Source organism: Lissotriton helveticus, chromosome 7 (assembly GCF_964261635.1).
Source record: "Lissotriton helveticus chromosome 7, aLisHel1.1, whole genome shotgun sequence".
Lineage (NCBI taxonomy): Eukaryota > Metazoa > Chordata > Amphibia > Caudata > Salamandridae > Lissotriton > Lissotriton helveticus.
Genome location: NC_136068.1, coordinates 1772361078 through 1772433166, shown reverse-complemented (window position 1 = coordinate 1772433166; position 72089 = coordinate 1772361078). Strand labels below are relative to the sequence as shown.

The 72089-nt window shown below is 46.0% G+C and overlaps 1 protein-coding gene across 2 annotated transcripts; it reads left to right on the top strand.

Annotated features, from left to right (window-relative positions):
* The first annotated feature begins 14143 nt into the window (after positions 1 to 14143).
* LOC144770757 (interferon-inducible GTPase 5-like) lies at positions 14144 to 52971 on the top strand. 2 transcript variants are annotated; one of them, XM_078655502.1, is made up of 3 exons: positions 14161 to 14352; positions 31682 to 31724; positions 50131 to 52971. In XM_078655502.1, exon 3 carries the CDS (start codon positions 50203 to 50205, stop codon positions 51427 to 51429), a length of 1227 nt encoding a protein of 408 aa, XP_078511628.1. In that variant the 5' UTR covers positions 14161 to 14352; positions 31682 to 31724; positions 50131 to 50202; the 3' UTR covers positions 51430 to 52971. The 2 variants fall into 2 exon arrangements, with proteins under 2 accessions (XP_078511629.1, XP_078511628.1); XM_078655503.1 differs by lacking the exon at positions 31682 to 31724 and having other exon boundaries at positions 14144 to 14352.
* The last annotated feature ends 19118 nt before the right edge of the window (positions 52972 to 72089 follow it).

The window sequence follows — 72089 nt, the reverse complement described above, 5'->3', positions numbered from 1 at the left end:
TGTTCGATTCCACATGAGTTTACGTAGCTTTTCATCCTTCTAAGGTCGATAAAATGAGTACCATTAAACAGAGGATCTTTGACCATTCAATAGCACAACCAAATTCTGGGGGTTGTACTTGCACTTTACTAATATGGGTGCTATGTTTGTAGGTAATGAAAATGAAAACTCAGAAATGTCCATCTAAAAACAGTGGTGCTGTGTTCCGCTTAACAGGCAGAGCACAACAAAAGACAGGATGTGAGAAGTTGGCCTGGTATATGATGTCCACAGTTCAGTGGGCACCTTGTATCAGTCCAAACAATCCCTTATGGTGGTGGTTGTAAGTCAACCTTATAGACAAGCTATCCTAGAGGTAGCATGGACTAAGCAGCCTTAAAGGCTTAACTCAAGAGGACATGTGAAGCCAGCTGTTTTACCATATGCAATCCTGTAATATCAGTTATATATTATCAAAATATATCTATTTATTCTTAGAATAATCCCCACTACTCTTTATGAGCAATGAAGCACAAGCGTTTAAATAAAAGCACAGTATAACATAGACAAGTTGCACGTTTTGGATGAGGCCGGTGGCCACTCAAACCATATATCAAAAAAGTGGTATAACAATCACTAATCGATCGGGGGTAAGGCCTAGGGCCTTGTGAATCGCTTGGACTACACTGGACTAACAGCAGTTAGGACGGGAGTAGCCCGCGGGATTCGGGTGCAGTGCCTAAAGCACAAGCTTGCACCAATGTAAAGTCAATGGTGCGTAAAAGTTATCGAGTTACAGTTTTAAGAGTCTTCTGACTGGACTAGAAGGACAAAACTTTAGACTTAGACACTAGAGGTGTAAACCACTACAGGAGCACCGGCGTTCAAGTGTTACCTCACCCACAGGAAGCGGGTGCACATGTGCAAAGATGTGTCGGGTTTCGTCACACAGATCTAGGGTGCCTGGAGATGAAGATGCTGCAGGCGTCCAGAAGAGAAGTGTCCGGTGCGATCCAAGGGTGGATCGAAGTTGTAGAGTACCTGAAAGCAGAGGGGACAGAGTCTGGGTCACTAGCCAGTGACCAGGAAGGAACCAGGAAGGAACCAGGCAATGTCGGGCACAATCAGGTCAATGTTGTGTAGCTTCTTTCCACTGCCACGTGATCTCTGGGGCACCGAGGATATCCTGGAGTGAATCACTAGCTGTCCCATGAAGGCTCTAGCTGGTGGCGGTGTCGGCTTCAACATCAGAGTCAACAAGCCTTGGCAAAGGCAACCCACGCAGGATTCAAAGATGGCTTAACACTCGGACCAGCAAGGTCTGAGCGGGTGCTCCTTTTCAGGGGAGCGAGGGCCAGTCTGGAGCAACCAGACCAGCTGTGTAAATTCAAAGGTTCGTCGGTTCTGGGGCCACTAGCCAACAGACAAGCGACCGGACCAATGCGTCAAGCAGGAAAATGCAGAAGGGCCCCACGCAGCACTCGTCAAGTGTAGAGGGGTGAGCTTCGGTGCAAAAACTGCTCGGGGCTGGAGCTTCTCAAACTCCAATGCATAGCTTCGAGGGAGCCTCGGGTGCTGCACGGTCAGCGCTTTGTGGTTTATCCAAGATGGCCGCTCCCACGCTTCAGGTCGCCTCCACGGGTCTCAGCTCTGCATAGACTGTGGATCGGGCTGTTGGAAGGCAGCAAAGCTGGCTCTTGTCGATCTCTGTTGCTCGAGTTCCGGCGGGAACTGCAACAAAGCAAATGTCGAGGTGCTGGATGGTGCCTGTTTGCACAGGGTGGTCACTCCTTGACCACAAGGGAGATTCTTCAGTCTTCCACGAGGAGTGGGATGTTGAAGGTTCCAGAGTTTCGTTTCATAAGTTTCAGTCAGGATAATCTGATGTGCATTGGCACAGCTCCTACTTTTAAGTCAAATCAAGGGGCTGGATTACCTGCTAGGTCCCTCCTATGGGTGGGACCTGGGAAGGGGGTGGTTACTCCCCTTTTCCTTTGTCCAGCTTCGCGCCAAGACTGGGGCAGGAGTGCCCCAGAACCGGTTTGACTAGAATCTGCCCAGGGACACCTTGTGCGCCCAAGGCAGTGTCTAGTTTCTTTCAACCCTCCCTGCTACAATCCACTATCACCTCCCTGTGACAGGACACCCTTTGTCCAGGCATCCTCTGCCGAGTTTCGGTCAGCAGCAGGAGGCCAGACATGTGTCTGTGGCAGCAGCATCCATTTTGTGATGCTGGGGCTCTGGTTAGGATTTAATGCGTTTTCAGTAAAGTAACATGCCTTCTCCCTCTAGAAGGGGGGAATGCTATTCTCATCACCAAGACTGGTGAGGGGATAGTATTCCAATGTGTATGACACCAAACACAACATGTTTTGATAAAGCCAAACCAAAGTTACAATAACCGCTAGGATTATAATGCACTTAAGAGTATATGATATGGCAGTATCACTGGAACAGCATTAAGGAATTGGTCCCAACACTGCAGTCAGGCTCAGCTCATGCTAGAGCACCATCTCACATAAAACCAAGCACTCTGCCTCCAGGGCTGTAAAGGCCTGCCATAGGAGTGACTGATAGGTATATATGTGTCCAGATATAGGTTTAGACATAGGTATACTATATCTAAGCAAGGGGTGAGTACACCACCTTGCCCCAGCTGTGGGAACAGCCAGTTGTGTCGATTTAAGTACCAGCCAGGGGTGGCAAAAGATATGCTGCAGCCCCTGGTAGGCCTTGGATGCACCTATGCCCTTGGCACCTATAGTGCACTGGATAGGGGCTGACAAGGTGTTCAGTACCTAATTGGTTATGTACCTATAGTACATGTCTGTGAATTTAGAGAGAGAACAGCAGGCTGGGGGTCTGATTAGCAGGCCCACAGCCACATTAAGTCGAAAACCAGTGAAGCAAAAAGCAAAAATTGGGGTGACCATAGGATAGCAGACCCTACTCTCCTACACAACCCCCCCCCCCCCAAACGCAGGGACATTAAACTTATCCTTGACCAGATAAGTCTTCGTGTTCTAAGTGGAAGTACCTGGAGAGACCATCTGCATTACCATGGTCAGTCCCTGGGCGGTGCTCCACTGTAAAGTCCATCCCCTGTAGGGAAATTCACCACCTGAGAAGTTTGGGGTGTTCACCCTTCATCTGATTAAGCCACAAGATGGACTTATGGTCTGTCTGAATTAGGAAGTGAGTACCAAACAAGTGTGGCCTCAGCTTCTTCAGGGCCCAAACCACAGCAAAGGCCTCCCTCTCAATGGCTGACCAACGTTTCTCTCTGGGAGTCAGCCTCCTGCTAATGAAAGCAATGGGCTGGTCTTGACCATCTATATTAAGTTGTGAAAGCACAGCTCCCACCCCCAACTCAGAAGCATCTGTTTGAACAATGAACTGTTTGGAGTAGTCAGGACTCTTAAGGATTGGTGCAGAGCACATGGCCTTCTTCAGGCCATCAAATGCCCTTTGACAGCTAACTGTCCACTGAACCTTTTTGGGCATCTTCTTGGATGTCAGATCATTCAATGGTGTCACAATGGACCCATAGTTCTTTAAAAAATGTCTGTACTACCCATTCAGGCCCAAGAAGGCTCTGACCTGTGTCTGGGTAGTTGGAGGAGCCCAGTCCTGTATGGCCTGGATCTTGCTCTCCAATGGTTGAACTTGACCCCCACCTACTAGGTGGCCCAAGTACACAACCTTGCTCTGCCCTATCTGGCACTTGGTAGCCTTGATAGTCAGGCCTGCCTTTTGCAGGGCCTCCAGAACCTTCTTCAGGTGGATCAGGTGATCCTCCCAGGTAGAGCTAAAGACAGCAATATCATCTAGATATGCTGCACAAAAGTCATCCAACCCAGAAAGGACTTGATTCACCAACCTTTGGAAGGTGGCAGGTGCATTCTTCAAACCAAAGGGCATCACCACAAACTGATAATGTCCACTGGGGGTAGAGAATGCTGTTTTGGCCTTAGACTCCTCAGCTAACCTGATTTGCCAATAGCCAGCTGTCAAATCAAATGTGCTCAGAAATTTGGCAGAAGCCAACTTATCAATGAGCTCATCTGCCCTTGGAATGGGATGAGCATCTGTCCTAGTGACAGCATCGAGACCTCTATAGTCCACACAAAATCTCATTTCTCTCTTTTCATCTTTGATATGAGGTTTTGGCACAAGGACTACTGGGCTGGCCCAGGGGCTCTCTGATGGCTCAATCACTCCAAGGTCTAACATTTTCTGCACCTCAGCCTTTATACAATCCCTGACATGGTCAGGTTGCCTGTAGATCTTATTCTTCACAGGCAGACTGTCACCAGTGTCCACCTCATGGGTGCACCAGTTAGTTTGACTGGGTGTAAGTGAAAACATGTGTCTATGGGCTTGCAAAACCTGTCTGCAGTCCATCTGTTGCTGGTCAGTGAGGCTGCCTGCCAAGGCTACTCCATCAACTGAGCCATCATCAGGGTTTTGGGAAAGCAGGTCTGGGAGAGGGTCACTCTCTTCCTCCTGATCTCCATCTGTAGCCATGAGTAAACCCATGCTTTCCCTGTCAACAAAAAATGTCAACCTGTTTACATGGAGCACCCTGTGGGGCTCCTAGGGGTTTCAAGGTCCACCAAGTAGGTGACCTCTCCCTTCTTTTCCATTATAGTGTAGGGTCCAGACCATTTGTCCTGGAGAGCTGCAGGGGCCACTAGCTCCAACACCCACACCTTCTGCCCTGGCTGGTACTCAGTCAGCCTTTTGGTCATGCCAAGCTTTCTGTAATTCTTGGCTGGCCTCCAGGTTTTTGGATGCTTTCTCCATGTACTCAGCCATCCTGGAGCGGAGACCAAGTACATAGTCCACAATATCAAGCTTAGGCTTTTTGAGAGGTAACTCCCATCCTTCCTTCACAAGACACAATGGACCCCTCACAGGGTGGCCAAACAAAAGTTCAAAAGGGCTGTAGCCAACCCCCTTCTGTGGGACCTCTCTGTAAGCAAAGAGTAAGCAGGGTAAAAGGATGTCCCATCTACGCCTGAGCTTTTCAGGTAATCCTTTTATCATTCCCTTTAGGGTCTTGTTGAATCTCTCCACAAGCCCATTGCACTGAGGATGATAGGGTGTGGTGAACTTGTAGTTCACTCCACACTCCTTCCACATTGCTTTTAAGTATCCGGACATAAAGTTAGTACCTCTGTCTGAAAGTACCTCCTTTGGAAAGCCCACTCTGGAGAAAACTCCAAGTAAGGCCCTTGCCACAACAGGAGCTGTTGGGTATACAGCCTTTACAACGAAACTTTTACAACGAACTACCATTACAACGCAACTTTTACAACGCAAACCATTACAACGCATAGCGCTGGGGGGCGCTCTAGGATAGGGAATAGGTTTAATGTACTATCCAACACCTTCCCTACTATCCACGGGGACTGGAGTTGGAATAGTAAATTAAACTATTCACTACCAGCGCCCAAAAGCATTATGCGTTGTAATGGTATGCGTTGTAAAACTTGCGATTTAAAGGTAGGCGTTGTAAAAGTATGCGTTGTAACGTCATACATCCGAGCTGTTGTGGTCCTCAGGGGAATTGCTTCTGGGTACCTGGTGGCATGATCCACTACCACCAGGATAAATCTGTGCCCAGATGCTGTTTGGGGATCCATTGGTCCAACAATGTCAATCCCAACTCTCTCAAAGAGCACCCCCACCACAGGTAGAGGTATAAGGGGGGCCTTTGTGGTGCCACCTGATATGTCACTGGCTTGGCAGGTGACACAGGAGCGACAAAACTCCTTGGCATCTTCTGACATGTGAGGCCAGTGAAAGTGAGGGACAAGGCTGTCCCAAGTCTTGTTCTGGCCTAAGTGTCCTGCAAGGGGAATATCATGGGCCAAGGTTAGAAGGAAGCCCCTAAATTGCAGAGGTATAACCAACCTCCTGGTTGCACCAGGCTTGGGGTCTCTAGCCTCTGAATAAAGGAGCCCATCATCCCAATACACTCTATGGGTACCTTGAGCATTCCCTGCAGCCTCAGCAGCAGCTTGCTGTCTGAGTGGTTCAAGTGAAGGGCAAGTCAACTGAGCCTGCCCCAGGTCTGCCCTTGAGGGTCCCTCTGTCCCCAGAAACTCAACCTGATCAGGCTCAAGCTCTTCAGAGACAGTCTCCTCTTGGATCACAGAATCACCCTCCTGTGAGGTCTGATCTTCAACCTGGGGCAAGTGGGAAGGCACTGCCTTGACCCTCTTGCTCCTTCTCTTGGGTTGTGGTTGGTCTATTGTTTCAAGATCCACCACAGGTTCAGGTAGGCACTTCTTGGCCTTGGACCTGGTTACAGCAAGGACATGGGCTGAAATCCCTAGCATTTCTGCATGAGTCCTGCACTCCACTTCTGACCACAAGGATTCCTCAAGATCATTGCCCACCAAACAATCAACTGGGAGGTCTGCACTAACAACAACTTTCTTGAGGCCAGTTACCCCTCCCCAGGAGAAGTTAACAACAGCCACACTATGTGTAGTAGTGGCATTGCTAGCGTTGGTCACTAGGTAATTATCACCTAGTATCATCTGTTCAGGGTCCACAAAGTTAGGTGTCACCATAGTGACACTGGCACAAGTGTCCCTGTAGGCCTGAGCCAGCTTCTCATTAGTTAAAGGCGTCTGCCTGTACTTGCCCAGGTTACTGGGACTTATAGTAGAGGACATGGCTATGTCCCCCTCACAGATCAGAATTGCCTGAGTAGGGATCCTGACTAAGCCAGTCTCCACCTCAGATCCCAGGGTTAACCCTACTATCCCCTTGGGTTGTGCACTACCACTGCTAACTGTACTAGCGGGTGCAGGTGTCTTAGGGACTGCAGTGGTAGGAGCTGGGTTTCTCTTAGTGCATTCACTTCCCCAATGAGAAGTGGACTTGCAAAAGTTGCACCAAGGTTTCTTTGGGCCATCATTCTTCTTTTTCTTGTTACCATTTTGGGAACCACCCTCCTTATTACTATTTTTGGGGCCTGTAGAAGACTTCTGGTCTTTTTCTTTCTTTTCTCCACCCTTCTGGTCTGATTTCTTCTGATCACCTCCTTGGTTCTGGGGTTTCTGCTTAACCCTTGTTCTGACCCATTTGTCTGCCTTCTTTTTCCAATTATTGGGGAGAGGTCAGATCAGAGTCTACAAGGTGTTGATGCAACAGCTGGTTTGTACAGTTATTAAGGATCTGCTCTCTCATTATAAGATTGTACAATCCTGTATAGTCAGAAACTTTACTTCCCTGCAACCAACCCTCCAGAGCCTTAGTGGCACAATCAACAAAATCAGTCCAGTCTTGAGTCTGAGCTTTTTGGGTGTCTCTGAACAACAACCTGTATTGCTCAGTGGTTAGGCCAAACCCTTTAATAAGAGCACTCTTCAAGACGGAGTAGTTTTTAGCATCCTCAGGTCTAACTGTGAGGAGCTTATCTCTCCCTTTCTCTGAAAAGGAGAGCCACAAGATTGCTGCCCACTGATCTTGGGGGACCTGCTGTACCATGCAAGCCCTCTCAAGAGCAGTTATCCATTTGTGGATATCATCCCGAACTCTGTAGGGGGGCACAATCTTACTCAGGTTTCTATGATCATAGGACCTGTCCTTATCTCTTGGGATAATGCTGCCACCAGTGGGAGTCTCCCCACTCAACTTCTGCTCTCTTGCAAAAGCTAGTCTAGCTTGGGCCAGGGCTAATTCCTCTTTTTCTATTTGGAGATTAACTGCTCTCATCCTGGCCTTATGCTCTCTTCTCTGAGGGGAAGTCATTCCTCTCTGTGATTCTCTTGAGGCACTAGAAATGTGAGAATCCCTGGAAGGGCTTCTCTCTCTCCTATTGCCTGGGAGAATCCGGTTATGTACTCTGGGGAGGTGCTGGCCCTCTCCATTTCCATGTAGGTCCAAGTTGGCTTGGCTAAGCCTTACCACTGGTACCTGGCTAACCCCTTGATCAATCATGATCTGACTCTTCACCTTCTGATTCAGGGTCTACCTCCTCATTTTCTACTTCTGGGGAGGTGTTCTCATTATCTATGGGGTTCACTCCATCTCCTGATCCTGAGGGAGCTACTCTAGCTTTCTCAAGGTCATCCTTTTCTAGGATGGCCACCATGATAGGAATGGTAGGGTTGTGACCGTTTCTCAGCTTCCTTGCAGTGCACAAGGCACTCAAGTCTCTGGGGCTGAATTTGTCATAGTTGGAGGTTGCCTGTGGAGGGTCAACCATCACAGGTAGAGAGCCTGTAGCTTCACCTGTGCCAGACATGACTCTAGTGTGGTGTAAGTGATGCACCTACCTACACTAAGTGTTTTCCTACTGTACCTTGCTAGTGAGTTGTAGTCAGGGTGTGCTAAGCCCTTCTACCTACAACTACTAAGTTCAGTAGAACTTAAATATGCTAAGCTTTTATTTATATGTACCTATGGTACTTAATGTGATCTTTCAATATGATAAAAGATTGCAAAGGTAAAACAACAGCAAGCTCAAATCCGTACCGCTGCTCGCCAATGTGAGAAGTTGGCCTGGTATATGATGTCCACAGTTCTGTGGGCACCTTGTATTAGTCCAAACAATCCCTTATGGTGGTGGTTATAAGTCAACCTTATAGACAAGCTATCCTAGAGGTAGCATGGACTAAGCAGCCTTAAAGGCTTAACTCAAGAGGACATGTGAAGCCAGCTGTTTTACCATATGCAATCCTGTAATATAAAATGAAAAGACACCACACCAGTTATATATTATCAAAATATATGTATTTATTCTTACAATAATCCCCACTACTCTTTATGAGCAATGAAGCACAAGCGTTTAAATAAAAGCACAGTATAACATAGACAAGTTGCACGTTTTGGATGAGGCCGGTGGCCACTCAAACCATATATCAAAAAAGTGGTATAACAATCACTAATCGATCGGGGCTAAGGCCTAGGGCCTTGTGAATCGCTTGGACTACACTGGACTAACAGCAGTTAGGACGGGAGTAGCCCGCGGGATTTGGGTGCAGTGCCTAAAGCACAAGCTTGCACCAATGTAAAGTCAATGGTGCGTAAAGGTTATCGAGTTACAGTTTTAAGAGTCTTCCGACTGGACTAGAAGGACAAAACTTTAGACTTAGACACTAGAGGTGTAAACCACTACAGGAGCACCGGTGTTCAAGTGTTACCTCACCCACAGGAAGCGGGTGCCCAGGTGCAAAGATGTCTCGGTTTTCGTCACGCAGATCTAGGGTGCCTGGAGATGAAGATGCTGCAGGCGTCCAGAAGAGAAGTGTCCGGTGCGATCCAAGGGTGGATCGAAGTTGTAGAGTACCTGAAAGCAGAGAGGACAGAGTCTGGGTCACTAGCCAGTGACCAGGAAGGAACCAGGAAGGAACCAGGCAATGTCGGGCGCAATCAGGTCGATGTCGTGTAGCTTCTCTCCGCTGCCACGTGGTCTCTGGGGTACCGAGGATGTCCTGGAGTGAATCACTAGCTGTCCCACAAAGGCTCTCGCTGTCGGCAGTGTCAGCTTTAAGATCGGAGTCAACAAGCCTTGGCAAAGGCAACCCACGCAGGATTCGAAGATGGCTCAACACGCGGACCAGCAAGGTCTGAGCGGGTGCTCCTTTTCAGGGGAGCGAGGACCAGTCTGGGGCAACCAGACAAGCTGTGTAAATACAAAGGTTCGTCAGTTCTGGGGCCACTAGCCAACGGGCAAGTGACCGGACCAACGCGTCGAGCAGGAAAATGCAGAAGGGCCCCACGCAGCACTCGTCGAGTGTAGAGGGGTGAGCTTCGGTGCAAAAGCTGCTCGGGGCTGGAGCTTCTCAAACTCCAATGCACAGTTTCGAGGGAGCTTCGGGTGCTGCACGGTCAGCGCTTCATGGTTTATCCAAGATGGCCGCTCCCACGCTTCAGGTCGCCTCCACAGGTCTCAGCTCTGCATAGACTGTGGATCGGGCTGTTGGAAGGCAGGAAAGCTGGCTCTTGTCGACCTCTGTCGCTCGAGTTCCGGCGGGAACTGCAACAAAGCAAATGTCGAGGTGCTGGATGGTGCCTGTTTGCACAGGGTGGTCACTCCTTGACCACAAGGGAGATTCTTCAGTCTTCCACGAGGAGTGGGATATCGAAGGGTCCAGAGTTTCGTTTCATAAGTTTCAGTCAGGATAATCTGATGTGCATTGGCACAGCTCCTACTTTTAAGTCAAATCAAGGGGCTGGATTACCTGCTCGGTCCCTCCTATGGGTGGGAACTGGGAAGGGGGTGGTTACACCCCTTTCCCTTTGTCCAGCTTCGCGCCAAGACTGGGGCAGGAGTGCCCCAGAACCGGTTTGACTGGAATCTGCCCAGGGACACCTTGTGCGCCCCAGGCAGTGTCTAGTTTCTTTCAACCCTCCCTGCTACAATCCACTATCTCCTGTCTGGGGTGGTGTGACACCTCCCTGTGACAGGAAACCCTTTGTCCAGGCGTCCTCTGCTGAGTTTCGGTCAGCAGCAGGAGGCCAGACATGTGTCTGTGGCAGCAGCATCCATTTTGTGATGCTGGGGCTCTGGTTAGGATTAACCGCGTTTTCAGTAAAGTAACATGCCTTCTCCCTCTAGAAGGGGGGAATGCTATTCTCATCACCAGGACTGGTGAGGGGATAGTATTCCAATGTGTATGACACCAAACACGACATGTTTTCATAAAGCCAAACCAAAGTTACAATAACTGCTAGGATTATAATGCACTTAAGAGTATATGATATGGCAGTATCACTGGAACAGCATTAAGGAATTGGTCCCAACACTGCAGTCAGGCTCAGCTCATGCTAGAGCACCATCTCACATAAAACCAAGCACTCTGCCTCCAGGGCTGTAAAGGCCTGCCATAGGAGTGACCGGTAGGTATATATGTGTCCAGATATAGGTTTAGACATAGGTATACTATATCTAAGCAAGTAGTGAGTACGACACCTTGCCCCAGCTGTGGGAACAGCCAGTTGTGTCGATTTAAGTACCAGCCAGGGGTGGCAAAAGATATGCTGCAGCCCCTGGTAGGCCTTGGATGCACCTATGCCCTTGGCACCTATAGTGCACTGGATAGGGGCTGACAAGGTGTCCAGTACCAAATTGGTTATGTGGCTATAGTACATGTCTGTGAATTTAGAGAGAGATCAGCAGGCTGGGGGTCTGATTAGCAGGCCCACAGCCACATTAAGTCGAAAACCAGTGAAGCAAAAAGCAAAAATTGGGGTGACCATAGGATAGCAGACCCTACTCTCCTACACAGGACCACAGGGACAGCACGGCTATACAAATATCCAATTCACCACTGGCCTGAAACCCCCATCGTATGGCCATGCAGTCTATAATAACTGCTGACTGGAACCACTGGCGGACTCAGCAGCTTTGAACTGCCTGCTGAAAGCAGGCATGGCGACCAGCTGACAACCTGCACCCCTGCATTTAATATGGCCTCATTTCTGACACTGTGGAGTGTGTCAGCTATAAAAAAAATTGCATCCACTTAAAAGATCCCCTCTCCCAGACACCTCTGAAGGCAACATTGGAGATGACCCATCATTGCAGGATTCTTGTATCCTGGCACCTTTTGGAGAAGGCATGTAAGGTGGCAGGGCTGTACTTTTAGAAGACCAGGTGGCAGAGTACAGAATGAGGTAAGATAAGAGAAAGAGCTGACAGGAGAAGGGTTAATTAGGGAAGAAGATGGAGGATGGACTGGAGTGGAGGATGGGACAAGTGTGAAAGGGAGAAGGATGGGGAGGGGACAGGCTGAGGAGACATGGATGAGGGAAGATCAAGAGTTGAGTTGAAGCGCTTTTTCGGCGAGTAGCATGCTACTCTGGAACCCATAAAGGATTAGTGGTGAATTAGTATAGTGAAAATATGAAAGTAACTTTAGTGGTGGGTGTGTTAGTCAGATTATTTCGATTGAGAAGGATAGTGGAGGGATTGACAAGAGAAAAAAGTTTTGCATTTATATAACGCTTGCTACCCCTGAAGTGTTTTTTTTGGTGAGTAGCACGCTACTCTGGAATCAATGCACATTTTAAATCTCTAGCCCAGCTGTCTTAGACAGCTGAGTTAGAGACAACATAGGGCTCCAGTGTCCACGGGAGCGCCGAAGGAGGCCGCTCCGTCCAATCCTGGCGTTTCTTTCATGCTGCATGAGAGCAGCACCGGGAGTGGTGTCTACAGTTTCCTGGGTCCCGCGCTGGAGCCTGCCTGGAGAAGGCCCGAGCGAGGAGGAGGTTGTGCCAGGAAGGTAAGTGCAATTATTTTTTTTTACTTTTATTTTTGTCCTCTTCCTGGTCCCACCACCCTCCTTACATGCCAGCTGCCACTGAATAGATACACTACCTTAGGCCTCTAACCACTATCAAGTAGAGAGGGAAAAGGAGCAATAATGTGGAGCAGCAGGGTGCAGGTATATGGGTGCGAGGGGGTGGATTTCGAGCTTAGTGCACTGTGAACCAGGGCAGGCAGTGACAGCCTAGAGACTGACCATCTTCTCCAGAGTGTTAACAATGATCATGATCCTAGCTAGGACATTTTGCTGTGACCACTGAGGGGGGGGGGACGTAATGGCCAGAGCTGCCGACTTTGATGCTGGAGAACCAGGTTTAAGTCTCGGCCTTGGCTCAACATCCTGTGATTCTGGACAAATCACTTAATCTCCCTGTGCGTACCAAATATGAATGTGTCCTTGTGTAGAGCAACTGGTGCGCGTGTAAAGCGCTCTAATAATGCTCTTGGATCGAGTTCGCACTATATAAAACTTCAAAGAAATAAAAAGAAATAAAGAGGGACGGCTAGAGAGGATGGGACAGTGGGGCTGCTGGGAGAACAGAGACCATCAGGATTACAAATGTTGGGTTTGAGGACTTCATAGGCAAGAAGAAAGGTTAGCAGGAGGAGGGTCCTTGAACAAGAACATTCAGTTGGCATATAGTTTCACAAAAGGTGTTACTGTATGATATTGTGCTCCTTGTAATGTTGCAAGTTTGGGTGTCTGGACGTTGAGGTAGCAGCAGCACATTGGATAGAAACACTTGCTGATTGGTTTTGGTGTTCCGTGTTGCTTTGCTACCGCCATCTTTTCAGATGTGTGTTGCATTTTGCACCATGGGGGTGTCAAGGCCAAGAATATTTGAGGACTGGAGCTCGGGGCTGCCCTGCATTTCCAAGGGTTGCAGCTCCTGCAGGCTGTGTCGGTGTGCAAACAGGGCCTGGACATTAGTACCCTGCCCCTGGCAGCGAGAGACAGTGCACTGACTCCCTGCTGAGACTCACTCCACAGGGCCAGGGTGTTTAAGAATACTTCATTCACCTTTGATTGTCCTAGAAAATAGTGCACATAATCCTACATCCTGCTAGGTCCACTGCCCCAACGTGCATTAAAATGCAACGTTTAACAGTGTCACATTGCTGTCCCCAATGAGTAATTTTTAATGGGCTTTGAAGATCACTCTTATTTATTTATTTTATGCGTTTTTATATAGCGCGGACTTTACCTGAAGGTGTCAAGAGCGCTTCACAATAGGAACAGTAATGATACATGAGGAGAAAATTACAAGTGAACAAATTACAAAAGCAAACGTTAAGTTACATGAGACAAAAGTGACAATTGTGAGCGAACAAAATACAAGAGGTAGCAAACGGTACATTACAGGAGGAAGAAGTGACATGTGTGCAAGTTACAAAGGCGTACAAAGTACAAGTATAATACTGCAATAAATGGCAGACACTCAAACACAAGAAGAAACGTTACGTAGGCAATGGTGGCACTTGTGCAAGTATCGAAAGAAAACAAAATGTAAGAGGTATTGTGTTACAAGAGAAAAGTGACGTGTGCATGTTACAAAAGAGTACCAAACAATTCAAAATATTGTATATAATATACTCTTCTAGAGTAAAACGCGTCCACGTGTTGAAGAAATGCACGTTTTAATATGTTACGGTTCTATATCCCACATTTACATGATGTTTTTGGTTGGCTCGAGTCGTGCCTGGGCACTCAGCGCCTAGCAGACCCGTGGCTCGGCTCTGCTGATCATTTTCTGGCTCGCTGCCTCGAGGTGGAAGGGGGAATTTCCCCGCAGCGGCAGTGCACGGACCCGCCCTCCTCCGGGGCAGGAAAACCCGCTCCACCCAAGACCGCACCCCAGGCGGAAGCCGCCGGCTGCTCTCAGAAAGTCACTCCGTTTACAGAAAGGCGCTGCTCGCACTCGGAGGAAACGAAACTGAAAGTGAGATTCACGGTACTTGGTTTCGAGCGGGTTTCCGTCAGTGACGTCAGCAGTCACACATTTAAGTGCTCTCCGAGTGTCTGCTCCCCAGAGTGCGCCTCTAGCTGCTGCCTGCCTCCGGAGAGACACCCCCCAGACCAGGTGAGCGAGGGGGACCTGGGGCGAGTCCACAAGTGAACCGCGAGAGCCCGTGGCTCGGCGCGCCCATGCACGAGCCGAGCCGTGACAATGTGTTCGTGTAAATCATACCACGATCGCCGCGTAAAACTGTGATAAAGTCTTCAGCGTTTACAAAATGCACTTCTTTAACATGTGAGGGGTTATTTAACCCGAGGTCACCCGTTTCCACCGCCCTGCGTCGAGGGCCATGTAATATGAGCGATAGAAATTCAACGTGAAGTTAGAAACATAATAAACATTCATGCCCGTCTCCGCCCTGACAATGCCACCAGTGAGCTGAAGTGCAAGAGAAGTAGGAGCCCCTCTTTTAACCATTAGTTACAACATATTTAAGAGAAATACTCAATGATTACAGTCAGTGTCTATAGTGTTTCTGTAGGTGCCAACTCGCAATATAGATGAAACGATTTCATAGTGTATTAAGAGGTTTTTTTGTACAATAGGGTTTTTTGTAAAGCACGCGTCCTGAATTCGCTTATTTGAAAGCGCTCTTTCATGGCGAAGAAAGCAGGCTCGGTGAAATAACACATTTGCTTAGGATCACACAATTTGGTGAAGCCGGGACTGATCTGGGGTTTTCTAGTTTCAGATTGTGTAATTCAAGCACTATTCAAATAGCACATTAACTCTTTGTCTCCCATTCTTGGCACCAGACGTTACACCAGGCGTGTCTCGTTTTGGGAGCAAGGGTTCACGAGGGCTCGCGATCAGCAAGAGCCAGGTATCTGCCTCGAGCTGTCAGTGGCTCGGCTCGAGATGAGCTGGAGCCAAGCATTTGCCTCGAGCCACCAGTGGCTCGGCTCGAGATGAGCCGGAGCCAGGCATCTGCCTTGACCTATCAGTGGCTTGGCTCGAGATGAACCAGAGCAAAGCATCTGCCTCGAGCCACCAGTGGCTCGGCTCGAGATGAACCAGAGCAAAGCATCTGCCTCGAGCCACCAGTGGCTCGGCTCGAGATGAGCTGGAGCAGAGGCGGCTCTAGGCTCATGGCAGCCCTGGGCAGGGAGCGTAGGTAGGGGGCCCTGGAAGAGGGGGTCCGGGTGGAATGCGGAGGTCAGTGAAGAGGGGGCGGGGGGGGGTCAGGGTGTTTGGAAGTGGAACAGAGCCAGAGGCCGCCAAATCCCTGCCAGGGGCCGCCGCGCAAATATGTATCCATCCTGTGAGGATTATTATATTAAGGATATATATTGGCGTGGTGGCCCCTGGGGTTTGGTGGCCCTGTGCAGGTGCACAGCTTGCACATGCCTAAGGCCGCCCCTGGCCGGAGCCAAGCATCTGCCTCGAGCCACCAGTGGCTCGGCTCGAGATGAGCCAAGCATCTGCCTCGAGCCACCCGTAAGTCGCCCGCTAAATCCCCCTAGTTCTTGCTCCCCCGGCCCCGTCACGTCTCTGTCTAATCTCAGCGCTTGGACGCCTCTGGGCAGCAACCGCGCTCAACAAATCGATAAATAAATAAATAAAAAATACATCAGGCTCTCACACGATGAGGCGGGCAGCGCTTGCTACAACAGCACCCCACAGCGAGGCGACGAGGTGACCCATCCATGGAGGGAGAGAGTCAGAGGGAGGGAGGGAGACAGAGTTACTAGTGAATGTGGGTCTGCAAAACTGCCCAGCAGCGCTGGCCGTGTTTGGGCGAAGTTTATTTAAAGCACATTATTGCTCAATGTGATTAGGGGATAAAAAGTAGTTTGTTGTGTCAGTGCTTAAGAGATTTCTTTTATTCTCTGCCATATGACTGCTGAGGAACAGCCCTCTCTGGCACTGAGTGAGGAAATACTCTTGGTGCATGTGTTAAAAGTCTGACAGGTGACTAAGCGTGCTGAATGAATGAAAGATTACTAGGGGGCCCATTAGGATGAAACCCCCCCCCGCCATATTAGGATGGCGGGGGGACCGCAGCGGAAGGTAACACCGCCAGCCAATTTATGATGGGCCAATGCTGTCACGGAAAGGCATGCAGAGAATCCCTGCGGGGGCCTTTGCGGGCCCCCAGGGACTCCGGGGGGTGTGGGGTGCACATGGGGGTACCATGGTACCCCCCACATTTCAAAGTGCAACATGGCAGGCACCGCGCGGTGGCTGTCATGTTGTGCTTTGAAATGCACGACGTGCATTTTTACCATTGCGGCGGGCTGCGCTTTCAGCACCGCCTGCCGCAATGGTAAAAATACATTGTGGCGGGCGCATCCTAATGCCACCATCGGGACCTCCGCCCTTATGGCGGGCGGTCCCTTTTTCCGATGGGATGGCGGGCGGACCAAGTCCGCCCGTCTTCCTAATGGGGGCCTAGGTCTTTCTAGATTCCAGTTGCTTCTAACCTCTGCGGTGCCAATGATTCCAGCAAGGAATTCATTTGAAAATGAGCATTTAGAGCCAATGCGATGCATGCCACCAGCATTACAATTAAGTTTCTTACTTTTCTCACTGTTAGAGGCTGTGACATGTAGTAAAGAAGAAACAACCATAGTCGCTCGGTTTAAGAGTAAACCTTTTCCATAATTAAATTGAGAGTTGCATCCAGAAAATTCTTTATTTGCTAGGAATTCAGATGTGACTTTTTGGCCGTGGTATTAAAACGAAGGTTGAGTAGCAAAATATTTGAGCCAGTAAATGGCATTTTTGAGCTGTGCTCTCCTACACCAGCCATCTAATTATGGACTTATGATATACATGGGCACTTTCACAATGTAAATGTGCCGCAACCACTGCCAAACAATTTGTAAACATCCATGTAGTTGACATTATTCCGCAACGCAAGACTAAATTGGGAATATGTTCGCTTGCCACAAAAGATAAAACTGAGAAATGAATGCACTGCAATGTGAAAATATGCATCATTTAAATCAGTGGTGGTCTTGAAGTCTCTCTCCTATCTCCTTCAATACAGGATCACTTCCTGAAGGGCTATCATTTAGAAGTGTACTGTCTTTACATAACGGTTTACTAGACAGAAGTCTATAAATGGAGACCGAGAGGGAGGGAGACAGAGATAGAGAGAGAGAGAGGGAGACGGGGAGGGAGGGAGACGGGGAGGGAGACAGGGAGTGAGGGAGACAGGGAGGGAGGGAGACGGAGGGAGACAGACGGAGGAAGGGGGAGACAGAGAGAGGGAGGGGGAGACAGAGAGAGGGAGGGGGAGACAGAGGGAGGGAGGGGGAGACAGTGGGGGGGAGAAGGAGGGGGAGGGAGACAGAGGGGGAGGGAGACAGAGGGGGAGGGAGACAGAGAGAGGGAGGGAGACAGCGGGTGAGAGAGAGAGAGAGGTGTGTGTGTGCGCGCCGGGTCAAACGGGTCAAACGGCTCAGTGGACGAAGGCGTCCGCTGCAGAGTGTCTCCCCCTTCCTCCGTCTGTCTCCCTCCGTCTCCCTCCCTCCCTGTCTCCCTCACTCCCTGTCTCCCTCCCCGTCTCCCTCCCTCCCCGTCTCCCTCTCTCTCTCTCTATCTCTGTCTCCCTCCCTCTCGGTCTCCATTTATAGACTTCTGTCTAGTAAACCGTTATGTAAAGACAGTACACTTCTAAATGATAGCCCTTCAGGAAGGTGTTCAACCTCATGGAAAGTTTTTATTTTGCTCTCCCCCACTGACCCCGCCCCCACCAGTGCGGCCCTCAGCCACAAACCACACTGTAAATTTGGCCCCCGAGAGAAAGTTTGTGAGTGCCCATGTCCTAGACGCTTTCGAAATATTTTTCAAAAGTGCATTTCATTGTTCAACTGCTGTAATCTGCACAAACATGGACAGACAGCGCCACCATGTGGTGACTTTCCTAAATAAGTGCTGGTGCCAAACATTTACCAACACCAAATGCCAAGGTTGGGTGGCATTGCATCCACCCTCCTTAATCCACTACCAGGCACTACCTGCCCCTTCTCCTCACTGTTGCCGCCGGTTCCTGTTTTCTCTCTTTGTGCTGGTTTTGTTGTACTTCTATTCAAGTTCAAAAACCAAGTTTATTTAGACTCCATAGTCCTTAAACACATAAAACAACATAAATACAATACATAACATTTTTTTGTTTTTTTAATTTTTTATATTTTTTTCATAAACTCAACATCTTAAAATTCATGATTTAAAATACTATACCATATTTTCAGGCCTAGTAGTTCACTTTACATAGCATAAGACAAGCCTTCCATTGCTAACTCTGGTCGGGTTTCATTTGATTTTATATAAACTAGCAGAGGACTAGCAGAGTTGGTTCATTCCTGAGGCGGAAGCCGGAAATGTAGCATAGCGGTACTCTTTTAAAAATTGTGTTTTTACTTCTTTTTTGGCACTGACCTGCATTATTGCCTTCCCACCGCAGCCGAATAGGTGCGGTCGGGGGGTTCTCCTCAGCCGCCATCTTAGGGGAGGATCTGAGTTGTCGGACTAGTTGCTCGGACCTCCCGCCCTCATTAGGATACAATGGCAGTACCCTCTCGGACGCACGCAGCGGGCGCGCCGATGGCTTGCCAAAGGCGCGCCAAAGGAAAGCCTGTCTGCGCCCGTCCGCGCCAGGACGGGCCTAGGGGCCGGTGCCCCTGCCCAAATGATCAATTATTCCTTGGAAGATTTAAGAACACTATATCAGGCTAAATTTTCGCTCTGTCCGATCACTCTTGACCATTTGAAACATCTCGATGTCTGCCGAGACCCCCCAAATACATTAGATTCCCTCCCCACTATTCCCTGCCAGGGCCGAGGTCCACTTCAACCTCAGTTACTAACTTAAAACTCCATATCTCTTATCTTAATACCCGCTCTTTGGTCAAGCACCAATTGGATATTTTTCTGTTTCTCCTCGCTGACAAACCTGATGTTTTATTTTATTACCGAAACATGGCTTAATACTGACTCCTCCCCGGACATCCTGGCAGCCCTTCCAGAGTCATATTATATCTTACATGCCGACCGGGCTCCAGGAAAGACGGGAGGTGGAGTAGCAGCAATTATTAAGAAAGACCATGTCTTTACTTCTATGTCCGCCTTGAATCTCCCTGCAGCAGAGAACCTAATCATCAAACTTGAATCTAAGGTTGGTCCACTAATTTGCGTTTTAATCTACAGACCCCCTCAATATATGTCCTCATTCCCTCTCTCCCTGTGTGAACAACTAGCCACTGTGGTCACAGACTATACGAAAATTCTCCTACTCGGAGATCTTAATTACTGGTGTAATGATGAGCAAGGTGGCCCTCATGCCACTGAACTCATGGAACTTCTCTCTGGTCTCATTTTTTGCCACCACGTTACTTCTGCTACGCACGATAAAGGACATATTCTCGATCAGGTGTGGAGTAATAATCTCACCATCTCTACCCCCACCATATGCCCCTGCATATGGTCTGATCATTTTATGATCTAATTTACTATCTCTATTGCGATTGATAGTAAACCCCCGACAATGGAAGGAGGCCTCATCAGAAAATGGAGCACTCTTGACAAACAAGACTTTTTGGGCAGCTTAGCGAGCTCCATTCCAGCCGACAACATGGACCTTGAGCAGGCCGAAATGAATATTTCTCATTGGCTGCTAGCAGCGAGCAATACACATGCCCCTTTGAAAAAATGTAAAACCGCCCGCCGTCCGGAAGCCCAGAAGTGGTTTTCTCATGACTTAAGGGCAAAAAAACTAGATATCCGCCAAAAGGAATGAAAATGGAGGAGAGACTATGATCCACACGCAAAATCCCTCTATAGCCGCCCGTACAGCTTATAAGCAAGCCATCACCCAAGCCAAGGCCTCGTATTTTTCGAACATGATTATTAATTCCGAAAACAAGTCCAAGGACATTTTTGCCATTGTTAATAAGTTGTCAAACATGGAGAGAGTTCTTCTAAAACCGACTGTTACCCAAAACCTGTGTAACTCTCTAAATCAATATTTCCTTGATAAAATCTAATTGATTAAAGCTAGTATCTTAGTTACTGCCCCTATACAGAACACCCCCCAGAGATTTCCAGTTATCATTCCTTCGATCAGTTTCCACCTCTTAATGCAGACTCCCTACAAGCCCTTTTAACAAGGGTGAAATCCGGTTCCCCCAGGGACTGCTGTCCTCCTTATATTTTAAAGGAAATCTTTTCGGCCCTCTCTGTTCCTATTCCGACCTTTCTCAATGCCTCACTATCACAGGGCATGGTCCCCAAAGCCTTTAAAGAGGCAGTAGTCGTACCCCTCCTAAAAGAAACGGGTGCGGATTCTTCAATCCTTTCTAATTATAGGACAATTTCTCTCCCCCCTTACCTGGCCAAAATCCTTGAAGCCCATGTAACCACCCATCTCTCTAATTTTATTGAACACTCTCTAACCACCTGGATCCTCATCAAGCGGGGTTTCAGCCTGCTCATTCCACCGAGTCTGTTATCACCGCTGTCATGGATTCTCTTCGCGACATTGCAGACAAGGGAATGTAAATGTAAATGTACAGGAATTTATATAGCGCAAATCACCGAGCGGTTTCTGAGCGCTTGCTTAGGGAACCCGTCCTGGTATTCCCCTGTGAGATAACCCCGGCAGGGTATCCGCAAGGTGAAAGCCAGGCATCCCGCCGCGAGGGGCCGTTGTGGAGATTAAGCAAGCTATTGCCCAGAGTCGCAGAGTGTGAACCCGTGAATCGAGTAGGCACCGGAGCGAGAATTGTCGAGTCCATGGACATTTTAGGACTCAAGACCCTGCCGAGCCGGGAATTGAACCCTGGTCCCGGGATGACCTCTGCTTCCAGGTCTGCCTCCTCTAACCAGTGAGCCACACTTCTCCACGGGAATACCTCAGGCTCTGGTTTTATTGGATCTCTCGACCGCGTTCGACACGGTAGATCATGCCATCTTATTGGACCGTGTCGAACAGGCCGGTATCCGTAACTCAGTCTACAGCTGGATTAGGTCCTTCCTTAGTGACCACACTCAAGCGGTCCGTCTTGCTCCCATCACTGCTCCTAAACTCCGGACCACCTGTGGGGTTCCTCAGGGTTCTTTGTTGTCCCCTCTTTTGTTCAACCTGTATCTGGTTCCTTTGATCCAGTCACTGGAAAAGTTCAAGGCCGTCACATTCAACTATGCAGACGACCTTCAACTTATTTTTACAATAGACAACTCTCCCGATTCTATCAGGGAATTCCAGGACACCATGCTGCATATTCGTTATTGGATGGATTCTAATCATTTAAAATTGAACCCCGGCAAGACCGAATTAATCCTTAACGGCAAAAGCCAAATATTTTGCGGCCCACACTATTGGCCCCCTGAATTTGGTCCCCCGCCCACCCCCTCTATCTCGGTAAAGAGCCTGGGAGTAGTCATCAATAGGGATCTGTCACTGAAGACCCAAGTAGGCACAGTGGTATCTTCCTGCTTTTACCAGCTCCGCAGGATCAAGAAAATTAGTCGGATGCTAACCCAGTCAGCTTTGATCCAGGTGGTGTTTCGTTAGTACTATCACACCTGAATTAGGCCAATTCCATCTACCTGGGCCTCCCTCTTTATCTCAGCAAACGCCTTCAACTGGTGCAGAATCAAGCAGCCAGATTCATCCACCGGCAGCCTCGTTGGCAATCAGCCAGGCCCCTGCTAAAACAACTCCATTGGCTCCCTTTTTCTCAACGAGTAGAATTCAAAACGGTATGTATCGTTTTCAAATCTCTTCATGCTCGTAGTTCCCAATTCACTAATACTCTCCTGCCCAGGTACACCCACACCCGTAATCTTCGATCCGCCAATCTTCATCTTTTGGTTACACCCACTTTCAAACTGCAACGTCAGGGAGGACGCAGGTTTGCGACCCTTGCCTCCAGACTCTGGAATTCCCTTCCTTTGGGGATCCGCTCCTGCACCGACCTCTTAATGTTCAGGAAACAGATAAAGACCTGGCTTTTCCCCTTGGCCTAGGTATAAACCCATTGTCCATCTGGGTTCCTGCTAGTCAGCGCCATGAAACCCCTGGGTGTACGTTCGCTATATAAAAGGCTAATAACATAACATAAACTCCCCCCCAGGCATTAGCAATTAATACATCAATTTACAAATCTAAATTAACTTCCTTAAACCTTCTATTCCTCCTTAGCTGTTAATGTGTTTTTCTCTCGCTCGCATGCGGTCAATATCTGAAGAGGAAAAATAAGTGGCGGTCCCTAAACGGGAATGCTAGTGAGCATCACCGGCTCAAATTAAGAACTTTGGGGAGAACAACATATTGCTTACAGGTCTGCCATGCATTGCACTTTGCATCAAAATCATTTCATTTAAATGAATGCTCGGCATTAATATATCGATGCAACTATAATGATATGATGCCTTTTTCTCTCCTTACTTAATTTTATTTTTTGAGTTTTATCTAGCGGAAACTTGACCCGAAAGCATTGGAGCGCTGTACATGGACTCCAATTAGAGGAGGGAAAACAAAACGTGAAGTAGAGAATCCTACAATAAAGAGTGTACATGGGTTAAATATCATTGGCAAAAGGTATATGCATCATTTACATGAGGTATAGGCGAGGTGGGACGGCAGGAGTCCAGTATCATGTACAAGAGGTATATGCATCATTTACATGAGGTATAGACGAGGTGGGAAGGAAGGAGTCAAACATAGTTTACATGTGTTAAATAAGTATCATTTCCATGAGGTGTATGCATCATTTACATGAGGTATAGGAGAAGGGAAGGATGGAGTCAAACATAGGCCTTTTCAGTGAATTGTACATACAACATTTGAAAGAGGTATCAGAATAATATTGATTTAATGCAAGTAAATCATATAAAAGAGCTAGATATAAGTAGGGGGATATTTTAATGCGGTAGGAGTATGGGTGTACAGTAGTAGGTAGGGGTGGGTAAAGCCGGGGGGTGGGGTGGGGTGCTAGTAGGGGTCAGGGTGAGCAGTGAAATAGATGGACGAGGTGATTTGAAACAGAATTTAGGAAGATAAGTTTGGGAAGTTGTTGAGAAGAGACTACTAAAAATAATCCTGAAGTGAAGGTAGGCTTGGTTGTCACTTAGTTCCTTAGGGAGGGTGTGCCATATTGTGGGGGCATTCCCCTAGAAGGATCGAATGAGGGATTTGGTTTCCTTGAACTTGGGAGGCAGGAGAAGAAGTGTTGGAGCTTTGTAGTTTTTTTTTTGCCCCTCCTTTGTGAGTTGGTTAGCTAGGTAGGTTGTGTTTGCAGAGTACAATACAATAATACAATAATTAATTTGTAGAGCGCACTACATACACGCAAGGGTTCCAAGGCGCTGAGGGGGAGGGGGGGGCGGGGGTGCTGTTGCTACTGGTCAAACAGCCAGGTCTTGAGTTGTCTCCTGAAAGTTAGAAGGTCTTCGGTTTGTCGTAGGATGAGGGGGAGGGTGTTCCAGGTTGTGGCAGCGCGGTGGGAGAAGGATCTGCCTCCGGCTGTGGTTCTACGGATGCGTGGGACGGTGGCCAGGGAGAGGTCTGCGGAGCGGAGTTTCCTGTTGGGTGCGTAGAAGGAGAGTCGACTGTTGAGGTATGCTGGGCCGGTATTGTGGAGTGCCTTGTGTGCGTGGATCAGGAGCTTGAAGGAGATTCTTTTGTCAACAGGGAGCCAGTGCAGGTTCCTGAGGTGGAGGGGTGATGTGGTCGCGGCGCGCGACGTCGAGGATCAGACGTGCCGAGGCATTCTGGATTCTTTGCAGTCTGTTGATGAGCTTGGTCGGGGCACCGGCGTAGAGGGCGTTTCCGTAGTCCAGTCTGCTGCTGACTAGGGCCTGGGTGACTGTTTTCCTTGTGTCTGTCGGGATCCATCTGTAGATCTTGCGGATCATACGGAGGGTGTTGAAGCAGGTGGAGGAGACAGCGTTGACTTGTTTGGTCATGATGAGTTTCAAGTCGAGGATGACTCCCAGATTGCGTGCGTGGTTGGTGGGTGCAGGGGGTGTCCCCAGTGACGCGGGCCACCAGGAGTCGTCCCATGCTGAGGGGTTGGGCCCGAGGATGAGGATCTCCGTCTTGTCTGTGTTCAGTTTAAGGTGGCTGTCCTCCATCCATTCGGCGACGGCCTTCATTCCCTGGTGGAGGTTGGATTTGGCGGTACGAGGGTCCTTGGTGAGGGAGAGGATCAGTTGTGTGTCGTCGGAGTAGGAGATTATGTTGAGGTCGTGATGTCGGGCAATGCGTTTGAGGGGCCCCATGTAGACATTGAACAGCGGTGGGCTGAGGGAGGAGCCCTGCGGGACGCCGCAGATGATCTTGGAGGCTTCGGATCGGAACGGGGGAAGCGGACTCTCTGAGTAGAGGGCTTCATGTGTTATGCAAGCACTTTTGAATATACTTAGTTTCCTCCCTTACCTGGGATTGGACTTTGATGAGGGCTGTACTTGGTCTACCTGTACTAAAAATAGGATAATGTGCTTTACCCAAGCTGTTGGTACTGCTTCCTCGCTTGCCATGTCCGTCGGCAAATAACCCATTGCGCCAATATTAGAGATCTATACACGGAAATGCTTCCCAATTTTGACATATGGAATGGGTATTTGGGAATATACGGATGCCCTTGCAATGCAGTCGGAAGAGAATAGATTCTGTCACCGGTTACTAGGTGTCCCTACCTCTACCCCGCATTTTTCATTGTATTTGGAGTTAGGCTTGGGATATGTTCAAGACACTATTCATGCCACACCCGTGGCTCTCTGGTGTTCTATTTGATATAAGAAACCAAACTTAATCAGGCAGTCATTAGAGAATATTTATCTTGTGATCATGATTCGGCCATCCCGTGGTTGAAGTATATCAAAGAGTGTTTCTCGGTGCTGGGATGGGCCGCCTGTTTGAGCACCCTGAGACAATTGTGTAGAAAGACAGAAACTGGGTCAAGGACTTTTTTTTTTAAAGCATAAACCAGGTACTAGAGTCTATGCCCCCAGAATCTGGGACAACGTATCATTATCTATCAGGGCAGCTCCAATTTAGAAGAGTCGAAGGCTCACCTCTTTCACATCACAATTCATTAACAGTCCACAAACCATATACCTCTCCTATCATGCCACTTTATGCTTGACTTTTGACCCTATGTAGCGCTCTGCTGCACTTTTGCTATATTCGTGCACAAGAAATACTGTACGTGTGTGTGTGTGTGTGTGTGTATATATATATATATATATATATATATATATGTATATATATTTATATATATCACGTTGCAAAATTGGTAATGATGCACGCTCAGAAGGAAAGATTCCAATCACCACGGTATCAAAAAATAAATAAAATAAACCTTGGTGATTGGAATCTTTCCTTCTGAGTGTGCATAATTACCAATTTGGCAACGTGAAATTACGTACCGACTTGGGGCTCCTGCCGGCTTTTTATTTTTTTATTTTTTTGCAGCGTTTTATATAGCGCGAACTAGACCCGAACCGAATCAGGTATCAGAGCGCTTTACATAGCACCAGTTACGTTACATGAGAACACACTTTCATTTTTTAGGCACGGGGAGATTAAGTGATTTGCCCAGAATGACAGGAGGTTTTTTGGCGTCGTTACCGAGGCTCGAACCCAGATCCCCAGGTCCGAGGTTGAGCGCCTTAGCCGTTAGGCCAACTCCTCTCCCCTTTGTGCACCACCTGGCGTTGGGATGGATCTCGGAAGGATGTCATGGGCCTTTCGGCCTCTGGCCCCCGTAAGCTGGGGAGAGAAACCCCCTCCAAGCCTTGGTTCAACGCAGAGTTGAGGGATCTCAAACACTCATGTAAGGTCTTGGAGAGAATATGGAGGGCCAGCGGCTATTGTCCTATGGCCAAACAGGCTCTTAGGGACAAACAGAAACTGTATTATTCAGCCATCACCGTGGCAAAAAGCACCTATTTTGCTGTGGGCATTGATAGGGCTAACAATAATGCGAAGGAAATCTTTGCTATTGTGCAGAGCTTTGTGGCGCCGGTTGCACAGGAGATAGTGGCCACGCCCTCAGTCATCTGGGCAAATACTCTGTCCAATCATTTTAGGGAGAAAATCAGGGATATCCAAGACTCTTTTCCAAAAAACCTGACGCCTCCCTGGCCCCAGCGGCTGCTTAGTGTGGCGAAGGACCCAGATCATTCCTTCTCGGCCTTTTGCCCCATTGACCTATTGGCCTCTCGCAAAATCCTTGGGGCGTTGAAATCTGGTTCCCCCAACGATCCTTGCGCGGCTGTTGGCTGACCTAGCCGATACGGTTAATCTGGAAGTTAACATTCTGATCAACCAGTCGCTTCGCGAGGCACACGTCCCGCTTGCTTGGAAGCAGGCCCTCTTACTTAAGAAGCCCACCCTTGACCCCTCGCTTCCCGGTAATTACAGACCCATTTCGCTTTTGCCTAGTTTGGCCAAGGTCTATGAAAAGGTGGTCACCTTGCAGCTAACCAACTATGTGACGATGTCGGGCGCGCTACATCCTGCGCAATCGGGGTTCCAGGCCGCCCATAGCACAGAGTCGGCACTGTTGGAGGTGGCTGAGTCTATCAGGGACTGTTTGGATGCCGGCGGGAGAGCAGCTCTGGTGATGCTGGATCTCTCGGCGGCATTCGATACGGTTCCCCACTCCCTCCTCCTGGATAGACTTACTGACATCGGCATTGCGGGTTCGGCGTGGAGCTGGCTGCAATCCTTTTTGGAGGATAGGTCACGGCAAGTCTGGCTCCCTCCGTTTGCCTCGTCCCCCTCCCCTCTCTCCACTGGTGTCCCGCAGGGCTCCTCCCTTAGCCCCCTTTTGTTTAACATCTTTGTGACTCCCCTGGTCTATCTGGCGGAGTCACTGGGGGCTAGGGTGATGGCCTATGCGGATGACATGCAGTTATTGTTTACCTGGAGAAGGGGCGAGGACTCGGTCAACACAGCTCAGCGCTGTCTCTCCGCGGTGTTTCGCTGGTTGGCCAATGCACAACTTAAGTGCAATGAGGAAAAGTCGGATGTGCTCCTGTTTGGAGCTTTTCCTGCGGGTTTCCGAACCAGACTGTGGCCCACTGACTTTCCACCTCCCCAATCAGACAAGGGCCTTGCAAAAAACTTGGGTGTCTGGTTCGAGGAAAATTTGAATTTTGCGACACATGTCAAAAAACTTACAGGGACCTGTTTTGGCATACTTAAAACCCTGTGCAAATTCCTCCCCCTTCTGCCAGATGAGGCTAAAGAAACTGTAGTCCGGGCATTGATCCTCTCCCGGCTGGATTACTCCAACGCGCTTTTAGTGGGATGTGCAGGCTATCTGCTAAAAAAATTACAGGTAGTTCAAAATGCGGCTGCGCGTCTCCTTCGGGGTCTTTCTTCCAGGCAGAGCATGCGGGTCCTTCTCCGCCACCTTCATTGGCTCCCTGTTGAGGCCCGTTTGAAATTTAAAATGCTGGTGATTATCCATCGGGCCTTGTATGGATTGGGCCCACTTTATCTACAGAAGCGCTTTTCTTTCTATATTCCTTCCAGGACTTTGCGGTCCTCGGACCAACTTCTTATTCAGAACCCGCGCTTTTTACGCCAGAGGCTAGGGGGCTGCTCTTTCACCCGTAAGGCTGGTTTAGCTTGGAATGAGCTTCCTCTTGCTCTCAGGAGGATTGCGGATCTGGCTGTCTTCAAAAAGAATCTAAAAACACTACTATTCTAAGCCTATCTTTTTTTTTTTTTTTTTTTTAGAGGCTCTTCCTGTTTAGCTGGTGGTGAGGGTTTAGGGTAGCAGTGCCGGGATACTCTGAGTAGCTGAGCGCTTTAGAAATGCAGTGTAGCATAACATAACATAACATAACATAAGGACCACAATATGAGAAGTTTATATTTTTATATATATATCTAGAAACTTATGTCCGTGTTTGGAAGGTGATTTCAGTATACGCGGAGTGGAGATATATATGTGTGTGTGTGTGTATTATATATGTGTGAATGTGTGTGTATATATATGTGTGTGTGTGTGTGTGTGTATATATGTGTGTGTGTGTGTGTGTGTATGTGTGTATATATATATATATATATATATATATATATTATATATATATATATATGTGTGTGTATATACTCTTTGCGCAATTTCCAGTGAAAAGGTGCTTAATTCCTCCTCTGGCAGCAACCCGGTCTTGATCACATGATGCACTGAGAAACCAACGAGTTTAAATGCAGAGTGTCTACACATGCTCCTCCCAACTAAGCATCAACATATAAGACACATTGTCAGCCGCGAGATTAGAAGATCTTCAGTCGCATTCTTTTCCATCAGTAATACAACATGGAAAAAACGTCCTTAAGAAAAAGGGCTATTTACATATGTTTATATATAAAAATAAAAGTAAATGCCATAATTAAAGACAACAAATAAAGGGCAAGTGCCCATATTAATTCTGTAATCGACAGATCCATAATATATGCTGGGTTGAGCAAATGTGCAAACAAGTGCAATCAATACGTGCAAAAGTGCTATTAAAATTAAAAATTAGATCAGAGATACATTTACTAAAATATCTCAGGAGCGGATGCCTATACCATCATAAAGTGCAAATGCAATTTCACAAATTAAAAAAACATTATATCAACAATCCCTAATAAACCCCGGATAGTAAATAGGGTACATAGTAGTAATCCTGGTTGAAAGAAACATAGAAAAAGACAAGGAATATATGTCTTAATGCATGTGATAATGGATATCGTACCCAATATTAATTCCTCATCAAAAAAGGCTCAAATCATCATTCAAATTTCTAAAGTGCCACAGTCAAACATATGTCCAATAAATAGCCACCAAGAACCCAAAAACCACATCTCCACCAGATAAAAAAACAGCAAGACCAGAAACTCTAGAAAAACTAGTTAAAAATCTGATAAAAACATGATAAAAAGGAGCCTGATAAAATTCATTGAACCATAATTAGATTAAAAAAATTCATATATTAACTAGCAGCGATGGAAGTCAGAAATGAAAGTAGTTATTAATGAGGGAACAAGCCTGCCCCTCAACAGGAAAGAAAGTCAATGCTGAGATGCAAATGAGCAATATAAATATTATAAAAATATTCATAAAAATATTCATAAAAAATTATTCAAATCCTCCCCTGTGTTGAGACTATTCGGAATCTTCGTGTCAAGAAGAGAATGTAATGGCTCTCCAATTGCCTAAGTTTACGCTCCCTATTACCACCTCTCTTGGAACCCGGGACAGCGTCAATCACAAAATAACTCAAATCCTTGAGGTTATTTTGGTGGACTAATTTAAAATGACGCGCCACTGGGTAGCTGGGATCAGAGTTGACAATTGCACTTAGGTGTTGTAAGATGCGATTGTAAACCTGGAGCTTAGTGCTCCCAATGTATTGCAAATTGCAAGTACATCTCAAAACATAAACAGTGTGATCCGTTTTGCAGGTAAACAAACCTCGAATCTTGGTAGCTTCTTGACAGAAGGCATCATGGTACTCCCTAGTGTTACTGCCAAACTTACAGGCTCTGCAAGTGCTGCATTTAAAGAAGCCTGTACAGTTGGAGAGCCAATTAGTAGTTTTCACGACTTCAGGACTGGTCTTCACTAGAGCATCCCTCTTAGAGGGTGCCCTCCAAAAAGTAACACAAGGGACCTCGCTCAAAAGTGGTGCCAGAGTAATATCAGTCTTAAGGATAGGCCAGTTAGATTTGCGGATATTGCAAATCTTTCTCTCCTGACTATTGAAAGTAGTAATCAATCTAACCGTTATTTCCTCTTTCATTGGAACCACCTCGCCCGTAAAGGGTGTAGTTTCAATATTATTCATTTGTGGCGAGGTCTTAGAGGTTAAACGCATTTTCTTCATAGCATTCCTGAGATCAATTTCTCTGTAACCACGATTCAAAAATCTTTGGAATGAGTCACTCAAACATAATTCCAAATCATTCTCATTGCTGCAAATACATTGAATTCTTAAAAACTCCCCATAGGGGATGCTTTTAATTAAATAGCGGGGATGGGCACTAGAAGCATGGAGAGTTGAATTGCCGGCTGTGCTCTTCCTATGAAGTTTAGTGGGAATGTTATAAAAAATATATACTTCCACATCCAGAAATTCAACCCTCTCTTTGCTGATGGTAGCCGGGAATTCTAGATTGAGCATATTGTTGCTGATGTGCTTCACAAATTGCTCTGCAGATTCTTTAGATCCTTGCCAAATTAAAAACACATCATCAATAAAACGCTAACATTGGATGATTCCAGTGCCTTGGTTTCCAGCCGCACCCGAGACGCGACCCAGGACATGCTCCTCCCACCAGCCTATGTGTAAACACGCATAGCTGGGGGAGAAGCATGCACCCATGGCCACGCCCCGTAGCTGCTGTTAAATATATATGTATATATATATATATTCACTGAAAGAAACCAGTTACAGGGACGTTATAATTAGGCTGTCATTTCACTCGTACAAATCCCGAGAAATTCAGCATTTATAGTTAGCTAAGCTAACTATAACTCACACCCCCTCTAGGACCTCATATATTACATCACTCATGGCATGGTCAGTGACATCACTGATGACATCACCCACAGAATCTCTGACTCACCCACTCACACCCCAATATAATCTTTCATACACCCACTCCAACTTCCACACTAACATTCTCAAAACCATTGACACACCCATACCCGTACTTACACACCCACTCACTGATTCATAGGACTACACACATATCCACTCAGTTACCCATACTCATACATCAACTCACTCACTAATATACCCATTGATATACCCACTCATACAGCCACTCCCACACTTTCAGTCACTCCTAGAGCTACTCACACGGTGCAGAGCAGGAATATCGACGTATAAATATTGAGGGACATAAATATCGCTGCAAAAATATTGTGGGAAAGAAATATCGACAACAGAAATATCGTGGACAAGAATATCGACTGACAGGTAAGTAATATCTATTTCAAAAACATCAATGTCTTACATATAGTTTACAAAAATATAGTTGACAAAAATATCAAATTAATAATAATGTTATGTATTTCAGTGTTTTTAATGAGAATTGCTTGTCATGTTATTATATGTTTTAAAATTTTAGTAGTTATTAATTTATTTTAAGTTTAATTTTGTGTTTTTAGTTCCGTAGCAGGTTGTGGGTTTATAGGGGAATAGGGTGGGAACTAATTTAATTATATAGATTTAAATTATAAGTTATAATAGTAAATATATTTTTTTCAATTTGAATTTAGCGTTTTTAGTTCCGTTGTGGGTTTATAGGGGAAAAGGTTGGGAAGTAATTTAATTATATAAAATGTATTGAATAATTAATGTGTTAATTGATTAATTGTAGTTTAATAATTAGTTAATTAATTTCAATTAATAATTGTTAATTGTTTAATTTTAGGTGTGTGTTATGGTGTTTATATGTGTACATGGTGTGATGGGTGGTAAGTAATACATTTTTTAATGATTAATTATTACATATTCATAAATTAATTTCCATTAATTAGTAATTATTAATTGTAATTGTGTAATAAGTTTTAGGTGTGTTTTGTGGTGTTTATATGTGTAAATGGTGTGATGGGAGGTAAGTAATACATTTTTTATTGATTCAATATTAAATATTTATAAATTAATTTTAGTTAATTAGTAATTAATTGAAATTGTGTAATTAATGTTGTGGTAGGTAGGAAAGCTTTATTCGATTTTAGCAAAATTTTAAAATCATAAAAGCAGCAACACAAAAAATAATCAATGCATAATGTGCATAGAAAAGCAAAGCATGTCACATATATATCGTTACGTTTAAGGACTAACTATAGGTACAGTAAATTTAAGAACACATTAAACTTTTCCTTTTTCTGAATACACTTTTTAGAAAACCGGCCATAGTGGCCACACACAATTCATCATGTAATAATTGAAGATACAGTAAAGCTGGGCGGCACTGGTTCCATGTTCCGCTATTTTTCAGAAGAGGTTTAATCCATCGGGCTCTCTCTTTACAGTAAAATCCACAAAAGCAAATCACATGAAGGGTTGATTGTTCGGCCACCCCATCACATGGGCACTTACAAAGCATTTTGGTCCAATCATTAGTTTTTGGAAATGAAACAAGGCGAAAGAAGATATCGAATCTAAACCTTGTAAGTAAAAACCTATCAAATCCCTTGGTGCACCAACTCAAGTAGGGTTGCATGTTAACAGATACTAGCGACATTTGGTGCCGCACAACCGAGCCCTTATTGAGCTCAACCCCGAGCCGCACGGATTCCAGATGGTACCAGCAATTATTCTTTAGATCTTTCCTCGTGATCTTACATAGCCCCTCTGGTGCGGTAAAGAACTCTGGTTTCCCCATATCTTGGCAAAACTTTTGAATAGAGGATACCATGCTATTTTGTTTGATTTATCAAGGGCCATAACATCGCGGGTAATCTCTCTGTTCAGCTCCAAGTCAACTGCAGTCCAAACCCTATGCCAAAGTAACAGTGGTTGCATCGCTATCAGATCACTGATATGACGAACACCCAGCTCAACGTGACAATTATACACAGATAAACTGAAAGGTACAGCTAAAATAAACCTTAAAAAAGCATTTTCTACTGTTTGTATTTCCCTGGTGTCTTGGATGCCCCAGACACCAGCACCATATATGGCCGTACTAACACATTTGGCCATATATATTTTAAGTAAAATTTCAGGGGGTCTTTTGCCCATCTTTCGCGAAAAGGCCATAAGTGCTGCAGTCGCTTTTTTAAAGGACAAAGTCCTGCTCCTAATGGCCGGACCCCAATGCCCCCCACCTTCAAGAACTACTCCTAAGTACGAAAAGGATTTGGTTGCCTGCACTTTCTCCCCGCCCGCAAACAACTTACAGGTTTTGGATTTACCCGTGGCGCACGTCATCACGAAAGTCTTTTGCACATTCAGTTTCAGACCCCTAGAGTTCATGAAATTAATATAGGCATCTAGGGCTGTCTGCAGACCTCTCTCTGTCCTGGCCATGATGACGGCATCATCCGCATATAATAGGGACACCACTTGTTTAAAATTAATTCTAGGTGAGTCAATAACTTTAGACACCAAGACATCCTCTAAGTTAAAAAGAAGAGGCGCGAGAACGCACCCTTGCCTCACTCCACGCTTCACGTGGAAGGGCTTGGTGCACTCTCCTCCCGTTCCAAATCTCACCCTGGCCCTTGCCCCAGCATAAAGTTGCCTTAAAAAAGAAATTATGGCCTCCTCCTCTTTAAGTTCCTCCAACACCTTCCACAAACGATCATGCTTAACGCAATCGGAAGCAGCACTCAGGTCAACGAATGCTGCATCAATTAATGTTGTGTTTGTGGATATTATAGTGTTAATTGATGTGTAATTAATGATTTTTTATTCTCTTTGTTAATAATAATATATTTAATTTTATATATTAATTATGTTAATATTAGAAATTACATTTAATAAAAATTATTTTTATTGTTGTGGGATCCAGCACTTTCTCTACTGTTGCACTCACGGGAGTGGGAATAGTAATTTTTACACCTACGCTATCCAGCGCTTTCCCTACTGTTGCACTCACTAGAGTGGGAATAGTAATTTTTACCCCTACACTATCCAACGCGTTCCCTGCTGTTGCACTCACTAGAGTGGGAATAGTCATTTTTACCCCTACACTATCCAACGCGTTCCCTGCTGTTGCACTCACTGGAGTGGGAATAGTAAGTTTTACCCCTATGCTAGCTAGCGCTTTCCCTACTGTTGCACTCGGTGGATTTGGAATAGTAATTTTTATGCGTACGCTATCCATCGCTTTCCAAACTGTTGCAGTCACTGGAGTGGAAATAGTTATTTTTACCCCTCCGCTATCCAACGCTTTCCCTACTGTTGCACTCACTGGAGTGGGAATAGTAATTTTTACCCCCTCGCTATCCAACATTTCCACTACTATTGTGTTTATTTTGTTATTAAATGTATGTTTTTTTAAATAGTTTAATGTGTTAATTAAATATAGAATATTTTATTTAATTTTAAAATATTTATACATGTTTATATTTTATTTTTATATAATTTAAAAAGTTTATAAATTAAAGATAATTGTTAATAAAATGTATTTAAGTAAATATATGTATATGTACACTTTTGTTTGTGTTTATATTTATGAAATTAAGTTTATTAGTTATAATTAGTTAACATATATATATTAAATTTAATTAATTTTGTTAATAATATTAATATTTAATTTTATTTGTTATGTAATTTTTTTAAGTCGATATTTTTTTACTTCTATAGTTGCTAATGAAAGGTTTGAACCATAACAGGGCATGATTGCCAAGAGAATGGTGAACATGCACTCTAGAATATTTGCTCGCACTCCGGTCCACTGCGGGTTCATTCTGATTTCAGTGGAGAGTGCGAGCAGTGTAGTTCATTTTTTCCCCTAATTTCTGGTCATGTCACTTCTGGCTACGGCGCTCCGGGGCAGGATAATTTTTCCTAGCCTGTCACTTAATGGACAGGATACTGCGGACGTGCACAGCTGGCACGCCAAAGGCAAGCCCGTCTGCACCAGGCCGTTGCCAGGAGCCAGGACCCCTGCCCCTGGTAACAGCCATTCTCTACCAAGTTACACCTACACTAGAGCAGAGCTTAATGGCATACGCCAGATGTCAAACTTGGCTGTCACCTTACGAGGGTGTCGTGCACATGCTCTCTTCGCCAACCTGGTAGGGCCGTTTCCTGTAAATTCTGCCACTACCAGAGTCTTATAATAAGTTCCGAGGGGGGTGTACAATACTCCCTCCAAATTCTGCAGTTGACTTGAAGCCAGGAACAAGCACTTCTGTGACTTTAGGCAGACAGGCCTCTCTTTGTCCTACGGATAGTTGGAGTGCATTACTAAAAAACATTATATCCCTGCCCAAACATTGTACTGAAATGTGGGATTTACTAAATTCCCAGGCCCGACGTAGGATTTCTAACTTGGCTCAAACCATTCTCCATTCCGGCCATTACGTTAGCCCTCCCAGACCAGTATCACATGTTGCATCTAAATAGGGACAGTAATACAGATGGAGGTGTTGCTATAGTCTTCAAATCAACCCTGAACATCACGGTAATGGATACTTAGACAATTAGATAGAGATTTGTTGTTTTTAAGATTGAACATTTTCCTCAAGGTTGTTCGAAAGGCTCTTTAGTATACCGCCCCCAGGCTCCTTAAGGACTTCTCTTTAAAATTAATGGAAAGGATCGCACCCCACGTCATCTCTTCTAAACAATTTCTCCTACTAGGAGACTTTAACATACATAGTGAAAATAACAAGAACACGGACGCCTCTCTCTTCCTGTCAGACATGGCCTCCCTAGGGCTGGAAGTAGTTAACTCGGGGCCGACCCACGTAGCAGGGCATATGTTAGATCTTATTCTTACCAATTTCACACACATACACGCCCACTCCCAGGTGCAAGTTATTTGGTCAGACTACTTTCTAATCAATTTCAAGATTAATAGCACTCATCATATTGAGGCCAACGCCCCTCCCATCGGCAAAATAAAACAAAAGTGGCATAAAATCTCATAAGAAGCATTCTCGAAGGAGTTCAGACCCCCTACCTTAGCCAAGCCCGGGGATATAAATATTAAACTCCATGAACTCCATCATGCTATTGGGGCAGCCTTAGACATTTTGGCACCACTTAAGGTACAGCAGCCCAAATCTCTCAAAGCATGCAGTCACGTTTACCCCAGAACTAAGTAGGGAAAAATCTAAATGGGAAAAATCTAAATGTAAAAAGCTGGAGAAAATCTGGCGCAAAACCCAATCACAGACAGAAAAAGAAATATTTAAATTTGCAGCAACCACTTGTTATAAAACATTAAGTTAATTTGGAAAGGACATATTCCAGCGCAACTAAACAAAGCACGGAATTCCGCGAAGGAACTTTACACTATCCTTAAATCTTTTATGTCACCCAATGCATGCGCTAATCCTATCCCTGTTTCTCAGATTCTATGTGATAACATCTCCAGTTTTTTTCATGAAAAAATTGATAAAATCTATAACAAATTTCTCAGGGACGCGAGTATCTCTGATACTCTCATTACCTCTTCTACAGTTCACAGAAAGAAGGATGGAGTCCTAGCTAGCTTCCCCCCTGCAGGATTCTAAAGTAGAAGAAATGTAAAAAAAAAAAAAGGCAAAATCTGGCTCTCCCACGCACATCATGCCAGATAGAAAATTTGCCTTGCTGGCTCAGCATCTTGCCTCTCCAAAATACACTTTATTTAACTACTCCCTGGGTGAGGGGACTGTGCCTCTGGCTTGGAAATCTGCCCAAATCGTTCCAATTTGTAAAAAGTCTAATGTGCCTCCCACAGAACTATCCAACTACCGCCCTATTTCGCTCATGAGTCAACTCTTCGAGGGATATATCATCTCACAACTTATGGAATATATTGAAGCCCAATTATGTCTAGACCCCTCACAGTCTAGTTTTAGACCAAGACACTTTACCCAATCCACCCTCATAGGTGTGACGGACTTTATTGAAATCTCTCTACAATAAAGCAGTATCACTAGTGCTGCTAGACTTGTCCCGAACTTTGGATACTGTAGCTCATCATGTGCTATTGCAAAGACTGACAGAAATTGTGGTGGTAGTGCCGGCTCTTCAATGACTTTCCAGCTTTTTAGAGCAGAGTACCCAAACCGTCAATCTGAGTCCCTTTCGATCTGGTGCCAAATCTCTTATGAAGTGGGTTCCTCAGGGCTCTTGCCTTAGTCCTAAAATCTGGGAGTGTATCTAGACCTCTCTTTATCTATGAAAGACCAAGTGGCTGCCGTTTCAGGCACTTTTTGTCTCATGCTGAAGCTCCTTCGGAGAGTGTTCCACCTTCTCCCTTTATCTGTCTGCAAGACCCTACTCCAAGCTTTAGTGGTCAGTCGACTGGACTATTGCAATTCACTCCTGGGAGCAGCAAATGAGGTAGTGTTAAACAGGTTGCAAGTAGTTCAGAACAGCACGGTTGCCTCCCAGAACAGCCTCCCTGCCGTTATTGACATCACTTCACTGGCTCCCCATTAGTGACAGAATCACCTGTCCATAAAACTATCAATGATAGGGGGACCAGATATCTGGCTGATAAACTCGTCCACTACCGTCCCAGCAGATCTCGGCGCTCTGGAGAGAAGGCTCTGCTGGCAGTCCCTCGATTTAATAAACTTCGAACCGGGGGCAAAACGTTTGCCTACCTAGCCCCACGTCTGTGGAACTCACTCCCTAATGCCTTACGCAAGTGGCTTATCTTCTTAAATTCAGGAAACTATTGAAAACTGAACGTTTTAATAACTGAGTGTTCCTCTATCCTCTATTTCCTCCACTGTAAGCATGGAGATACCCCTTTAGGGGTTATTCCAGTGCTCTACAAATTCCTCATCCATTCAGAGACCATATCAAATGCCTGAGAAAGATCCAAAAGCATTACCATAACTGGGAACTTTAAATCGAGATTTACTTTCATATAATCAGAGACTTCAAGGAGAGCGGGTGGCTGTACTATACCAGGAGCAAAAACCTGCGTACAAATCGACGAGCAGATGATTTTCCTCCCAAAATTGTGTAAGCTGTCTGTTCAAATTTTTTTCCACATGCTTTGCCATAGTGTGGAGAAGTGAGATGGGCCAAAAATTGCTAAGAATCCTGGGATTGTCTGAGTCCTTCTCAAGTACTGACAAGGGCTTATCCATGAAAGATCAAGCGAATAAAGTGGCCGGTACCTGTTTCATCGTATTGCGGTGGCTGAGAAAAATCTTCTGGATACTACCATCTAATACCCAGAGATACGTTGTGAATGCCTTGGTGACCTACCGGTTGGACTACGGAAACATGCTCTACCTGGGGTCTACCAAGGCGGTCACACGTCGCCTTAAATTGGTCCAAAATGCTGCCACACGGCTTCTTTGTGGTTGCCGGAAAAGTGATCACATCACAGAACGTCTGAGGGAGCTCCATTGGCTCCGAGTGAAAAGTCGTGGAAAGTTCAAGGAGCTGAGCTACATGCACAAGATCAAGACTGGAGTAGCTCCCCTGTACCTTCAGGCCCTTGTCACACCTTACACCCCTGCTCGTTCACTTCGTTCTTCGTCTCAAAACTTATTTTGTGTACCTAAGTTTCGACTCTCTTGAATGGGCGGCAGCTCCTTTGTAAACCTAGGACCCAGACTCTGGAATTCGCTTCCGTTGGATATCCGGATGGAGAACTGCCACACTCGCCTTCGTAGAGCTGTGAAAACCCGGCTTTTTGACCAATAACTTCTTACTGGTTTGTGTCTTCCTGCTTTGCCTGTCAGCGCCGGGAAAGCCTTACGGTTAGCTGTCGCGCTCTACAAACCTAAAAAATAAATAATAAATAAGTAGGGGGAGTAAGAGTGCCTGCTTCCAACCGGAGGTTACGATCGCCCAAGCAAGGGATTCTTTAAGTAAACTGCTCACGTGGGACTCGCCAGCGAAACAACCATTTTGAGAATGGAGGGGGTCGAGGGGAGATCTTGACTTTTTGAAGGATTGCTCAAGGGATATGTATTGAAACACAGGTTTTTTTGTTGTTGCAGTTTTATGTAGCGCAACCTCGACCTGAAGGTATCAGAGCGCTTTACATAAGCACCTGTTGCATTACAGACGGACACATTCATTTTTAGGCACAGAGAGATTAAGTGATTTGCCCAGAATCACAGGATGCTTGAGCGTTCCTGTCGAGACTCGAACACGGTGCCCAGCTTCAAGGTCAGCTGCTCTAGCCCTTAATGCACATCCTCAAAACAGGACAGTAAGGGAACAGAAGAGGAGAAGGAATACATACTCTGAGGAGTGGAAAAAGGCATCAGAAACTGATCCTAAAAAGCTTGAATTTTGTCATGAAAAAAATCTGAGAGGCCTTCGTAGAGCTTCTTCATCAAAGGATTAAGAGAATTTTTGATAGCAGAGGGGGAAAGAAAGGTACTAACCACCTTAAACCACTCCCTAGGAGAATTATAAGCTTCAGAAATAGACATGGCAATAAATGCTTTTTGAGCCATATGAATTGCTGCATGATATTTCTAAAGGGCAACTGATAAATCACTTTATCATCCATTATCATATTTGGTTCTCCATTGCCTTTGTAGCTTTTTACATTGAGATTTCTCTAATTTGAAAGCCTCAGAGAACCAGGGGGCCTAAGGCTTCAGTCTCTTGTGTGAATGGGATCTCATGGGGGCAATGACAACGATGAACTTCTCAACCCAGTTATTGAAAGGCACAGTGTCTTTTTCTAATACTCCTGTCCGATCCAAGTGACTTACTCGAGCTCATCCATCGGAAGCAAAACATCTACTTAAGCCAAAGTTTTTTCTAAATTCACTGCCGCTAGATCCCCCTACCCCACCACCGATTTTCACACTCCTCCACCCCACCAACACCAAAAATAAAGCTGTTGAGGTTGCAGTCGAAGTCTTGGGGAAGTTTCCCACTTCAAAAGTGACATCCATTGAGCAGAACCTCCAAACAATTAGCTGTAAACATGCTCTGCACGGGATTTTAGCTAATTGTGTGCACACCGTGTGATATTGGCCTCTTTGCAGGTGACCATGTGATGGGAGCCGATATCACGTGACATAAGGTAGCACTGTGTGAGTTGAAAGGTCTGCATAACACAATAACGGCACTCGCTGGTCAACACACATGAAATGCAAACTCTAGCGCTGGGACGCTTTCGGGCAGCCATGCGCTTTATAAATCTAATTTCATTTCATTCATTTCATTTCATTTCCAACATAAGGGCAAAACATCACCTTCCCAACCTCACACCCTACAGTGTTGCTTGCTATGTGTGTGGGTAAACTCTTCAGTGCTCCACATATGGGTAGTAAGCAATCAATCAGTCAATCAATCAGGGGGTTTTAAGCATGCTACTCAACCCTTTAGGGTCTCAAGGTGCTGGTAGGGGTGGGGGCAACTCCGGTCAGTCGAAGAGCCAGGTCTTGAGGGTGTTCCTCAAGATGTGTAGGGTGGGGGTGCGTGTGAAGTCTATTGCAAACTTTTTTCAGGTATTGGACATGGTGTAGTAGAAGGTTCTTCCACCCATTCTTACTCTGCAGATGTGCAGGGTTTCGGCGAGTGCGAGGTAGGCGGATCGGAGGTTCCTCTTGTGTACTTTGAAGGAGATTCTGTCGTTGACATATTGGGCTCTGGTGTTGTGTAGGCATTTGTAGGCATTAGTGAGTATCTAGAAAGTTACTCTCTTTTTGACAGGGAGCCAGTGGAGGTTACGCAGGTGTTGGGAGATGTGTTTGTGTCGAGGGATGCCGAGGACGAGTCTGGCTGCGGTGTTCTGTATGGTCTGGGGCTTGTGGAGCAGAGACTTGATCCCGGTATAGAGGGAGTTTCCGTAGTCCTGTCTTCTGGTTATGAATGCATGGGTGAAGGTCTTTTTTGATTCAGGGTAGATCCATTTGAAGGTCTTACAGAGGATGCGGAGTATGTTGAAGCAAGTGGAGGCAATGGCGTTGACCTGTCGGGTCATGGAGAGGGAGGAGTCTAGTATGATGCTAAGGTTTCGGGCATATTCCTTGGAGGTGGAGGAGCTGCCGATTCTATACAAATAACACAATGTAATGCTATAATACACTGGACAGTAAGTAATGACATCTGTACAGGGCTGTGCAGGAGTGCATCTCAGATAATGCGACTTCAGCGCCGTGCGCTTTACCTGGTGCTATAATCCACTTTTGTTGTCTAATGTTAAAAGCATTTATAGAGCGCTGGTACATTGCCTTGTTTATTGGAGGTAAATTAGTTTAAATTGTATACTTGATCGACTAGGATATGCTCGCCTGAACATATGCACTTTAACTGAATATCTAGAAGAAAGACGATTGGTCTGTCTGTGAACTGAAGCTGAAGAGCATTCTAGAGCTTGGAACGGAGAAGCTGAGACCAACCCCTGCCTCTGGATTTTGCCAGTTTTGGAACCTATAGAAAGTTGACAGATGAGGAGCTAAGAGTGCAGTTCAGGGGCGTAACACAAGCCCCTGCAGCCCCTATGATGCAGGGGGGGAGGGGGCAACCAGCCCACTGAGGGGGACTCCATTCCTCCCAAAAACAATGTGGGACAAGACAGACTCAGGAGGTCCTCATCACATTCTGCAGGGGCGGCCTATATTTTGCGTTGCACCACAGCTACGATTCAGTGCATACCATACTATTTGTTTCGATATAAGGGTAGACGCCTGCCCATATAGTGCTTTAAGAGTCACACACAGGGACTTAAATTGAAGGAGTTATTCTATTGGGAGGCTATGTCGTTTTTTAAAGCGAGGCTGAGCGTGACTTCGAGGGGCATTCAAGAGTAAATGGGCTGCCACATTTTGTACCATCTGAAGCCTGTTCAGTAAGACGTTGGGGAGTCCAGGATGTAATGAACTGGCATGGTCCACTCTGAAACCAATAGTGTTGTAACCACTGCTCTTTTTCCTACATTTGTCTGACATGGTAAAACATTTTTTTGACTTTCAAGATAAAGTAGTTAAAGACTAAAAATGTCAGGTTATTAGTTAGTGTCAACTGGTTGTCGATTTTAACTCCTAAATCTCTTCCCTGAAGGTGAACGGGTAGGTGAAGGGCCCATTTCTGTAGGACACTAGATGTCAAGCTATAGATCTAACTTTTCATTAACTATCAGGACCTTGTTCTTATCTGCATTCAGCTTTGTATGTATGTGGTATTTCTACAGTGTGAACCTCGCCAAAGGCAGCGGAGCACTGTACAGGGTGAAAGGCAATTGTTGCCCATCCGGTTCCAGACCAATGTCACAAATTCCGTAAATGTTCCCTGAGGCACCATCAGCACTCACAAAAAAACTTCTACTTCCCCTTTTCAAATCCATTCCTGTCATTCTATCTTTGCTCCAAACTCTATTAAACACAGACCACATCAAGAGCAATAGCCTAATAAAACTAATGCCCAAGAAAAAAAGAAGTTGTACTAATCTACTACCCTTCCGTTCCGTGATAACATGCTACTTATGGAAAAAAACGCTCCAATGCCTCGGTAGGAGTAGTAAATACTATACAATTTTCAATTCATGCATAATTGACACTGGGATAGAAGGTTCTGTTCTTAATGTCGTCTCATATTAATGACATCTTATCTAAAAAGTATACACTCAGTTGATCACAAAAATGTTGTGGATGAGCCAAACCTACGGGACTTCTCGTCATATTTGTCAGATCCCTTCCAATAACAAAAATTTATTTTTATTTGTTAACCCAGTTGTTAATCTTATTGTTGTAATGTTCTTGAATGGCGTCTAATATTAGAGGTTTGTAGGAAGCCAGACCTTTTTAGGTCGAGCCTACAGTCAGCGCTCATGCGCTTATCTGCAAGACTTGCTGTACTGGAGTATGGAAGAAAAGCCCCGCCCACTCCCCGCCCTTACTTTTTACTGGCATGTGTTTTTATCCTTCATAAATGCTGGTACTGGAGGAAGAAAAGCCCCGCCCACTCCCTGCCCATACTTTTTACTGGCATGTGTTTTTATCCTTCATAAATGCTGGTACTGGAGGAAGAAAAGCCCCGCCCACTCCCCGCCCTTACTTTTTACTGGCATGTGTTTTTATCCTTCATAAATGCTGGCTTCTGATTCAGTAATCGGCTTGTCAGTCACTCCTTGGTACTGCCTTGTCTTCATTTGTAACCTCCTATGGCTATTGGCCCTGCTACACAGTACCTGTTATTTAGTCTGTAAAGACTACTTTCTTTAATGAGTTTTGCCTACTGTTGGCACAACATTCTTTCCTGCACCATTCAGCGTGCAATGCACGCTTTCACTTCCAAAGCAGCCCATCACTTCTGTCACTTGTTTTTGTAACTAACTTATTTTATCTTTCTCCCACCCCATTTATTTATTTTTAATTTAAAGTGCAAGAGCCGGATTTGCTAATAATTACAGATGTTGAGCCCATGCCAAGGTTCAAACGCTGGTCACCCAGCTCCCAAGTCGGTAGCTCTAACCGCTGAACCACAACTTCTCCTTCTGAGAGCAGCATACAGTTCTCTCTCCATGCTTGTTCTTTTTAACTTCAGCTGGGAGCACTTTACTTCCCATGCTCGCTAAGAGCCGTGCTGTGCCGTCCTTACCAGGCGCGCAACACCCATGGTCCTGATGAGAACTCCGTAAATAAACGCGAGTTCGAAACGCGTAGACTGTTAATAGCCATTAAAAAAAGACTGAACAAATTAAAGGATTAAACGATAGAATTAATTTTCTCTTTTGAGACAACAGATGTCATATGGCTTTGCTGTGAACATTATAATTCCAGCTGTATTTTATCTGTATTGGTATGAGTGGAGCATGTTTGAAAGTTTGAATGATCTTGTTGGTAATTTGTTTTGTAAATATTAATGTTTAGGTTTTGTACATAAGGTCCGAAAAATTGTAAAGTTTGATAAATGAAAAGTAATAATATGTGATAAAGAAACACTGAGCAAAATAAATGAACTAAAATAAAATAAAAACAAGAAACAATTGGTTTGATTCCAATGTTTTTGGATAAAAAAGGTTTTTGCGTTTAATTGACTAGCACTAGCATCTTCTGTTGTTTATCAAGTACTATAAAGCGCTTTATTGCCAGTGTGAGCTGTAATATTGGTTCCGACATTTGTTTTGTCGTTTTATTTAGGGTAAAATCGACCCTAGGAGGTGGACAGGTTACATTGCACAATCAATTTTGGTAGGAACCGGGAGATTAAGTGATTTACCCAGAATCACAAAATGTTCAGCCAAGGCAGAGATTCGAGACTGGTTTTCCAGCTCCAAAGTTGGCAGCTCTGGCCATCACACCACATTCATGGTTCCATTTTAGGTGGCGCTAACAGGAGATATGGTCTATTACAAGCTGCTTCCTGACGAGAGCCCCAGCACTTATTTTTTTACAAATTAACCACTGAGTAGTAGGAGAAAAGGCCACACCAAACAGTGAGTAACTGGTCATATGGAACAAGTCCCACGTGTCACGAAATTTCAAGCTACATAAATGTTATGTGTGCCTTACAAACTACCTGCACGTTAACTTTCATTAAGTGTGTTTCTAATACCAGAATACAAAACATGCTTGCTTTATTACTAACAGGAGGTCATTAAAGTGCACCATGTGCCCTCCTTATTCCACATTTAACTGTTCCCTGCCCTGCAGTTAGTGCCACCCTCACGTGTGACAGATAGCAGTTAGTGCCACCCTCACGTGCGACAGATAGTGACTGCCCCTGTAGCCAACAGATTTATAGTGCACGCGCCCCCTTCATGTAGTGAGTGTCTTGTCGCAAAGTGCACACATTGTCACATAATACAATGCACATTACCCCCTATTAATGTCCCTCTGCAGCACCCGTTCTTCCGAACTAGTGAGTGGGTGACTTCACTGCTGCTTCTGTTTTTGGTTTTATGTACCAAATACCTGTGCAATACCCATTAATAAGAACAAAAAATGCAATTTACATAAAGCAAAAGATGGTTAATCCTAAAACTGAAAATTATTTCATCCATTCCAAAGTGAGCTGCTTTATCTGTTACGCTACTCCACTACAAACAAAAAAACATGAGTAAAAAACATTATCACTTACAATGCCAATAGCTCTAACATTCACAAATGCGACACCAATTGCATTGCAAATGCTTGTTTAAATTCAGCTTTGGCAGATTCATTATAGTTCCTTTCCCAGTTTCACTTTAATTGGCGTCACTTCATTTTAGCTCTTTTACTCCTGAGAGGAACAAGTCATATAGTCGTGTAGAGGTGAGGGAGAGTGCATAGTGCTGTATTTTAAGCTTCTACTTAGTTTAAAGTATGTAACTAGATTTTCTAAGGGTATCACTAAATCCTTCTTTGTTAACTATGTTCCACTGGCAGAGTGATACCAACGGCCTCATTTATGAGGATTTGGCGTACGGCAGCGCAGCAAGTCATTTGCTGCACTGCCCTACGTCAAAGTGAAAAGGCTGGAATATACCATATTTACCAATTCAGCGCATTCCTGGCCTTCTCCCAGTGCAGGCGCCATTTTGGCAGCCTAATGCTAACACCGGCATGGAGAGCAAAAGAATGCACAATGTCATCACGTTATGGAAACATTTCTCAGACAACGTTGTACAAAGTCAGGTAGATTAAAAAAATTGTCTGCACTCATGTTCAGATCATATACCTGTTTCCTCAATGGTGCAAGGGTGTCTGTATTGTTGGCTGGATTGTTTTTATGCAGGATGGGGTACCTTCCTGCACTAACAATCCATATATACTTTTTCCTTTTTAGGTCTTGCCTAGCGTTGCTGTGCACATGCGCAGCTCGCTTTGCGAGATTTATTGCTCATGAGGAGTTTTAGAAAAGGGCTTGAAGCCCCGCCCCTTATTTCCATTGACTGGCATCACCATTTATGCTAAACGGTGGCCTGCCATCGGAAATGAGCTTTCTGGGGTGCCTCCTTTTCGCTTTTTTGTCTTGCTTCACTGCTGTTGTGAAGACTTTTCTTATCTTTTTGTTTATTTAACAAGCAGATAAGAAAAGTCTTCACAACAACTGTGACGCACATGAGCCAGTGCTCCGGTCTTCCTGCAACCATGCTGCCTTCACGCCTGGAGCACGCACCAGTCGGCTCTGTGATTTGTTGGCGGCAGGCAGACACGGAGCTCAGAAGCGCAAGGGGTCACGGGGAAGACAGGGGTATTCCGGCAGACTGTGGGGCTAATATCTCTGAATACAGGAATGTCTTTACCCTTGAGCATGTGTTATTGCTTCTAGTTAATCTCCCAGTGCCTAACAAAATCAATGTTCCTTCTATAACGCCACTGATGCTCATGTAAAGCGCTCAGAAACTTTCAGTCGAGTCCGCGCTATATAAAAAACTCAATTTAAAAAAAAAAAATATCCATGACATTATTACTTATTTGCATCGTCCCAAGTCTCATTTGGAATTCTTAATGTAGAATTCACTGGTAAAGTCACACAGAATCAAGCACACGCTCTCCGCACACTCCCTCTGCATTGGGAGCTCGGAGGGCAAAGCTCATGCAACTTTGAGAATCACCAAGAGGGCAGCCTTTGGGCGCTAACACGTGCCACCATTTTTAAAGCCCCTGTCCCGGCATTTGCTTGTTTTTCAATTGCAGGCTGCCAGTGCAAGTTTTTTCACTACAGCCTCTCAATTTAACGTACTGTGCACAACAATGCTCCTCTGATTCGTGTTCGGGTGTTATTTGTTCCCTGGGTGCACGTGAAGCACACGCTCTCCGCACCCTGTAGAAACCCTCAACATTCTGTGATCCTGGGCAAAATAGTTAATCTCCATGTGACAAACAAAATCAATGTTCCATCTGTAACGCCACTGGTGGTCATGTAAAGTGCTCAGATACGTTTGCTGAAATCTGAGCTGTATAAAAAAACTCTGAAAAAATAATTAATAAACACCAGTGACATTATTACATATTTGCATCGTCCCCAGTCTCATTTGGAAATTTCAATGTAGAATTCACTGGTAAAGTCACACGGAATCAAGCACATTCTCTCCGCACCCTTTCTCTGCATTGGGAGCTCGGAAAGTGAAGCTCGTGCGACTGTGAGAATCGCCAAGAGGGCAACCTTTGGGCGCTTTGCTGACTGCACACCAAGCGGGAAAGAATGGGGCAGGTTTTTAACGTGGTGCTTCTTACTGCGGATTCCACTGGAATTTTTTTTATGAGATCTTGTAAAAACACCAGATGCCCAGCTCAGCTTCGTAGCGCTATAGTTTGTACATTACAAAGACCTTGTTGTGGTTTAGGATGGATATATACAGCATGAGCTCTTGTGATTAACATGTCCTGCTGGGCCTACCCACAGCAATAGTATATGGCCTAACGGCTAGAGCGGTGGACCTTGAAGTTGGGGGACAGGCTTCTAGGCTCGGTAGAAACCCTCAACATCCTGCGGTCCTGAATGGCGTGTTTTTATAACTTTCTAGTAAAAGCCCTAATTCTGAGGAGTTATGATTTACTATGTACATATCTCTTTACTCTTATGAAAGTTTGCTTTTTCCATTTACGGCCAGTAAGTGCTGCTTCTAGGCGCTACCATATACATTATCCTTGACAGGCCGGGGTGTCTCTTATCCTCCACCACAGGCCCCTGCTCCTAATCTCCCATTCCACTCTGCCTTGGGCTGCAGTGCATTGTGGGTTTATCTGCCCCCACTGCTCCCTCCCAAACTGCCTATTTAAAATTAAAATGCCACAATAATGGGCTGTGACTACACCTCGCTGAGCAAATGCATTCAGCAGCAGTAAAAGAAAGGTTCTGGTGCCAGCCGCGGCGAGGTGGGAGCATGGTGGCTCGTGGGAGGGGACGGAGGGATTTGAAGTCTGGAGCTAAAGGGATAGGAAAGAAATGATGACTGCGCATTTGTTTCGTGACAGTAAATCAATCGCGTCTCAGAAGCTACAGAGGCGAGGCGGCCAAGGCTGAAGATTGAAGTTTAGGATAGAGGTGCATTGAGAGAGACCTGGTGCCCGTCAAGCCATAGTGTAATGGACAACGTTGGGTGCGAGGGCAGCTCTCAGTGTGGTCTCAGTATTGGAATATGGGAAGCTGCTTCTGAGCACTACTGAGGCTCCATGGCACAGCTGTTTGGGGGTCTTTGTACTGGAAGAGCAGGAGGCACACACTTCAGGACTGAGGAGCATTACAGCTTTACTTTGTCAAACTTTAACAAGAATAGCAAGCTTTGCAGGTCCGATTGCCGCGCTTCAAACCTCGCTCAATCAATGTGAGACACATACCCTTGTGTAGGTTGAACCAACCTGCTGGAAGAACCAATCCGAAGCGGAATTCCAAGGATGACTGCTAACCTTTAACAAGCATTTCCAATGCAATTGGTCTCGCATTTCTGCGAGTTTGAGCTATTGACATTGCAAATAACAATGCCTTTTATATTTGTTTTCATTTTTAAAACATAAATGAAAGGTATTCTCATTTACAATGGCAATAGCTTAAACTGGTTTTAAAAGGCATTGCTATTTACAGTGCCAGTAGCTCCAAAACTTGCAGTTGCGAGACCTATTGCATTGTAAATGCTTGTTCTATATGTGCTTCATAATGCAGCACACAAGAAAAGAGAAATAAACAAGGAGCTTTAAAGTTATTTCTCCTCTTTACACCTCACCTCAGGAGGCGTACATTTTTGGCGCATCCCCAGGTTTACATGGTCTTGCCAATCTGGAGAAGCATCAAAATCCATGGGCGTTACGTGGCAATAGCCACTGCAAAGCGCATGGCACGTGTCCTGAGCGCAGAGTAAGTCACTGCAGCAATCTGCACTGCCTTGCCTTGCTCCATATTTTCGAGGCCATTCAAAACCACGTAAAGTAGCTTTGCATGGCTTCATATATGGGATTTCACAAAAAGTGATGATCCGGCGACGCAAGGGGCTCGTAAATATGCACCAAAGTGTCTGAGAGAAGATTGTATTTTCTCCTTTTAAGGGGACGTTACGTTATGTGTCTTCGTAAAGCGCACCATCACTAGCGAGGGTATTTTGGCGCTGAGCTAGTGTGTGTGCCTATCCTTTGCGTATGGTAGGTTGGTTAATTGAAATGTGGAGTGGTGTGGCTCACTGGTTAGAGGCGGCAGACCCGGAAACAGAGGACGGCCCGGGACTAGGGTTCAATTCCCGATGCGGCAGGGTCGTGGACCAGGGTCAGCGGACTCGATAATTCTTGCCTCGGTGCCTACTCTAACCAGGGATCACACTCGGCAACTCTGGGCATTAGCTTGCCTCATCTCCACAACGGCCCCCAACATACGCCGGGGATGCCTGGTTTCACCTTGGAGATACCCAGTAGGGACCATCTCACAGGGAAAGCCAGGACGGGTTCCCCAGCGGTCTACAGCACGGAGATACCCCATATGGGGTGATTCATGCGATTTACAAGACATCATTACATTACATCATTACATTACATCATTACAAATGCCTGGTCTTCAGCTTGAGAGGTCATTCCATGGTCTAGAAGCGATTTAAGAGAATGCCTGTCCTCATGATCTGGTTCTGTGTGTGCATAGAATGTAAGTGACCCACGGAACAGAGGTGTCTGGTTAGTTGGTGTAAGGGGATGCAACTGTTCAGGTTGGTGGGGACTGAATTGTGTAGTGCCTTCAATGTATGCATGAGCAGTTTGAATTGAGCATGCTTAGGTATCAGGAGCCAGTATAATTCCCTGACATGTGGTGTGATGGGAGTCATACATCATTTAACAATGTAATGGAGTGATCTGAACGGATACATTTGGTGTGGTGCTGTTCGGCAGAACAGTAAGGTGGGCAGATGGCGGGCAATGATGGGACCAGGAACATGTAGTAGTAAAAGGGCTCCGTAAGGGGGATAAATGAAAGCGAACTACTTGTTAAATAGTCCACATCGACCAAATGCTGTTGGCTGATACAAACACTAATGGAAAGCCTCTAAAACCAGTGCTTAAAGCTAACAAAACCACAGCTTCCAAAGGCTGTTCGGTATCTTTCGGTACGAGTATATGTATATTGTTTGTTGTGTATATGTGTGCTGCACGTATTGTGTGACAGCACTAGCTCTCAACAATCACGTAAAAATATTGTGTATGTGAAACCTAAAAATGGAAGAGTCTTACTGTCCCTCAAGGTGATACTGTAAAGGAGGTTATAGATGTTTGTAGATTGTAATTGAGTGGAGAAATCCATGCACCTGACAACATGATTTCAGGATTATATTTTGCAAATTGTTCTGACCTCTGCACCATCTCATTTTCTTCCTAGGAACACTGCCCACCTTTGGAAACTGAAGTTACTTCCATTTTCAAGAATCTGAAACTCCCTTCCTTTTCCGACATGCATGGTGTTGAAGATAACGATGGGCCGGAAAGCTTTGAGTGCATCACAGATGATGAAGTGGCAGAGGTTCAGGCTGCACTAGAAATAGGAGACCTGACTGAAGCTGCTTCGAGGCTGAAGAAATCTCTGGAATCACTGGATAATGCCAAGTTGGATATTGCCATCACAGGCGAATCGGGGTCCGGCAAGTCTACCTTTGTCAATGCTATCCGGGGAATCGAAGATGAAGTTGACGGAGCAGCCCAGACAGGAGTGGTAGAAACCACCATGGACCCATCACCTTATCAGTACCAAAACCATTCCAATGTGACCATCTGGGACCTGCCGGGCATTGGAACACCCAAGTTCAAAGCTGACGCTTATCTGGATAGAGTGAATTTTAGCCGCTATGACTTCTTTATTCTCATTGCCTCTGAGCGTTTCAAGGAAAACCACATCCTGCTGGCCCTCGAGATCCAAAAAATGGGCAAAAAATTCTACTTTGTGCGTTCAAAAGTGGACTCTGACTTGTATGCGTGCAAAAGACGTCGTAAGTCTACTTACAATGAGGAAAGGATCCTGAATGAAATTAGAGACAACTGCACCAACTGCTTGAAAGAAGGGGGCATAGAATCCCCAAAGGTGTTTCTCTTGTCTTGCTGTGAGCTGGGCCTCTACGACTTCCAGACGATGCAGGACACTCTGGAAAGAGAACTGCCTGGACACAAAAAGCATGCCTTCTTGCTCTCACTGCCCAATATTTCAGTAGCAGTTTTACAGAAGAAAAAGGAGGTCCTGAGGCAGCAGATCTGGAAGCTGGCTGTACTTTCAGGTGCCATTGCTACCGCCCCTGTCCCTGGTCTCTCAGTCGCCTGTGACCTCACCATCCTGGTGAAGACCATGAAAGGTTACCTCAAGGAATTTGGTCTGGATGAAGAATCACTCAGTAAACTTGCTAGAAAATTTGACAAGTCTGAAGATGAGCTGAGGGCAGTGATCAAGTCTCCAATGGTTGTGAATGAGATCTCGACGGAAATTGTCGTTAAGTTAATGACCAAGGCTGCTGGAGGTGGGATAATGGTCATTGAATACGCTCTGAGTACCATACCTATTTTCGGCTCTGCAGTTGCTGGGGGAATTTCCTATGCCACCACACACTACATGCTGGAAAGCTTCTTAAAGGAAATTGCAGAAGATGCTGAAAGGGTTCTGACCAGGGCCCTGGACTCGAGTGTAGATTCTTAATATCTAGACCATGTTAGCACCTGAGATTGAGGACATAATGGGACAGGGTGCACATTAGCTGCTACCCAAGATATCATCGAATCAAATAGAAGAGCAAAGGATGTGGCCTTTACCAATGGGGAGACCATCTCTTACCTTGATTGATCCAGATGATGGGCTCTTATAGTATTACTTGATATCATTGGCTAACTGAATGACCTTACCCATTCAACAGAGTACATAGCTGTTTACCTACTTGTAGGGTACTGCATTTAGTACTTAAAAAAACAAGCATGGATTTCAAGAACAGCTGAAGGGAAGGGGGTTTCGTGTTTGCTAATACCCTTGTGGTTGGGTTGTAGCTGTTCGCATAGGGCAATAACTACCAGAATAGGCCTCCTACCAGCACACCTTTGATGTTGTTTACTAGAACTTGATTGGGCACACTGAGTAGAACTTGGCCAATCGGCTGCCAAGCGTCCTTCCTAAAGTTCTATGTTGGCCACTATATGTTCAATGATCTCATCGCACCTCGCCCGCGAAGGACCCATCAACATCTGCTGTTTATGCTGCTCCTCAACACCACGCCGCACAGTCAGCAACTTTGCAGAAGAGACAATTTTCAGGTTTATAATGTTGGTCATGTTCCTTCTCTCCTATGGCTGCAGGAGTGGGAGCTGTGACAACCACACAATATGTTTAAATGTTTTCCTTCGCTTACTGCTACACCACAACTTGCACTGTGATGGAGTCTGCAGCTATGGATATGTGCATCGGGCCCGGCCTTCAGTGCCAACTGGGCATGTGTCGCATGGAGTCTAAACGAGGACAATCTGTCCAAGGATTTACTCTTGGAAGCTGTCACAACAGCAAAGAAAATGGTCCTATGCAGCATCTTTTTATACATTTCCAGGTGACTGGGGGTGACGCCTTCCTGGGAGATGTGGCCTGTTTAATTCACTTAAATGAGATGAAACATTTCTTTATGAATTCCAAGGAGATTTGGGTTAATCAACAAGATGTATATGTTGTGCTTTCTTGTGAGAGTTGTGACATTGCTAACCCACTTCAGAGAGACTTGGGACTGTTCATCCTACCCTGGGATTGTCTGGGACAGTTTATGATGCATTGTAGTGAGATCTATGCTGATTTTTAAAGCATCTGTGTGAGGTGGGCTTTGATTTCTCCATGACCTACAGGGCTATTTGAAGCCACTCAATGGACACTTGGGGTAACATTTAACCAATTTTTGGTGAATCTGGATCATTTGCATCCCATCACTGGAAGATTACTGTATCTTTCAAGAGAAGTCTGTCAGGGGAATTTCTGAGCCAGTCTGTGCCTCTGTGTAAATCTGCTATTCACCATCTAGGGGGGCAGGGGGAGGGAGTGATCAAGTGGGCCCAGGCTTTCCATGGCGGTCCAGGGTTCTTAGACATTTTATAAATTACTCGATCAATGAAGCATCTTTTTTAAGTTTTTCAGTTTACTGTGCTATTAACGTTCTGAAAAGTGAAAAGGCCATATCACAGTTTTGTGACATGAAATAAACTGTATAATGCAGAGCGTGGTGTGTCTTTATTGAACTCTCAAGACCTATCCATACCAATCCCTTTTTCTAAGAGCCCACTAACCTTCAGCAACACTGACGTCAGACCCTTGTCCACCAGCAGGATCTCAGATTCCATGAAGTCCATGTGATTGGGTGGGACAGAGGAAGTGGGGGCTGACAATACAGACTGAATGAAACCCTGCACCCAGTCACTAAGCTCTCTGCAGGAACACTGCCCTGGGGTGTTGGAGCCTAGATCTTTTCAAGGTAAAGAAAAGAGCACTATTGAACTCCAGGCAACATTCACATGCACAAGTCATGCATGAGTCCAAAATGGTACCTAGGCATGTTTCTGCCTTTGACCTACCTGCATGCCGTAGTATGATTTGATATGGAAGGCTAGGGGGCCCTATTCACTAACCTTCATGTGTTTTTTTTAATTAAATAATTCACTAATGGGTACACGGAAAAACAGAATAATAATTTAGATGAATATATTAATAACACGCATTTACAATGCAATAGGTCTCGCATTTGTAAAAGCTACTGGTATTATACATTATAATGTTTTTATTTATAATTTTGAGTTTGTAATGGAGTAATTATGTAAGGACTAAGTGCATGCAATACTACATTATGAGCTTTTACATCTCATTCTGCAGTTGGCATCCAACCTTACTCACATTTCTGTGTGATCCCATCACAAGTCCTCCGCTGCTCCAACATCGTTGAGCCTAGTGACTTTATCACTATGGACTGCATCTTGAATACACTGTACTGTATACATGAATGCCACTGCATGCCATGTTGTGATCATAGGAGTAAGATGCTGTTATGCCAAGGTGTGCACAGCTCTTTCAAAGTTAAAATGTGTGTAGCCCATTGTTCAACTACGTAGCGCATAACCATGTTTTCTCGAGCGTTACAGAGTGTCATCACCATCAAAATCACAAGGGCCTGTGTTACCAGTGTGATGCACCATAATATGTGCACTTTGGGATGTTCAATCATTAGTAATGACGTCAGGGTTACATTGATTAAAGCGATGAGTGTAAGTGTAGTATAACTTTCAAATAATAGAAATGTATCTTAAAATTCGGGGAACAATTTCCTTAATAATTAATCAATCTGAAAACGTTTAGCACATCCGACAAAAAATGATGAAATGTTCAAAATCTACAAACAAGTACACAAATGCTAGAATGTTCAGAGTCACGCCCAATGCTTTCAGTCCCCAAACCACACTTTAATATGCTACAAATAAGATGATTAAAAATTGAAAACCCTTTCAGCTTCCTGGAGTGAGAAGAGGTGTTTGGAAGCCATGAGGGAGAAAGATTAAGAACGAAACAACTTTCAAAGCAACGAAGGGCTCGGGTGATGCTCGCTCCTACGACAATAAAATGTGTAAAAATTACACTTTTAATCCCTTGGGCGCAGCGGTAATTCCGCCGCGGCGCTGGGGGGGAGAGGTCCGCGCGGCGCCGCCATGCTCGTGACGGAACCACTCTGTCACGAGCACTGTGCTTGTGACGGAGTGGTTCCGTCGCGGCCCCGCCCGCTCAATAGAACGTCCGTGCAGGCACGGATTTCCTGCAACGTGGGCGGGGCGGCCGCGCCGTGACGGAACCACTCTGTCACCAGCACAGCATGTCCGTGGCTCGTGACGGAGTGGTTCCTTCACGAGCACGGAAGAGGTTAATCTGAGAGTTTGCTTACTATTGTGCTATTATAGTAGTACATCCAAGAGTTTCCGCCCATGCCCGGGATTGTGTATGCACAATACATGGTCTCGTGTGCTTTTTTGCTCCTCCTCAGTACCACTTTAGCAACTTTTATTTCAAACTCGCTGTCCCTTTTTCACAATAATTCCTTCAGTTGCATTTTATCATTTGGCCAGCCCAAGCATGGTGAGTATTCCAAGCAGGGAGAAAACATTCCTTACGCGGTGTGTGCGGGGGTGGTGGATGAGGGTGGGAAGAGGGGCAGAGAGAGGAGGCGGCTCGCGGCTCTTCTGTCAGACAGTTAACTTTCCACATAGCAAAGCTGGAAAGCATCCCAGTTGTAGTGCATTACATTGTTGCACTTTCAACCTCCCGGCCGGGCGTGGATGGGAGATTATAAATAAAGAGAGCGCCAACCGCTCTTGGTTGTAGCCACTACCCAACACCAGTGTGTCCTGTCCCATAATTACAGGTCCTCCCTGCATGCTGGTAATGTACACAGGCCTGAGAATATCCCTCCCCGCAGGTCACTCTCCACATTGGGAATGAGGCGGTACCCGAAACCGCGACATGCTGGGCTGCCGTGGTGGAGCATGCGGTGAGCTGCATCGGTGCTGTGGTGGTATTGCTGGTCGAGTGTGGCGGCCGCGACGTGGAGCTGCAACCTCTGGGATTGCTGCAGGCAAGGAAAGGAGATTGCAGGGGACCATGCTGCTGGTAGCTCCGCACACCGGCAGAGGCGGCTGAGAGGAGGCGGCCTGGAGGAGGGGCCGCAGCGTGCACTGCGAAGCTGGGAGGTGGAAGGCGTAAAGCATGTCTGTGCTGGGGAACTGCTGCCAGGGCCGTCTGTGAGCAGCTGGAGTCGCAAAGAGCACCGGGGCAACCATAGGCACTGCGCGTGCAGAGTGAGCACGTGGGAGGCAAAAGAAAACAAGCAATTGCAACTTGTATTTGCAAAGGGGCAGGTGGTGGTGAGGGGTGACAACACCGAGGAAAGCGACTGTGCATAATAAACGTATGTGCGTCATAGGCACCATGGCAAAAAAACAACAAAGTAGTCCCTAAATTAAAAGATACAGCCCTGCAGCGTCACTTAATTGTAGTTGGTCGGTGCTGCCTCCTCCAAAAACAAAAGTGACTTATCGCATCCACAGCCAACCATAAGCCTGCTAACAAAAGTTATGCCACAGTTAACCAATGGCAAGCGGCAGGAGAAATGACCCTAGATATTGTATTTACTATTGGTCTTACGACAGTGCATGCACTGTCTAAGCTCGACCTAAACATGATGATGCTAAAAGGGGCGAACCCATAAGTTCTAGATCTGTTCTAGAGTCACACCGATGGTACTTTTTTGCAGCATTAAAGTGTAAAGGGGAGGAAAGTAATTAGGAATCAATCAAATAGTCAATAACTTCCTTGCATACATATTATCCCACAAACAACTACTTAAGATTCGTTGATTTATTACAAAGCCAAAAATAACTGGACATAAAGACACCTTAACATGAGGGTATAGAAATACAAAGGTATTGGCATGAAGCCAAATCTACGCATCCAATTTAGATGGTGCAGCATGAACAGCACAATTAATTAAAAAAGTAGGATACAGAAAATCAAGAAGCATGAGTCCAAGTTTCCCTGCATCGAGAGTAGGCGAGTGAAAAGCATTAACACCCCTCCTTAAGCATTTCAGAAAGGATTAAGGTGTCAGCCCTTGGAGCCTTCCTAAGAAGTCTCTCCACAATCAATGGGTCAAGTAGCCTAAAGCTACCAAGACAGAGCTTGTTCTAAGATGCTCTCTATCTGAAGGCAATTAAGAAGTGGGCCCCTATCCCTAATTCCAACAACCAGTCATCCACAGGTAGCACTCCCATGGTGTATTTCGGATCACGCCATCCACTCTGGATACAGTCCTAAAGGTATTTGTGCACAATGTCATCCGTGTACCTTTCTCTTTACAATTTGTCCTTGTACCCAGACCTTCTCCTGTGCGAAACCTCCTTTATCGACTCTGGCCACATGATTGCAACTTCTTCTCTCCTTGCCTAGCTATTAAAACAGACAGACATTATTCTATCTAACGAGTGCTTCTTTACCTGCAACACAAAATGTGAGAAATAACAGATTCTACAGCGCACATCAAACGTAACTATTTATTCTGAAGTAAGAGTTTTCCAGGGACTTACATTTCAGGCCTACAAATTAGAGCTAACAGAAGAATGCACCATGTAAGCTTTACAAATCTAAATAGCATTAATGCAATTTCAACTAATACATTTACCTATGTATAAAATTACATAATCAATAAGCACATGTAATACACACAATATTATCAGCTTCACAACACAAGTTTTTCATGTTGACGTTTCTGCTTGTTACAATCATTTTTTATGTCACTTCTCCATTCGACTTGTCAATGACCTAAAATACGTCACTTGCTCATGTTAATACATTTCACAGTTCTAACCATTCATGTTAATACTGTAGATTATTATATGCAGGTGTGCTCTACACGTGATTATGATAATCCTCTTGAAATGAAATGAGATTTCCACTCTATCAGTTTCTACTTCGGACGATGTTGAGTCATCATAAAATACTCCAAAACATCCCTGCAGAGTAGACTGATCTAAACAGATGTCGTAGCTAATCCCCTCTGCCTGAACTCCTCCAATGGCTTCAAATCCTCATAATGACTGTCCTTCAGCATTCCATCTTCTTTCCCTTAAGGAGTTCTCCACTTGTCTTGCCATATGCCATTCATGTGCCCTTATCATTCCTACCAAGATAATATATATAAGATAACAAAAAATGGGGGAGGAGCCAAGCACCAGACCAAGATGGCCGCGTGAAACCTCGGCTCCACCACTACCGTCCCCTAAACCCAGTATCCTGTTATTTATCCTGGTCCTAAAGTTCGGCAACCGTGTGTGAGGAGGAGACGGTGCTGATTGCTGAAACCCCGGATTCCCGACGACACTGGAATCCGGAACTACAGGAACCGCAAGATTAGGCCTTCCCACTGTATGGAGCCGGGGACTGAATTGAATTACTTACCGCCACGAAGAGGAGCGACCTCGGCGGTCTGGACCGGAAGTCGCCGGTCATGCCAGAATCGCCGCCTATCCTCTCATCTGGCCCCGTGGCGGCACATAACTCATGGCTGGAGTGAAGAGAGGCGCCCCCGCGCCTCTCCACCCTTGCACCCGCTGTTTGACTCCTGTTTCCCCCCTGAATACAGTGCGGGAAGGTGCGGTTGTGGCCAAGATCGGAGCCCTCCTTTCCTGCGGCTCCATATCTGCCGCCTGGCAGCCATTATACTGCCCGGACGAGGCTGTCGTCTGGCAGTAGTGACTGGGAGCGGCTGTGGCCCCTCAGGGTCGAACATAGCTGTGAGGGGAACCATTGACCTCACGTGGGCTGAGGGACAGCGGCTACTGGCCTGGTGCAGGGGAGTGAGCCTTGTTGTCCCTGCTGGGGTGCCCAACCTGTGCCGGCATTGACCCCCCCCCTCATTGGCTCTCCACCAAGGCAGGAGCAGTACTTTGAGGGCGGTGTGGGTTCGACGGCTGCTGGGACTTTGGGCTCTGTTGGGGGCTCAGGGTGATCAGGGGCGCCCCCAATCTACGCTGCCACTGGCATTTGCCTAGTGCCCCCCGAGGACTATTGGACTGACCACTCCCGCTGGGCTGATAACCACGCGGAAGTCCCCCGGCGTTATTGCGGGCATCAGCCCTTAGCAAGTCTCTCGGGCAGTCATCACTGGTGCACCTTCTGAACCAACGGGACAAATGGGAAACAAACCCGAAGCAGAGAAGAACCAGCCCAGGATGACCAAGGGAGTGAGACAGATCCAGTCTAACCAATTGGATCGCAATACCCTGACCAAGGGCTCACTGACGGATCCACGTCATGTCCCTAAAGTGGGGAGGGATTCTACGAGCCCCACTTCGGAACTGACATTGCATGATGTTATGGCGGCCATAGATAGGGTAAAGTCCTCTTTAGGGCACAAAATCGAATCCCTGGAACAAACACTGGACACGGTCTCCATTGAGGTAAATCTCATATGAGCGGATCTTACCTAGGTCAATGAAAAAGTCAAAAACCTAGACCTAAAGACGGCCAGTCTGACGGATGATGGGTCACAGCTTCAGCAGGAAGTACGCGACCTCAAATCTTTTTGTGAAACGGCCGAATATAAGTTAGTTGACTACGAAGGGAGATCTAGACGCAATAACATCTGTATCCTTGGAGTGCCCGAAAAATCAGAAGGTCCGGCCCCTGACTTGTTAGTGGAGGAGCTTATTTTATCGCACCTTAAGCCCAAGAGACTGGGTAAATTCTTCACCATCGAACGTGCACACAGAGTCCCGGGTGGGCGGCCAAAGCCCGGGGCGCCCGATGATAGCACGGGTCCTGAACTTTAGAGACAGGGAGGCTATCCTGCATGCTGCCCGAGCAGGACCTCCCTTGCGTTATGAGAATGCTACCCTCTCTTTCTTCCCCAGTTGGTACGGAGATAATGCAGGAACTTCCTCGCTGTCAAGAAGAAATTTAGGAACAAGGGACTTAAATACTCCATGATGTTCCCGTCTCGGCTGCGGGTGGAGATGGAGGGGAGAGCGTGGTTTTTCGACAATCCTGAAGTGGCATCCCCCCGGAGGCTTTGGAACACGTAACCGGGGCGGAGATCAGGCGACACAGGAACAAGAATGAGATCCGGCAAATGTGCTTACAGACTGACTGAACATTGCCAGGTACAGGGGTCATAGACCTCACAGTCAGACAAAAACTCTCACCATACTATTGTACTTCAGCAATGCATTCTATGATCTTCAAGGGACAATTTGTGTGTGTAGAAATGGGGTTGGGGATGGAGGGATGGAGAGCTGGCCTTCCTCCTCTGTACTACCTTTAGTTATTCATTAGTGTGTAGGGCGACAGCCAGTTTGTGATGTGCGGACACCGCGAGCAGGGTTGCAGGGAGGCGGGGAGTTGGGAGGGGTGTGTAATGTTTTTTAATTTTGAATTTGAATTGTTTATAGTTATGCATTTTTCGACACCATCAAAGAGGAAAGCAGTGCTAGAGCGACTTCCACAGAGATATAGTGATGAGCGGTAAACAGGGATCAGGGTCAGAGTCCTCAGTTGGAATGTGAATGGGCTGGGGGATAAAATAAACTGTGGCATGGTCAACTAATTTATCAGACGACATGCCCCCGATGTGATCCTTTTACAGGAAACTCACCTAATCGGAAACAAATGCATGTGGGATTTACATCTGGGTCACAAGGGGTGGGCATACTAATAAAAAATTCATTCCCTTTTACAATACAGGCCACATGGTCAGACAAACGGGGTAGGTATATAGGGGTTTCGGGCCAGTGGGAAGGGAAGACAGCGACATTTGTCTCGTTATATGTCCTGCCCGGTCTACAGATGGAAACATTCAAAGACCTGGGCTCGATTTTCCTGATATTTCTATTGGGAATTCCCGGTGATGGCTGGGGACCTAGACTGACATCCCCCTCGTACGATCAGACCCACTGAGAGGTGGCTGCCTGAATTCTTAGATACAATGGGACAGTAGGATGGCTGGCGAGCACACAACCCTGACAGAACACATTTCACGCACATATCAGGGGTGCATCACAGTCTGTCACGCATAGACTATATCCTTGTCCCAGCGGCGCAGGCTCATACTCTCCGGGAAGTACGTCATCTGGGGCGGGGCATTTCCATTCTCATTCCCCTGTGTGGCTGAGAATGGAATTAGACTACGTAAGCGTTGGCAGAGTAGCCCCCATTAATCCGGGGTATTTGAAGGATCCGGCTACCTGTAAGAACATTGGCAAAGCCACAGATAAATACTTTCAAGAAAACGAGGGTACAGTCGACTCCGCACAGACCCTTTGGGAGGCGTACAAAACAGTTATCCGGGGAGAGACACTCTCCCTGATAGTGGGGAAAAAGAGGGAAAGACAAGCTGATCTTGAAAGAGCAGAGGAGGACGGGTTAACGTCAGAAGAGGAGTTAGCTCCAGCAGTGACCCCGGAAACCCTCCACCTCTTGAGGTAAAGGCTAGATGAGTTCAACAGCATTGCCAGGGACAGAGCCAGGGCACAGAGTAGAGCGGTACAGGGCAGAGTATATGAACATAGAGACAAGCAGGAAAGCTGATAGCCTGGCTAGACAGATGAGAGTGGGCTTCGAGACTGGTGCCTGAGTTGCAGGGAAAAAACTCCAATCCTATAGCAGACCCGTAGACCATAGCAGACGCGTTTGCAGACTATTACTGTATGGTGTATAGCACGACTGGCAGGTTCTCTGAAGCCGAAAAGAGTAAGATGATTAGGAATATAAAACTTCCCACGCTCTCTGACGAAAACAGGGAGTACCTGGAATCCCCTTTGACAGATGATGAGGTGGCGCAGGCTATCAGTGGTGTGAATTCAGGGAAAGCTACAGGGCCCAATGGTATCCCCATTGAACTATATAAACTGAAGCCTAATAAGCTTGCCCCCTATATCCGTTCTATGTTAACGGAGAGTAGAAAAGAGGGAATGCTCCCATATGACCAACATGAAGCTAACATAGTGGTCATACACAAAGAAAGCAGACCCAGAACCAGCTGCACATCCTATAAGCCAATATCACTTCTAAATGTGGAACCCAAAGTCCCTGCAAAATTGCTGGCAAAACATCTGATTAAAGTCATTACCACCCTGGTCCACCCAGATCAGTCGGGCTTCATGCCTCATCGAAATACGGCCCTTAATTTACGTCGACTACATTGGAGTACTGAGTAGAACATCTACCATACTGAAGCCGGCAGCACTAGTATCATTAGACGCCACCATGGCGTTTGACATGGTTGACTGGCCCTATCTGTTTGCGGTTCTAGATAAATTCGGATTCTGCCCAGAATTCAGAGGCTGGATTCGCCTCCTGTACTCCTACCTGATGGCCCGAGTGGTTGTAAATAACCGTAAATCCTCAGACTTCCAGCTGAGCAGGGGCACTCGACAGGCCTTCCCCCTGTCTCCGCTCCTCTTTGTGTTGGCGTTAGAGCCACTGGCGGCCTGGATCACGCAGGACCGATCCATCTGCGGAATGAGGTGGTCGCTGGATTTGGAGGACAAGATATCCCTATATGCAGATGATATTCTTCTTTACTTCACTAATCCAAAAGCATCATTGATCTGCCTCCTAGATGTGCTGGCAATATTTGGCAGGTATTCTGGATTCACTGTAAACTGGTCCAAAACAGTGGTTTACGTCCTTCAGGGTGACTCGCATATAATACCCCAAAATTGCCCGATCCAAATTGCTCCTGAAGGATTCCGATATCTCGGAAACTATGTGACGCTGGATTCGAGACTCCGCTTTGCCCGAAATTTGGACCCGCCCATGCAGAGACTTAAATAGGATGTTGCACATTGGGGGTCCCTTCCTCTTTCCATGCTACAGAGCGGTACTATTTAAAATGATGGCTTTGCCTCGTTTTTTATATGCACTCCAAAATACGATGGATCCGGACGCGATGTCCTACTTCAAAGAAATTGAGTCACCAGAGGCAACTCCTCTAGGATGGCAGGCCCCGTATAGCTTTTTCCAAGTTAACTCTTAACTGGTACGATGGGGGAATTAGTCTTCCCGATTTAAAGAAGTACTATTGTGCGTCTCAGCTTGCGGCTATCAACCAGGAGGTTTATGGCCGCCCAGATGCTCCCGGGTATGCCATGGATAGGTGGCTGCTCCCAGGGGGAGACTATACAAGAGCCTTATACGCCAAACCCAGTAGCTTCCCGCTGACTGGACCTACAGGCCACACTGTCCAGATATGGTACACAGTCAATAAACATCTGAAGTGGGAGAACAAACTTACACTAGCCACACCACTGTGGAGTTCGGAGAAACTGGGGAACCTCTGGAGATCCAAGGGTTTTGATAAGTGGGACCTTATAGGGATTTTGCAAATCAAAGACCTCTGGGGGAGGGAACGGTTCAGCCATTTGCATCACTTAAAACACAGTACAGCTTGACAGACACTGAGTATTACCGTTACCTCAAAGTCCGCCATGCGTTACTCTCTCAGATCCCTATGGCACAGCACTCCCGGAAGTCTCCCTCTTGGAGGACAGGGTACTGGATGGGCATCTCCCTGAGAAGATCATTTCCCTCATACATAGGAAACTGATCCACAACATGGAAGGTCCATTGCTGACCCTTAAAGGAAAATGGATCGGTGCCGGCTTAGAGCTTGATGACGAAGACTGGCAAGGGGTGATCTCTTCCCCACAAGTGGTTGCAATCCAGGCCAGGCTGAGATTAGTGCAGCTTAAAATATTGCATAGGACCTATGTAACAGGACCCGACCTGGTTCGAATGGGACGGACAGAAAGCGGAGAATGCAGAAGGGGCTGTGGGGAATGGGGAACATTCATCCACATACTGTGGAACTGTCCACAGATACAATTGTATTGGAGGGACATCCACCGCACACTGCGGGCGGTATTGGGAGTTGATATGCAGCCAGAGGCCCGGAGGTGCATACTGAATGTCTGGGAGCCCACGGATCTCAACACATACACTACGCAAAGCTTATATGATAGCAAAATGAAACATCGCACAGCAGTGGGGCGCTAGTCAACCACCACAAATGAGAAGGTGGAAGGAGGATCTAGACTGGTGCATGTACAGGGAAAAGTAAGTCTTCATAGCGAGAGGATGTCCTGGGAAATGGAATAAGGTTTTGGGAGCATGGAATCGGTACAGAGGCGACATCTGTCTCCCACCTGATCAGCAGATTGACACTGACACTCTTGATACCCCGTGATCGAATCAATATGATAACTGTAATGTGTCTTGTATTGTATACAATGTCACTGGTAAATGATGAAGTCGCCTGCTTGTAATCAAGTGATGTGCTTTGGTCGAACTGTTTAATAAAAAGAAAGATTAAAAAAAAATTACAAAAAATATTATTGGTTTCAAGGTGTATCCAAATATACCACTTCTTAGATTTGCAAACCAATTCCCCACTGGACCAAATCACTTTCCAATCTTGTCCCAAACTCCTTCAGCTGCCAGATCTTGTATCTCATGATGTATATCAGTGATGATGTTGATGTATCCCCTTAGATCTTTACTTCTAAGACAGATTCCGCCTTCTTTCGCCAACAACACTTCTAATGCATGACGGCTCTGCATCACTATCGCCCTTATCAAGACCATCTCCCCATCTATGAATAGCAAAGATTGAGCTGTGTTAACTGATAACTTATCCTCTCTGGTACAGCCTTATAATTCTGATGTCATTCTATACAACTCCCAGGCTAGGTATCATTGCTCCCCAAATATATCTACTACAACCTCACCAGCACTCAATCCATGTTGAACCCTGCTGTTTGGTTTCCCTTCCAAATCCTCCACATGATATATCTTCTAAATAAAAAGGGCCATACCATTTGCTAGGCAGTCGAACATAGGTATTCTTTCCAAACACAAAATATGCACCATTCGAAATGACTTGCAAAAACATTTTCCAAGGGCCATTTATTTGAAAGATATGGTCACACACACACTCTGTCCCCCAAATACCATCATACCGACTTGCAACTTGACACATGCAAAGCTTGTCTTGTTGTTCCCAATCTAAAGCTGTAGGACCAAAACGTCCCTTAGCCTTGTGAACTAACACCTCCTTGATCCACTCTGAATTGTTGTCCTTGTTATCAGACTCAATGCCTAATCCCTGTAGGAAGCTAGCTCTGCATACACTTTACCAAAGTAAGTTATAGTTGGCACAGAGTCCAGGGAGTCCCCAGAGGTATGGCAGAGGCTAAACTAGGTAAGAACTAACTGCTCTCTTAATGGTAGTGTGAGCGAGCAGTTCTGCTTATCCAGAGGGTGTGTTAAACATGTATTGTATTCACTTGATCAAGATTGATGGCACACACTTGGAGACAGAATCCAGACCAATTGGGTAAGTATAAAAAAGCTATATTTAATTTTTTATTTTTAGAACCAAGTATGACTTTATAGAGGTAGGTAAAATGTATCAATTGAAAACATTTACACAGAAATGCAATTGGGAATGGTTTTGCAATTGTTACAGGTTGGTATGTTTTTAAAAAGCAGTTTAAAAAACACAGTAATGACATTTTTTGGTTTTTTTGGTAACTTTTTATTATATAAAACAAAAAAGAAACAACACATCAAACATACAAACAAGGCAGTACAGTAATAATACAGCCATTAGGTCTGCGCTCAAGGAGGACGGGAGATACATGACAGCAGGAGAAAAGATTCTTTGAATACAGATGAGGGGAGGGCGGCAAAGGTAGAATTGCATATGATCAGCACAATATACCACAGCTAGAAGGAATGTAGGTCAGGGCGACTGGGAAGGACTAGGAATAGCAGTGTGTGGGGGCGCACAGATATCTCCACGGTATGAGTTCCAAGGGTTCCAAATCTTCCCCCATTTTTTGGGTCTGCCTCTTGCCATATACACTGTCTTCTCTCTGAACATACACCAGTCCAGACTCTCTTTCAAAGCAGTCACTGTAGGCGGCCTCGGGGACCCCCACAACTGCGCAACATCCCTCTTCGCAACCATATTGGCCAGAGTCACCCACCGAAGCTGTGACACGTCATAGTCATTCGGACCCCACACATTCAATAAACATTGTCGGGCTTCCGGCATCATCACAACACCCGTTACTTCATCCATCACCTCATGTATACGTTTCCAAAATCGCACCACCTCAGGGCATTCCCATATGATATGGAGATAGGTGCCAAGGAGACCACACCCACACCTACACATGCCATCCGTGGAATAGCCCATATGGATCAGACGGGGACCGGTGACATAGATTCTGTGGAGGATCTTGAGTTGGACCAGACGGAGGCGGGCCGGAATCGCCACCTCCCTGGGAGAGGAGATCGCGGACTGCCAGTCCTCATCATCCAGTTCAATACCATCAGCAATCCAGGCTTCACGGAGGCAATCGAGCAGACTCGATCGGTCATTAATCAGTTTCTTATAGAACAATGAGATAGTACTGTCTGGCACATAACCGTCTAGTATACGATCTTCGAGGGGGGAGGAATCCTGAATATCACTACCCACTGGCAACACAGAGTTCAGACAACACAGTTAATTGCAGAACCGTCGCACTCAATTTCAAGCAAAGCGTGAGAAGGTAGTTCAGTGTATGTTGGTGCTCTGTGAGATCTTCCTTCTGAGTCTTGGAAGAGATAAACAAAGATTTGTAGCGTTATTCCAACAGGGAATGACGTCCTCACAAGCACTCAAGAAATGATTTCCTTTTAAGTTTAGATCATTCAAAATAAAGTTTTATTCAAAAAAAAATTTGATTTCGTTGTATTCTTAATTTCATTAAAAAAAAACATCAATTGTTTTTATAATTCACTTATAGTACATAGCCCAATGCATTTCGGGCATTTAGCCCTTCTTCAGGGGCATACTTTATCTGTGGAAGAAAAATATACACAACCATAATCATATGCTTGCGAACATTAGGAAATCATGCTTATTTTAGTGGTCATATTGAATGTGATATAGCAACGAACAACTTCAATTATACACTTAGTACAGTTATGCCTGGTAACTTAAATGTAAGGACCTTTATAAAAAATGAAATTTGCAAGAGGCGAAAAGTACGTATGTGTTTCAACTGAAAGGACCAAAACATATTAGTTCAACTATTTGCACGTTCAAATGAAACAATGAAATGCAAGGCTTTAATCGTACCTAGATTGTGAAGAATTCTCGTTTTGATTACCAACAGTCATCACAGTCTGAAAAGAACAATGGCGGAGGTTATAGCTACCACATTTTATAGTTGATGCACTTAAAAACGAGGTTACAAATCGGTCAAGTACCGATACGAAAACGTACCATATTATTCGGCAGCATGCGCTTGCTCAGCTGTTCGTGAAAAAATGCGGTCTGACGGGCCAAGTTCTAAAAATAAATGTGAATAGACGGGTCAGTTTCGAGATAAGTGTAACGATGGTCGCAACGATAATTGGGCGTATGGAGAATTGTGTCCGTCCTTTATTTCTATTACTATCACCACCGGATTAGTAAGAGACACTTCTGGGTTAAATATGGCAGGACTCGCGGTATTCACTAACCACGCTGTGCACATTGGCGTGCTCGTACCGAAGACCCTTTACGGAGAGTGAATTTGAATTCGCACACGGGTGAGTGCACGTCGAAGACAGCAGATTCTGCTCCGTTTTCACGTAATTATCGTTGCGACCATCGTTACACTTATCTCGAAACTGACCCGTCTATTCACATTTATTTTTAGAACTTGGCCCATCAGACCGCATTTTTTCACGAACAGCTGAGCAAGCGCACGCTGCCGAATAATATGGTACGTTTTCGTATCGGTACTTGACCGATTTGTAACCTCATTTTTAAGTGCATCAACTATAAAATGTGGTAGCTATAACCTCCGCCATTGTTCTTTTCAGACTGTGATGACTGTTGGTAATCAAAACGAGAATTCTTCACAATCTAGGTACGATTAAAGCCTTGCATTTTATTGTTTCATTTGAACGTGCAAATAGTTGAACTAATATGTTTTGGTCCTTTCAGTTGAAACACATACGTACTTTTCGCCTCTTGCAAATTTCATTTTTTATAAAGGTCTTTACATTTAAGTTACCAGGCATAACTGTACTAAGTGTATAATTGAAGTTGTTCGTTGCTATATCACATTCAATATGACCACTAAAATAAGCATGATTTCCTAATGTTCTCAAGCATATGATTATGGTTGTGTTTATTTTTCTTGCACAGATAAAGTATGCCCCTGAAGAAGGGCTAAATGCCCGAAATGCATTGGGCTATGTACTATAAGTGAATTATAAAAACAATTGATGTTTTTTTTTAATGAAATTAAGAATACAACGAAATCAAATTTTTTTTTGAATAAAACTTTATTTTAAATGATCTAAACTTAAAAGGAAATCATTTCTTGAGTGCTTGTGAGGACGTCATTCCCTGTTGGAATAACGCTACAAACACAGAGTTCAGAGCATGGCGTACCTGGACATAACTAAATTTTTCCCTGTCGCTCAGCTTATACTCTATTTGCAGATCCGAAAAGGTCTTCACCCCTCCTTTAACCCAGAGATCACGCACTTTACCAATACCGATCGTGTCCCATGTATCAAATCCCTTCGTCTTCCATAGGCCACCCAACTTCGCAGAGGCATAGAGCGGAGTCGCACCAGTTAATTTATCACTCCAGCCCATAGCTGCCGTTGCGCTATGCCATACCCGCACGGCTATAGCGGTAGGTCCCGAGAGTTGTGAACGGGAGGGTCCCGAATAAAGCGCCCTGTAGTAATCACCACCCAGAAGCAGCCTCTTATCCATTTCAAATGCTGGATTCAACGCCGGGCCATGCATCCCGTGATTGATGGCAGCAAGGTGGGAAGCCCAATAATACCTACGAATATCCGGGAGCGCTATACCGCCATCATACCAGGGAAGTGTCAATTTTGGAAGAGCGATGCGTGAACGTCCATCCCATATTAGTTGCCTCTGCAACGATTCTACTTCCCGAAAATATTTCGACGGGATGACATCAAAACTATTCTGAAGTGCGTATAGGAACCGCGGTAAGGACATCATTTTAAAAAGGGCCGCACGCCCTAGGGGAGATAACGGTAATTTACGCCAGCGCGCTACATCAGAGCGCAACCTTTGGAGTGGGGGGAGTAAATTACGTTCATAGCGAACCGCCGGATCCATCGAGATAAACACACCCAAGTACTTAAAGCCAGACTGCAACAACTGGATGGGACAGCCCCGTGGCAAATGAGGGACATCACTCGCAAGTACATAAATGTAGGATTTCGACCAATTAATGATAAGGCCCGAGTTCTTCCTGAAGGAGGTAAGTACGTCAAACAATACGTTGAGCGATTTTTGGGGAGATGTAAGGTACAATAAAATATCATCCGCGTGTAAGGAAATGCGATCTTCAAATTCCGGCGTCCAGCGTATACCCTTCATCGAAGGTTCCCACCGTAGCCAAGCGGCGAGTGGCTCCAACGCCAAAGCAAAGAGGAGCGGGGACAACGGACAACCCTGCCGCGTGCCCCTCCCAAGAGTAAAAGGTACGGAGACACGGCCATTAACCACCACCTGTGCCAGTGGCGTTTCATACAGGAGTTTGACCCAACCAATAAACCCTGCGCCGAATCCAAATTTGGCGAGTACCGCCCAGAGATAAGACCATTCGATTGTATCAAAGGCCATCGTGGCGTCCAAGGACGCCAGGATGGCCGGTTCACACAGCGTCGGGGCCCTCGCGAGAACACCATGCAAACGTCGCAAATTTAATGCCGTGTTATGGTGCGGGATAAAACCCGATTGATCTGGATGAATCAGGTCACCAATAACCGTAATCAGACGATTAGCAAGCAGTTTGGCGAGGATCTTGGGCTCCGCATTTAAGAGCGAAATGGGTCTATAAGACGAGCAGCGATCTCGTGGTTTACCCTCCTTATGGATCACCACAATGGTCGCAAGACGCTGATCTCTAGGGAGGGGGCCACTGTTTCGCGCAGCCAAAACCATATCACGGAGATAGGGAGCTAGAGTATCAGGGCGTAACCTGTTTGCTCCCTTAGTTAAATTCCCTCGCACCAGGCATCGGAATTCCCATAGGTGGTTCTCGGACGACCTCAAGGCCCACAAATTAAAAACGCGCCAGTTGGAACGCACTTGGAGACGTGACTACTCTGACTCTGCCAGACAGTCCTATCTGGCCGCACGTAAAGTCTATAAAGCAGCCATCAGGTCTGCTAAAATCCAGGCAGCAGACAAATCCAAGGAGGTATTCAGAGTCCTGAATGAGTTAACTACAGATGACAGAACCCTTCCAGCTCAGACCCCCACTCAGGAGGCCTGCGACACTCTGAACTCTTTCTTTCTGGAAAAAATCATAAAAATCAAAAAGTCCATCCCCCCCCTTCCCCAGTCATCCCCACCGGACTTCTCCTCTAACAACCCCTTGATTCTCACCACCTTTCCTGCTCTGGATCCTACCTCCCTAGCGGAACTTGCCACCCGTGTGAAATCTGGCTCCCCGAACGACTGTTGTCCACCATCTGTCCTACGGAGCATATGTCTCAATCTGCCAGACTGCATTCTACACTTACTCAACAGATCCCTCAGCAGTGGTACTGTTCCTGCTTCTTTCAAGGAGGCCATCTTGGTACCCCTCCTTAAAAAACCCGGCGCCGATCCTGCGGAGCCGTCGAATTAACGACCCCTTTCCCTCCTTCCCTACTTCTCCAAACTCATAGAGGCCCATGTCACTCGGTGCCTGTCAAACTTTATTGAATCTTCCTACCATCTCGAGCCTAACCAGGCTGGCTTTAGACCTGCCCACTCCACTGAGGCCGTCATCCTGGCAGTCCTCGACACACTCAGGAGCAACGCGGACGTGGGGCTTCCCCAAGCCCTCATCCTCCTGGATCTGTCGGCCGCATTCGACACGGTGGATCACAACATCCTTCTCCACCGTGTCGAGCAGGCAGGCATCCAGGGCACCGCTCTTGAGTGGGTCAAGTCCTTCCTCACTGGAAGAACACAGGCGGTCCGCCTGGGCCCTTACACCGCCAATAAATCCCCCACGTCCTGTGGAGTCCCCCAGGGCTCTTCTCTTTCCCCGCTTCTATTCAATTTATATCTCCGGCCACTGATTCAATCTCTTCGGAAATGGGACATCATAGTCTATAATTACGCCGACGACCTGCAACTCATCCTTTCACTTAACTCACCTCATGCCATCAACACGTTCCACGCAGTCATGATCCATATTCAACTCTGGATGAACCAGAATCAATTAAAGTTGAACCCCGGAAAAACCGAGCTCCTTCTCCCTGGACTCAGTCACGCCCATTGGGGCCCGCAGTTCTGGCCTCCAGAGCTCGGCTTCCCCCCTATTCCAGCAAAAACAGTAAAAAGCTTAGGCGTAATCATTGACGCCGAACTTTCCCTCAAAGCCCAAGTTGGAACGGTAGTCTCATCTTGCATGCACCAACTTCGGAGGATTCGCAAAGTCCGTCACCTTCTCCCCCCTGTGGCACTCACTCAAACTGTTATCTCACTTGTGCTCTCCCGCTTGGACTTTTCTAACTCTATTTATCACGGTCTTCCACAATTTTTGACACACCGCCTCCAAGTCGTCCAGAACCAAGTGGCCCGCTTGATTCATGGAACCCCTAGATCGCAATCAGCTAAGCCCCTACTCCATAGCCTTCATTGGCTTCCAATAGACCAAAGGGCTGCCTTCAAGGTGGCTTGTCTCACCTTTAAAGCCCTTCACTGTTCTGGCCCTGGATTCCTTAAATCCCTCATCCATCCTCACTGTCCAACACGCAACCTCCGATCAGCTCACCGTGACTTACTAGTCACTCCAAAAAACAAAACTAAGAAATTCGGCGGTCGTCGTTTCTCCTACCTCGCTCCTGTGCTCTGGAACCTCCTTCCTCTTTCAATCAAATCTTCTTCCTCCCTCCTTAACTTCAGAAAATTGTTAAAAACCCACCTTTTCCCCTCCCTAGGTTAGGCTTTCGCTTCCTGCGCTCCCTCCTCACTCACTCGGTTTATCAGCGCCAGGAAGCTTCGGCGTTAGTGCGCTCTACAAATGGCACCTAAGATAAGATAAGAAGATTTATACAGTTCAACAGGAAGGCCATTGGGACCCAGAGCCTTGCCGGAATGAATGGAGCGTAGCGCGAGAGCCACCTCATCCACCGAGGGCGTGGCATCCAAACAGTCCCGATCCGATTCCGACAAACATGGAAGTGCTATATCTCGAAGCAACAATTGCGAATCCTCCTCGGGCCTGTCGGACACCGAGGTATAGACCTCTCGAAAATAATCAGCAAAGCATTCAACAATTTCAACAGGGTCCTTTACACGCACACCACCGCATGTCTCAATCACCGGAACCACTCGACTCGCTCTCTCCCGTCTGTCCAGCCAGGCAATACATTTTCCTGCTTTATCACCCACATCATATAGCCGTCCCTGCTGTTCCCTACTCATCGTCTTTGCCGCATCAGTAACCAAAGTTTTATATTCTAATTGTTTAAGGCGGAGGACATGTAATGCTTCTCGAGACACCTCTCGCTCCAATGCAGTCTCCAGGTCTGTGATTTCAGTCTCGAGCTGAACAATTGCCTCATTCCTACATTTCTTGGCACACCCCACCAAAGACAATGCCTGTCCCCTGATCACAGTCTTAAAAGCTTCCCATAACGAAACAGGCGAGGAACCAGCATTCTCAGTAAAATACAGATCAAATGATTTAATCAATTCAGTGCGAGTC

Bases quoted from the DNA above. Each gene is read 5' to 3' on its own strand.
- LOC144770757 (XM_078655503.1), top strand. From the start codon at position 50,203: ATGCATGGTGTTGAAGATAACGATGGGCCGGAAAGCTTTGAGTGCATC.